The sequence below is a fragment of the Anser brachyrhynchus genome (genome assembly GCF_964034855.1).
Source record: "Anser brachyrhynchus genome assembly, chromosome: 2".
Lineage (NCBI taxonomy): Eukaryota > Metazoa > Chordata > Aves > Anseriformes > Anatidae > Anser > Anser brachyrhynchus.
Window position 1 is genome coordinate 140324430 of NC_137695.1, and position 60948 is coordinate 140385377.

Sequence of the window (60948 nt, forward strand, 5' to 3'; positions counted from 1 at the left end):
ACGCTATCATATTTTAAAGAACAGAAAAGTCTGAAGCACTACGGAACTCGCAGATAATAGCTACGGTTATTTAATAAAGAGAGTTTTAGAGCAGGGATAGAACTAACGTAACAGCATCATCAAAGTGCTCAGACTCCTCCTTCTAAAAACTAATTCTGATGTTTACTTGAACACACATTAAATTTTTCATTAAGTTTACAGCAAAGAGAGTAAGCAGTTATCCCAGAGAGACTGGAAAAACTCGGTGTCCTACTAGGAGTCTGAATATTCAATGTTATTATAAACTACTAATTGTGAGCAGCAGATGTTCTTAGAGAGCTAATTTTATATATTATATAAAATCTCTCTCTCTATCTATCTCTCTCTATATAGAGAGATATTGTTTATATGAGCTAACTAAAAATACCATTTAATTTTTGTGTTAATAGTGAGAATTGTGTTATACCCACCTTGTCCTGTTTTAGGAGTTTATATTACTTCTGATATGTCTGTTGATCTTCACACAGGATACATATTCCAGGCAGATTTTCCCATCTTGCTGGTCTTCCTGCTTGTATCAAGACACCTCTCCTTTTAGGTGGCTCTCTGTTCACTACGTATCGACACAATTATAAAAATGCTCTTAAATACCCTTCTTTTAAACTGTGGAACATTTTAAACATGCACAGGTCCTAGGGACTGATCCTAGTTTTTCTGTGTCAAACTGAATAACTGAAGTTGATTTTTGTCCATATCCAATTTTTTCCATATTTTTTGTGTTTGGTGAAGTTTAAACAAAGGACACTATTTTAATGCCACTATATTAGTGGGAAAAAAAAAGGGGGGGGGGGGGCGGAGGGGGAGATTTGGTTCAAGATCTATTCAAATTCTGAATTTAAAAATACTTAAAATGAACAATTATTTGAAGATTATCATCTGGTTTTAAACCATCAGACTTCTCCAACAGTCACCAACGTGAGTTGGTCTCTGCGGCTTGTTTCAGCTCCTGTGCTACCTTCTACGTTGTGCCAGGGCTACTGCTTGCGTCACTGGATGCTGAATGAAGCCCAGAGATTGATTTCAGTTAAAAATAACACTTTTTTTTTTTTTCCTCCAATGCTGCTGAAAGAAGTGTTTGTCAGACAACCGCCTAAAGGATTTCTATCGGGCTGGTAAGAAATACAAAAGTCAGCTTGCCCGTGCAGCTTACCCAGTAGGAAGGAAGAAGACAGTGAGCACTGCTTGGGGAGAACAAATTATGTTAAGTGCAGTTCTCCGTAAGAAGGTAGGCTTGGATTTCTGGGGCTGCTGCTTGGTGTGTGTCCTCCCTGTGGTCATCGAGGGAGAGCTCCTGTACCTTCAACAAACAGGATTATGAGCAAAGAAATGCCTGTCTCTTATCACCCATTTCTTCCCATGATGAGAACAGTCTGGCCGTCCCCAGGCACTGCCTAGCCATTCCTGAGGAGAAGGTCACCGTTACCTTGGTGGAGGTTTGATAACCACCCAGAAACCCTGATTTTGGGAATGGAGCCATAAGAATATTCTAAGCTTACCGATTTGTTTAAAAATAAAAGATATGAAGTTATCAGAGAGTTGTGATGGGATCTACCATTTTCCCTGGCCTCAGAAGGCCCACAGACTTGTGGCAGGTGTTGTCCAGGAAGGCAGGAAAGTGAGAATGAAAACAACACTGCTGAACCCATTTGTATGATTCTCTACTGAAGCTCTACAGTGAAAGTCTGTGGAGGGTATTTACCGAATCTGTGCTGTGAGGATGGTATAAATATCCAGACAGTTAGCTTGCTTTAAATGACACTGAGGCAAGACTCTTAGCATTACCAGCCTGTTAGCTTGCGAATTCCAGATTGTGCAGGAGAGGAAAGTTAGCTCTTCCATTTCTGTGTACTGTGGCAAACTCCAAATAGCAATGCAAAATAGTTGCTATTTAAAAAGCAACAATCTGTTCCTGATCTTTTCTTTAATACCATCTCTGGTTTGCAGTCAAGAGTTACTTAACTTCAGAATAGCAAACATCTTTCAGAATAAAATAATTCATGGTCTGAATTTTTGGGTAGACCCGCGTGGTGCCAGGAGCTGGACTCAATGATCCTTATGGGTTCCTTCCAACTCAGGACATTCTATGATTCTATAAAAAAAGCTTGTCACTCTGCTAGGAGCATCTATTATTGGTGATCACAAGCTCATCTGTATAACGATATAGTGGGAGTGACAGTGGAAGTCTCAGATGCTGATACCTGGTTCACTTCTGACAAGTATTGGGAAAAATGTCTCATCCCTGCAATGGACGATGCTCAGGCTGCAAGCTAACAGAAAACAAAAAAACGAACCAAATATACCAGTGATTAAGATTTTCCATCAGCCTCCAGAAAAATATTGATGTAACAAAAAATGTTCTGTGAGAGAGGAGGGATGGAACACAATCTTCTGATAAATGAACAACTGTGCTTATTAACAAAGTTACTTTTCAGCAGACAGCTGTTTCACAAGACAACTTACTTAGAGGCCATATGGCCAAAGGGACACACGGTGGAAAGTAATTTAGGAGGATGACTCCACAGAAGGAAGAACTTATAACTCATATATGCTTGAAACATCCGAGATTCAATTAATGGAATTAGTAGGGGATGCCTAGAGCATTTTGCCTGTTCAAGGCTGTGCTCTAACTTGTTCACACAGCTCCTCTGCAAGGTGAATAAGCAGCCTGTGCCATGACTACTGGCTTAGAGCTCTTACTCATACATAGAGGCCTCTGCATCTCCCTTCCTGAAAACTGGTTGTCTGTGCGGTATCAGTCTATACTATTTCGTGTTCTGCACCAAGTCACTTTTCTGCCTCTCATTGTACACTGTGGGTTGGTAGGAAGATTGGGTAGGAAGACCTAAAATACAAGTGGGTATGGACTTTCTAGAGATGTAGGAGAGGTGGTTTACTGGTGTCTTATGGGAAGTTGCCTGTAAATTTATATGTGAAAACAGCATTTGTTTTTATATCTAGCAGAAAAAGGCAGTTCCAAAGATTGAAGCATTTTTTTTTGTTTCCTAAATAGACTATAATATAATATTTTCAAGTTTCAATTCAATATTTATTTACTTTTTTAATCAAAAAATAGACAATCTAGAATTATTCTTAGTAACTACCATTACAAGTTAAACTGTCCTGGGAAAACTCTATCACCATCTTCTGACTGCTTAGGGAAGTGCAGTGACTAGTTTTTATTCAGACTTCTGAAATCTTACAATTGTAGAACCACAGAATGGTTTGGGTTGGAAGGGACCTTAAAGCCCATCCAGTCTCAACCCCCTGCCATGGGCAGGGACACCTCCCACCACACCAGGTTGCCCAAAGCCCCATCCAGCCTGGCCTTGAGCACCTCCAGGGATGGGGCATCCACAGCTTCTCTGGGCAGCCTGTGCCAGGGCCTCACCACCCTCTGAGTAAAGAATTTCTTCCTAACATCTAATCTAAATCTCCTCTCTTTTAGTTCAAAGCTTATTCCCCCTTTGTCCTAGCATTACACCCCCTATAGGAGTCCCTCCCCAGCTTTCCTGTAGCCCCCTTTAGGCACTGGAAGGCCGCTGTAAGGTCTGCCCGGGGCCTTCTCTTCTCCAGGCTGAACAACCCCAGCTCCCTCAGCCTGTCTGCATAGGAGAGGTGCTCCAGCCCCTTGATCATCCTCGTGGACCTCCTCTGGACTCACTCCAACAGGTCCATGTCTTTCTTGTGCTGGGGGCCCCAGAGCTGAACGCAGGGCTCGAAGTGGAGTCTCACAGGAGCAGAGCAGAGGGGGACAATCACCTCCCTCACCCTGCTGGCCACGCTGCTTTTGGTGCAGCCCAGGACATGGTTGGCTTCCTAGGCTGCAAGCACACATTGCTGGCTCATGTCAAGCTTTTTGTCAACCACCACCCCCAGGTCCTTCTCCTCAGGAATGCTCTCAACCCATTCTCCACCCAGCCTGTTTTTGTGCTTGTGATTGCCCTACCCAGATGCAGGACCTCGCACTCGGCCTTGTTGAACCTCACGAGGCTCACACAGGCCCACCTCTCAGGCCTGCCCAGGCCCCTCTGAATGGCAGCCCTTCCCTCCTGCGTGTTGACCGCACGACACAGCTCGGTGTCATCAGAAAACTTGCTGAGGGTGCATTCAGTCCCACTGTCCGTGTCTCTGACGAAGATGTTAAGCAGTGCTGGTCCCAGTACCGACTCCAGGGGAACACCACTTGTCACTGAGCTCCACTTAGACACTGAGGCATAGACAGCGACTCTTTGAGTGCGACCATCCAGCCAATTCCTTACCCACCGAGTGGTCCATCTGTCACATCTCTCCAACTCAGAGACAAGGATGTCATGAGGGACAGTGTCTTCCCCTATCCACCAATGCTGTCATTGCATTTGCAAACTGCTACTGTTATTTTCCATTGATAAAGCTGCTTTTCTGACAGATCTCTCAGAAGGAATTCAGAATTTCCTCTGTTTCATTTTTAATACCCATAATACTGTGCTTGGATTCCCACATGGTTCATGACAGGAGGTTTTGATGATGCAATGCACATTTCAAGTACCAACAAATTGTCATTGTTTTTCCTCATATTTATTTTTCCCCTAGAATCTGTGACTACTCATATCTTCTTCAGTTTTGATACCTTCATTGCCAGTTAGTAATTTTTTTTTCCTATTAGAACATAAAGCTCTTTATAAACAAGCTTTGCCAAAATAGAATTGAGACCTAGAGTCATGCATCCCATTTGCTCTTTGTATTTGGATTTCAGACTCAGTGTTGTAACCAGATGCATAGTGCTCTGCACTCACTGTAAATGACAACAGATTTTGTTAATGTAATAACATGAGAAAATTCTTTTAGGCTGGTCAGTATTATACTGTACAGTGCCTGCCTTGTCCACTCAGCTAGAGCAGAAAACAAATTAATAATTTATTTTATTACTGATGGTCAAAACAGTATGAAATATATTTTTTTCTGAGTTCGTTTCCTCAACAAAAATAAGTTTGAGGCCATAAATAGAGCAACACTTAAGTCTATACTGCTCTCTTCTGTCATGCTCCCTACATTTACCATAACCAAAACAGATTTAAGGGGAACTCATTTTTGTGCCTGCTTCTGGATTCTTAGTTAAATCCTTGCTCATGCAAGCAGCTCTGTGTGGGAACTCCCACAGTCCGAAGCTGATGGAGATCTGCAAATGGATGAAATGCTACCAATGTTCTGTACTCCTTAACACATCTTCCATCTTTTCTGAGTCAATGTTTCACGGTGGAATATAGAAGAAAGGGAAAAAAAAATAATAAAATAAATGTAAGGATGGTAGCTACAAACCGAGGTAGGGTGCTCTCACTGTGGTGCCATGAAGCACCATCCATGACTTGCATTGTCACAAAGAGGGGTGAAACAGGAGGAAACCACCGCCACAGTTATAACCAGCTGCTCAGTACTAATTGCACAATTTCACACATCCCCACCAGGTATTCTGGAGGATGGAAAATCAGCTCAGACGGGTGTAAGCACAACGTCAGCCACGGCAGGGATTCTGAATGCCGAGAAGAGGACCATTGGCGGTCCCCAGTGCACAAACCCCACGGTTCACCCCACTGGAGCTGTGCCACAGCGGCAGAGCGGCTTCCGAGCAGCAGAGGTGAGGGTGTAATTAATTACGTGCCCTGCACTCAGTGCTTGCCTCAGCTGGGTCAATGTGATTTTTGTGACAATCCTCCTTGTTGCAGTCAAGCTGTATTTGATGCCTTGGGATAAGATAAAATGGTTGCACCGCACCACAGCGTGATTAACCCCAGCGCCTCTGACAATGTCTCATGCCTGAATGGCCACAAAATTGATGTTTTATTTGGCAGCTGGAGCAACCCATACACTTGTTATGGAAAAAAAAAAAAGGCTTATTATTCTTCAGCTCAGTCCCACTGTGCCATGTGTTGTGCAAATTATTTAGATTAAAAATCTGAAAGGGAATATGTCTTTCCTTCATTACTGCTTTGCTGAAATTTTGTGCGCTGCATGGTTCATTCGAGGCTGGATGCAAAGCCTGAAGAAGGCAATAGGAGTCCTTTCAACAACTTCACTAGGCTTTGGATCAGATCCTACCTCCTTCTACCCCTCACCTACTGTAAGCTTTGTAGAAGGATCATCCAGTGTAAAAACCATGGATGAAAAAGCCAGTCGTTGGGGCCTGAGCAAATGGAAAAGGCAATCTGCGGTAAGCTTTAAGTTGTATTTTCTAACAAACACCGCATTGGTACTTTTCATGCTTATTTTAAACATTCACTATATTACCTGTTGCAATTCGGAATTACAGAAACATTCCCCAGTGACACAAATCCTGCTGTATCCCACAGCTCCAAAAGTATAGGTACACATCGTACATCAGCACGATATCTAGAGCCACAGGTTTGCTGTAAAGAAAAAAAAAACATAAATGCCTTTTATAAGCATTAGCCCACAGAGAAAAAAGAACTGGTCAGGCTGAATGTGGTTGAATACAACTAACATAATTATTAATCCCATTTGAAAGAGACTTGGCCACACTTCAGAATTATAGTGTATACGTGACATATTGTTGGAGATTGTTTCTCTAATTCTGCAGGCAATTGAAAAATTACTTCTGCGTTTAGGCTTACTAGTCTAAATATGCGTAATAGGGGTAATATGGGTAAATTCCCACAACATATTAATACTGTGAGTGTTGGCTTCTAGGCAAAGTGCGTGTTCCTGACCTGGGGCACTATGGCTTTGAATGTATCCTCCTACCTTTTTCTAGCTAAGATACATTCAGTAATGTATTTGTACTATTGTAACCCAGTGAGGAAAGAAAATTTCTGGTGCTTAAAGCATCAGAAAATGTTTGTAGCACTTTTATTACAGCATTTACATTATTCTCTACTTCTAAATGGAGGTATATAAGAAAGAAAGATAATTTGTCTAAATTTCTTATAGCCAAAAAGCAAACGTAGCTTCCTACAGTGGAGAAGGTGTAGTACCTGAGTTAGGCTCCAGCTCTGAGTTGCAATTCTGAATCTTTTTTTCTCAGCTATTTAGGTAACCATAAGATGAGTAGGTTTCCAATTTGGACACCTAAAATTTAGATGCCTAGAGGAGAGAATGTGACTATTTCTGTCACACGCACAAACACCCCAACTAAAAATGTGCCCATTTTATTCATCGGGACATTCACATTGACTACAGTTTATCTCTAAATGCCATAGAAAGCAATGTGATATAGCATGTGCAGCTCTCAGGAAACCTGGGCTGTGCCATTGGTTTGTGAGGTAGTAGGGGGTAAATTGCTTTACCTTTCTGCGTCTCATTTTCTTAAGCATCAAGCTCTACAGCATCCTCCTTCTTCACCCAATCCATCGGTTATATGACAGGGTTCAATTTGTGATGTTGAAAGGGAAGGGGCATGGCATGGGCTGTGTCTGAGAAAGCTTAGCACTCCCCCATGAGGGTAACGTCTGGACGTGGTGCTGGGCACCTTGCTCTGGGTGTCCCTGCTTGAGCAAGGGTGGCACTGGGTGGCCTTCAGAGGGCCCTGCCAGCCGCAGCCGCTTTGGGATTCTGGAAGTCTGCAAGATGAAAAGGACTTGGATGTAAAAGATGCTGCTGATCAAAAGAGTCCTAATATGAGTGAAGGCAATATAATGGACAATCAACCCCAAAAGCAAAGGTGAAGTAGGTTATGTCACTGATTGACAATAACCTACTTTGATTTTCCTGTTACATGTGGTCTTTGGAGAATCAGTGTGTGAATATGAGCATCGGGGGAGTAGATAGCAAAGCAGCAGGTGCATTCTGTGCAGAAATGAGAAGTAATAGGCACTGGAAGATGTGACCCCCAGTGCTGCCCACAGATAAATATGTACTTTCCATTCGTATCAGTGGAATTTTACCAGACATTATTACAGCTGGCATTATTACCAAGTAAATTACACTTAATTTACCTGGCTTTATTTACATTGGCAAATTGTCTCATGAAACACTGGAAATGCAATGATCAAAACCACCTGTCTCAGCTCTGTGTTTATATCTGCCCACTCATGAGTGTCCTTTGCTAGACCTATGCGGTTTCCTGAGCATTACAGCACGTTGTTTACGGAAACAAGCAGACAAAATAGGAGATGAAGGAGGATAAATTTAAATTAGGGATGCGTTTGCATGCTTCAGAGAGACTGACTTTTTTGAATATTTGGAAATAACCTGACAAAGATCTGGAATGTATATATTGTACGTAGGCCTTATATGCAAATAGAACTAAGTGTTATTTTGAAAATGTATTTTCTTTTAAGAAGCCTAAAAGAAACTAGAGAAAAGTCCGTCTCAGGCTAGTCACACCTGATTCCCAGTGACATCCACAGGAGCCTCTGCTTTCCACTTCTGGACTGTAACTAGATTTATCTGCCCCACTTTCCGAATACACATGTACAGAAATGCTAATAATAGTCAAGAGGGTTGATCCAAAGCCTACTGATGTCCACAGCCTATAAGCAGTTATAAAAGCTTACACCCAAGCTGAATGAGAAACTTGTTCCACATCACAGTACTGTGAAGATTGATGAGGTCGTTCTGTTTAGTAAAGAGAAGTGTTTCCATTAATTATGAGGCAGTTGCCAATGGCTCTGTCCTGTCGGTGTGGAACTCACTGTGCTGTTTAAAACTTTCACAGGGTAAACGGGACACACAGAAAATGCCCACAAAAGAAGTCACCATTAATGTTACAAAAAACATCAGACAAAGCGACAGAAGGATAACAAAGAATTGTGTCAATTAACAAAGTAAAACGAAAGTGAGAATGGACCTGATAATACTTCGCTGCACTTTAAACGTGATCAGTCACTGAAGATTTGAAGAACTCAAGATGATCTATGTCGGATGCAGTAGGCAGCTGCTGCTGAGTGCCTTCAGAAACATGTTTTGTAGAAAACATCTGCAGACACTGTAGGATGTCGTTTGTCTAAAGCAGTGGCACCACGCAGACAAACACCAAAATCTGTGCCGTTTGTTTTTTACTAAGTGCTATGTTATCTACTTGTGTATGTCTTGTTCTGCATTGCTATTGGGATGAGACTGCATGATGAGAGGCATTGTTCATCTCAATTTAAAACAGCAAATGAAGAAAATGAATCTGCATTTTTAGACATAAGGGGTTCAACGTGTGTTTATTCAAATCTACAGAGTTCATTTAAAGAGCTCACTTTCATAAAATTCAAACCCAGATATCTCGGAAAGAGACACATAGGTGGCTTCCATTAAATCTCTTTTAAACTATACATATCAGTAATATAAAGTTAAGTCATATAGCAATCTTTTTATATATTAAACTTTCAATTACTTAATTTTAATTTATTTTCTATATTGACAGAATTTAGGACTTAAAAACAATAAATTTCATATTAATCAGACTTACCTGAAGTTCCTAGTTTGAGCTAGCAAGTAGAGTTCTGGCTATTTCGGATTTTTAGACAAGCCCCTTTAATTATGTTGAGACCCAGACTGAATTCAATAGACTCTGGGCAAATAGTAAACACTAACATTACATGAAAATAACCATAACTCTTAAAAGAATATTCTGCCAATGGCAGCTCAAAAAATTAACTCCATTCAATCAGTTGTAGTTGATTTGGTGTGCAGAATGTATTTAGTTACCTTGTATGCCTCCTGTGTCATAGTAATCCATGTTTATCAGAAATATACAGCTGAAAGGAATATAAATTTTCAGTATAGTGAAGACCAGGAATTAATTCAATATATTACTTCTCAGTATAGAAATAATAATATATATTCTCTGTAAATTTGTATTTTTATGAAAATAGAACAGGTAAATTTATTTGCCTCCTCCACCAAACATATATGGATATCCTTAGAAGGTCATTTGAAACAACTACTCGAAAGTTGTTCATAACAAACAGATGGCACTGGAAAGGAAATCCATGTATGAAATGCAAGTAATCTTTTTTTTTTTTTTTTGCAATTGGGCAAATCATTATAAATAGAACTGTGGGACTGAATCCTGATTTGTTCCATATTATGATCATTTTAATGACTTGCTGCTAGGTATATGAGTACTTAACACCTTCTGTGGAGTACAACACGTCTATGCAATAGGGAATTGTTTATTAATTATTCCAACACAAAGGCAAAGTAAAATCCAGAACCAGTAAGAGATTTTTGCATACAACAAATATGTATTGAATACATATTGTAATATGAATATGTATTTATAAGAAATATTTTTTATGTCCTAAAAGGGGGCAAAAAACATGTGCTACACTTTCTGCAGTTCAACACGTTATCTGAAAACCGATCTTGTGCTGCATATTTACATAAAACAACTAAAAAATATGGAAAATAGTGTTGTACACGTAAGACAAGTACAGTCTGTATACATCCCTCCAGCTTGTGGCTCTCTGCCAACTTGCTTGCAACATTAGAGGACAGGAAGGGACTTGACTCCCTCTAACAATAAACTGGCTGTAGCAGCCCAGCAATATTCATCTGGAAATGGATAGCCATTGTTTGTGGCCATGTACTAATCTGATTGAAAGCACACGTTCAGGATTCTGCATTATTTGCGCAGAGCAGACCGTGAGCCATTGCAGGTCTGTGCCAAACTCGTAACCCACTCCTGTTCCAAAGGATTTACATGCAGAGAGAGTACAGTATAAACCCGTGTGACACAGGAAAGCTACAGAAGGGAATTGACCATGCTGGTATGTGTAAGGGTACAGTGGATTTTGAAAGAAGGCAAAAGGGAAGTTTCATTACATAAAAAGCTGTTCCACAGAGAGGTGCCTTGGACAGATATGACATTAGGGTGAGCAGACACAAAGACAAAGGGGTGCTGGCAGTGAGGTTATTTACTAGCTAAGAAATCGCTTCGTACTGATGTGCTGACCGGATGCATCTGTTGTCTTAGGTCACACAACAAAAGAAAGGTGGCAGCACATCGGTATGAGAGATAGTCCTGTCTGAATATGAGTAGTCACCGGGGAGTCTTCTGAGTCTCCTATTCAGAGTGTGAGATATGACAGGGTGGTTAGCAGGAGACGGCATTGGTACCTAATTACCTGTGCTTATGTTGCTTTTGTTGACCGCGTCCCCCGTCAGGGTGGCAGCTGTGGAGCCACAAAGGCGGAGTGCCCTGCATGACCTCTCTACCTGCTCTTGGTAACTTTCCTGAGCTACTTCAAGGTCATAACTTCAGGGCATTCGAAGACTGGATCCAGCCTTTGCAGTATGAACCATGTCTAGCTACAAGCAACCTCATACAGTCTTTTCCTGTAACACGTTACTGTTCTTATTCATTAAGTGGTTACTGAACAGAAATTACCTTATGTCCAAGATGATAGTTTATTAGCTCTTGATGTGTAAGTTCCCAAGGACCTTAATAGGACTAACAGCACGTTGTGGAGACACGAATCCTGCCTCTCTACGTAGATTGGGTTATATTTATGTTTTCTTTACTTTGCCTCTGCTAGAGACAACTACTAGCAGAGACAACCAATTTGCTTATGAAATATTATACCACTCTGTATAATTAAGGGTGGCAGAATCTAGCTCAAAACTATACTGCACAAGACAATTTAAAGTACTAAAAATAGATTCCTCTGTTTGTTTTAGTGGATGAAGTAAGCTCAAAGGGTCAACTGGACATCTTCGTTCCCAGTGGCCTTCCTTGGAGTGAGGAGGCTTACTTACAGGGTCTGTTCTTCAAGTAGTGTCTTGAAAATATAAATGGCTCAAATACAGAGGTAAAATAACCTTGTCAGAGGACACGCACTTTCAGAGAAGAGCCTGCTGACATCTCTGTCTTCCTATATGACAGGATTTTTGAAATGTAATTTTCTCACAAAAGATATTATGCCACCTAATTTGTTCCACGGTCCTTGGCTGCACAGAAGGATTTCTAAAGCTGCATTGAAACAACACACTTCCTGCTGAAATTATTTGCCAACCTTGGAAGAGTTTTTATGGTCTACGTTAGTTCAAGTTTTAAATAGAAACAAACTTATTTTGTCATGTTTCCACAATGCCAATACAACGTATGGATAGGAATTTATTCTGGTATGTATATATATGTAAAATATATTTTCTTCTAATATGTGAAAAATGTAATCACTCAAAAGAAAGTGGATGTTGGATAAACAAGAGAGAGAATTTACAGTTACCAGCAGAGACCATTAGGCAATTCCCCTTCTCCGTGACTCAGTGTAATTTTATCTTTCACTGTTACTTCATCTTGTCCCTCATGCTCACTATATTTCATAATTTCATGACATTGACTGGAAGACGTACAATTCTACTGTGCAACAGCAAAACCTGGGACCTTTTACTAAAAAGTAGGAAAGTACAAATATTGTCTAAGCAATATGTAAGTGCTAAGTTAAACATACATTCTTGATATCTAAATGAAGATCACGTACAAACCAGAAACTTTTTTTTATTCTTTCTCATATGTTGATATACATATAAATCCATTTGTGTATGTTTGTGTGTGTTTACATTGTTGTGTCTTTAACATGTACTTCTGTTCTGCAATTCATGCAAGTTTTTTGTGAGCCTTTGAGTTGTGCTTTTGATTCTGACACCCAAGTATAAAAGGTTTTAATGTTTGAATTGAAATCTGTTTTACATGCCTTCTGAAAAGAAAGAGCTATTTAATCTGAGCACAGAAACAGTGTTTGAAAAAGCAGAGTTAGTTTTCTTTGGAAATAATGAATAACCCAGTTAAATAGGGATTCAAACTAGACTAAAAGGAGCATTTTTGTACTCTCATTTTATCTGCAAATTATTGAAGATTGACCTTGAACTTGAAAACAGAAATAAAGAAAAAAATTTAAGCATCTGTTTACTACTGTATATATTTTCCATCCCTGTGTTTGCTGTTGATTTATCTTTAAGACTGAGGAGGTATAATGAATGGTTCCCACTGTCTGTCTATATGGAATCAGAGTATTTCTGTATCTGATCTTCTCAGGTTGTGGCTCATGGACTGTGGCCACATCAAAGAAACTAAACTACGTGTATTCCCCATAAGAAATTGCTATATTTGCCAAAGAGGACTTACAAGGTCACAAATCAGAGGAATTGCAATTCTGTAATTATAAATGGGAGAGCTGGTGGTTACTGTAATGGCAAAAGTGGGAGACATTGGGAATCTGAGACATCTCCCTCAGCAAGACACCATATTAGAGTTGTGAGCTGGCTCCATGAATAAGAGATGTGGTGCACACTGAGGTGATCCTTCCACACAGCCTCGGGCAGGCCTCTGCTAAAGTACTCAGCCCTATTCCAAGCACCCCACTGTAAGAAAGTTGTGAAGAGCAAGAGCAATCGCAGATCTAGAAGGCAAAGTCTACTGGGAAAGACCAAAGGAAGTGTGCTGGCTTAGCGCAGAAATGAGCGCGCTGATGGAAGCATCCTTGTCTCCTTTTTTTATGCTGACTGGGAAGAAGAAATGGATTTACAGGGAAGCTGGAAAAAATTAATGTTAGAAAATAACAAACTTTAAGGATAAATAAGTATATGACAGCACATCTAGGCAAGTTTGTTAAGAAAACAGTAGGTATTACCTGTCTTGTGGTGCAGGGACAACTGATTCTCCATTTCACATTATTGGTCTATCACAACCCATGGAAACCCCAGCTCTACTAAATATTCCAGAACCCTGAAGTTATCTTTTTTTTGTTCTCCAGGTACGTCTTCCCTGAGAAAACTTATGAATAAAAGAGGCATTTGACACGCAGCATTAATCTTGTAGTGTTCAGGGCTGATCCAATTACAATGACTGTGGGGAACAGGGATGACATGCTCATGGTGGGCATGACATGCTCATGTAATTAAAGCCCCACTTCTTCTTGGGTGGTAATGACAGCTATTTGTCCTCCTCCCTCTCTTGTCATTTTTACCAGTTATGCTCCAAAGATTCATTACTAAGATTGCTGTGTAAGAAGAAAGAATGAGAGTCCCTGTCCCACTGGACACAGTGTTTGCTGAGACAAAACATGGGAAGGGAGTATGATCAACAGTAAAAAAAAAATAATAATAAAAAATAAATGTATAAGGATTAGGATGGTTCTGTTAGTTAGCGATGTAGAAGCGTTTTACTGGTGAGGAACATTTCAAAATCTTGGAGAAAGCCTGTATGGCATGGCAACAGATAGAGAAGTTGTATATTCAAACATGCAGAAAGGGTAGCTTTTCTTGTGACTCATGGGAAACAGTTCAGTGCTCAGCTAACACCCAAAGGAATTGCAACAGGACTTGCTATATTCATCAGAAAAGCATTTTCAGAAATGCTAGTCAAAAACAAAGTGGGATAACCTATGAGTCAAGTCCCAGTTCAGGCTTCAGGATGAAGCTATGTTGCCTTCTTCCTGCAGAAGAAGCCAAGCATTTCTGATATGTTTGATATAGCTCTATCCTCTTCTTCTTGCAGAAGAGGTTAAGAATCTTTTGATGTGTTTGACCCTCCTAGGATGTGCTAAAATGAGTGTGCAATGAGCAAATCCTACAAGGTGGCCAAATGTGAGGTGAAGATTAAAAAAGTACATGAGAGATAGCAAGAATTGAATTCTGCTCAGGGACCTTGCCACTATATACAGGTACAAAATGTTATTTTTTGTTTGTACGCCAGTGGCATACCGACATATATGTGACATTACTGAGGACTGTGCATTTGGGTCCACATTAAAAGGTTTTAGAGTTTAGATGAATTCTAGAATTCTAGATGAATTCTAGGCAGCACCTGTCCAAGGATTAAAAAATCCCCAGTACTGTGGGAAGAACGGCAGCCAAGTGCAAGGCAGAAGAAAGCAGCGTAGTGCAGTTGCATGGCCCAGGCTAGCAGCACAGCCTTCAGCTGCTCATCAACAAGAGCTGTGCTCGCCAAGACTCTGCCAGCAAAGGATTAGCAGCCAGCAGGCTGGCTCGCTTCAGCAGGAACATCAGAGGGTGGGGGAGAGCAGAAGGGATGTGGTCCGCTGCTCTTGATGATTTGATGCAGGTGCTGTAAATGTATGAGGGAAATACAATACATAGGTAATAAAATACACTTGCTCCTGGCTGAGCTGGAAAACAGAGATTAGAGAAAATAGCTGCTGCATTGTTTAACCTCTGCAATAGAAATTGACTCATGCCTTTTACATGTAATACTTCTTTTCCCAAGTCTTTCCACTTACAATAAATAAAGTATTTTCCCCTAAAGTCAGAAAGGGTTACTCTTGCTGAAATATCACCCCTACCCTAATCATCTATGCCTAGGGTGTTCTTTGACAAGCAGCTTGTTCTTCCTTGATTCCTGGCCAAGATGCTGACACAGCAACTAGTTTGTTTCCTATTGAAAAGGAAGAACGGTACAAAGGAACGGCTTTCAGATGTGCCAAAAAGCAAAAGAGTTTGGGGGCAGAAGGACGCCATAGTCCAGCAGGGAGGCATGTAGGAGCCCATGGGACCCCGAGAGCAAGATGCTCCGAACTTGGGGGTCAGACTGCTCCTTTTGCTCCTTGCTGCTGCAGGGGGTGAAAAAGGGAGAGAATTCATTGCAAGCAAAGCCCCTGAAGCATCTGGGGCTTGCTGGACTTTGTTCCTCTTGTGTCTCCAGGAGTGTGTGCTGAGGTGGCTGCTCTGCCAGCCCTTCGCTGCAGCAAGCAGCGGGCACTCGTGAGCGAGACGGGCACCGCTGTCCTCGTGCTTCACGGAGCTGATCGCCCCACGGGGGTGTAAGAGAGGCTCGACACCACCTACCAAAACTGCTGAGGCCTAGCTGTAGTCTGGGCTGTCAGAGCATTTCTAAAACCAAAGCTTATGAGGTGTTATGTGATGTACGCTGCTGTGTAAACAATGTGTCCACAGCACACTTGTACTCCACAGTGATGCAAATTTACCCTCATGTTTTGAGGAACTCGATACACTGCAATGTTTCAAAATCAAACTTCCAGTGTCCTCAGGCTGAGTATCCCACATTGCTCTTGTGCCTTCTGAAGCGTCTCCTTTCCAGATTTTCTCAGGGAAGGGTGTGGTATAGGTACCAGAAATGAATGAGATTTGGTCGAAGAAGATGCGGAGACGCAAGACCCCTTGCTCTGTCCTATCATCATCCCAAGTTTTTCAAATCCTACCGTCTGGTTTTCCATATTTTTTTTCAGGCATTCTCTGAGTGTTATTAAGAGTTAAAAGCCAATCTCCTGCCCATGAATAAACAAATTCCAAAGCTGGCTCATTAATGTAGGATAAAAAAAGTAAGCTGATTCACCAGATAATACATTTGTTGACATGTATCACTTTAATAGGATAAAATTCATGTTTATTTGCAACAGCTCCTTGCACGGAAGAACTCAGCAAACACTATAAAGTAGGAAAATCCCTATCCTTAATGACAGAATTAGGATGTTTATAAGCAAGAAGGGAGAAGGGAGAACTTAATATCTTTTATTTTCTTTCTGGAGGATTGAACATCATTTAAGTCCTGAGAGAAGAAAGTGTGATGTCCCTACAAATCTCCATATCAAGCTTGCTATAATGTTTGAAAGAAGCCATTTTGGATTGCTGTGGGTGGCTGCTTAGGGAAAAATAGGGCTGAAGGAGAAAGAATGGGAGTGGTGCCACAGGTCAGGATTAAGCTGTGCTGCTAGTTGTATTAATTAGCTTTGCTTGCACACTCTTGCATTATAATCAGTATTATTTAGCTTTAATTTAATTTCCATTAAATTTTGCAAAACAACCACATACCTGGATACGGGCAAATACGTCTGGGGCATTACTGCATGGGTAGAAAGAACAATTTGCTCACAGTCAAAATCAGTTTGGGAAAAGGTCCCTCAGGTAATCAGCAGCCTGTTATTTATCCGCTGTCACAAGCTGTCACATGCAAATGTCATGAAAATATTTATAGTTGTATCTGCTCTTACTGGAAAACAAAACTTTTGGATTTGCTCATGCAAGGCAGATAGACTTTTCCAGGTCTATCTCCTTAATATTCAGTTCACTCACTCAAGGGATGAAGGGCTGATTTGATTCTAAAACAACAAGAGATGAACCTCGTCAACGGCCCCAAACCAGCCCTGCTGCAGTGCAGTGGTATCTACTTATCCTCAGATTAGTTCCCCACCAAAACAGTTTTAGTACTAATGTGACATAACTTTTGCAGCATGTGGGTCTATGCATTATTATCATACAGAGAGCATACCTGTGCACAGTTCAGATGTGGACTTGGGGAAGCAAAGCACATGATCAGTGCTGCCAAGCACGGGAGCAGAGTTACTTCTCATTGATTCACTGTCCAGCTACAAGCCTGCACAAGTAGTATCATAACCTCTGGGAACTGTTGGGATGCAGGGAGTTAACCATTAGTGGATAGATATAGTGTTCTATGCAAATGGCATTCATCATCCGTGTTTCTAATTCAAAACCACCTTTCAGGTGAAATAACATGTTTAAATTAATTGGCTGAGACAAGCATTTTACACCCACCTCTGGAATGCAGTACCTTACTGCTCTGGGATTCCACACCTAGTACATTAGGATTTTCTGCCCCTTGACTTTGGTTGATCTTGTGGCCATCTTTTGACAACGTGGAATAATAATAAATGCAGCAGATTAACTTCCAGAATATATCCTGGGCCACATTTTCCAGCAGGCATGCTGTCATTGCTGCTTATCTGTCTGGGCACTGTGTTTTCCTACCACACATTAATTGTATCCACGGTAAGAAAGCAGCCTCTTAAGCCTGTGCTAGGCAGGTATTTTTCAATTCCCTCTCATAAGCATCTCATATTACAAATCCATTTTTATCACAGGGTGAATCTACGCTGCCAAATCACTTAGCTCCAGTACTTGCTCCTCGATCCCAGTCCCAGACCATCTGCACCGCACATATGCACACACGCGTGCTGACTCCCAGTGAACACTGGAACAAAATAGCTAGCTCCCTCTGCAATAAATCGGGGCTTTGGCCTGGGAGAAGGGCTGTCCTTGGAGCTGCCCTTGCAGGTGATAGGGGTTATCCTGTGTCTGCCTCCATCTGCCCTACAAAGATCTCTTCCACCCCACAGGCCTCCCAGCCCGGCACGCCCATGGATGCCCTTGCGTTGTGCCCCAGGGCATGTGTCACGGACCATCAGCAGCGTGTTACAAACAGCTCCTGTAAGTTGCAGAGCAATCCTTTAATTACTCTGGGGAAGAGCCAGCTTGAGGAAAGGCATGCCCGATTTACTAGTGTGCGTGTTGTTCTGGTATAAGCAGAGACTTTGGCCTACTACGAAGCACTGATGTGGAAGCCCACACACGTCAGGAGGACATTCTCTGGTTGTCCCGGGCGCATGCAGAGACCGAGCAGAAGAGGGACTGACAGTCTTTGGAAGTTTGCTCAGGCCCCCTCATACTGACGACCTAGGAAAAGGCTTCAGTGTAAACTTAGGGATATCATTAATGTTTGCAAATATTCGATTGAAAATTCCAGTACAACAGTCAACCGGGTTGGTAACTTTTTATTTCTGGCTAATCTAAGGTTAACAGTTGTGGTTCCCAAGCTTTTAAAGCTAATCTGATGGTGTTAACACTAACAGCTACCGCTCAGAGGAAACAGTTTCACACACCTACCATACCCACTCCTCCAACACTGATCCTGTGCACAGCATCTCATAGCTGTTGGCTTGAGCATTATTTGTAGTTCACTCAAGGCCTTACTCATTCACCTTGGGGCGCAGCTGTTTTCACAAACTGTGAAAACCAGTTTCTATCAGCTTTGCCCTTGTAGCTTCCTTGTGAATGACATTTTGGTAGTCCAACCGCAACCCAAGCCCTTGGTTTTTAAGTCCCTAGCCTCCTTCTACAGGCAGAACAACTCCGCACACATTTCTTGATTTCTCATAGCCCAGCCCTGCTGGTATCTTGCATTTGTTTCATGCACATGTCTCATTGCAGCACACCACTCTTTCCACTTCCACACACTGCTGTCCACCTATATACACACACTCAGCCCATGGATGCTGTACACTCAGCTACTATGTGCTCATTGCCAAGTTACAAGTGCTATCTTTCTGCATCTCTAGGTAAAATCAACTGTTATTCTTTAAGCAAGACTGCCACGACCATGGGACCATGATGAATGCACCGTGGTCCTGTGTGATTACTGCAGGCTTGTGCCTTCAAAGCACTGTTTGCAAAAATGTCACACGACTCTCAGAAGGACTCTCTGTGTTCTCCACCGGCATCTGTACTGAATTTTAACTGCCAGTCCTCAAGGACAGGGTACCAGACTAAGCAGTCAATACAATTTATAGGGGCTAAAGAAACACATTTCATATATGCAGAGACAAGAATTTATTGCTAGGCTCATAAAAATGTTAACTGTCCAATAAAAGAATTACTATCAGTCTGGTTATAAAACGATATACTAATAAAGATAGTCCAAATTGTTCAGTTGCTGCAGCTCATTCCCAGTGGGGATTCAGCTACACCTGCTACACGCTGCTCAGCACCCACCCGGCTGTCTGGTGCTGTGCTCATCCTGCCCTGCCCCTCTGCGTCAGGGCACCAGCCTGCTCCAGGATGGAAGCAGGGAGTTACAGCCTCCGAGGAATATGAGGCTCATGTCCATAGTTTTTCACCTCACCTCCTCCAGGAATATGACGTCAATGCTGAGGGGCTTCTTCATCACTCTGGGGCTGTTTGGAGTCATTTTTATGTGGTTTCTAATGCAGTCTGCTTACTTGTTCTTTCCCCGTTGGTTTGCAATTCCACGCTATATCTGAATTTGCTATATATAGTATCATTTACTTATGCTGGAGGCTCCTTTTTTGCTCTCTTTGTTATCCCTAAAACAGGTTTAACCTAATTCACAGGCTCGTTTTCCTTTAGTGAGTAATAGCTGACCACGCAAATGTGTGATTTGTGCTTACAGTCATGGCGCCTCTACCATCATTCTGCACTTGCACTTGGAAGGCCTCTACTGTCATCCTGTGCTGGTACTTTCAGGGGCTCCTGTTACAACCCCCTGTTTTCCTTCAATCACCATAGAGCTGTAGCTTCCTGATAACCTAATGAATGTTTTATTAGCACACCCTAGTCACATGTACATCCTTGTTTTAGAGTCAATTCTGTCACTTTACAAATATAATAACCCTAGAAAGCACACGTTCAAACACACACACAGACACAATATTCTGTTTCTAGTTAATATTTATGGCAATGTCACCGGTAAGTTGTCAATTTATAAACAAACCCAGTGCACTTAAGGGCAAACAATCTGGACTATGGCTTCAGAAACTTCCACCATGATCATACTTACGTAGACATAAATTGGTGGTCTTACAGGTGATGAGGTTTCAGAGCATATCCCTCTGCCATGGGCTTCTGCCAGCTGCCCCCATCAGCTGTTGGATATGGCCCCCATATATAAGAATTTGGTATCCAGTCCTGGTCATCCTGGTCCCAACAGGGACACTGCTATCCTGGTCACATTTTTTTTCTGAACTACAGAGAAACTGGCAAGGATACAGTCCTGGTGAGTCCCCAGTGAAAGTTATCATAGAAACATAAAATAGTTTGGGATGGGAGGGACCTTAAGGATCATCAGATTCCTGAATCTAATCATCTAAAGTTCCTGAACCTGAACCGATGGTTCACGTTTTTGGCAACAGCCTGCCCACATGCTGACCCCTCTAGGATGGATGGCTGTTCTACCTGCCAAATGTCTACTTACTCTCATGTTTGCAGGTTTTCAGGAGAGACTTCATTCAAGTGTAGGAGTCAGATGTGGCAGTGGTAGAGTCAATAAAAAGCAGTCACAATGGCACAACAGCAGCAATGGTGGGCAGCATGTTCTTGCAGTAAGTGGTTATCAGCATGGGGAGCATGTAGACACCTTTTGCAGAATCTGCTGGAGCAGTCGTGTGCCTTACACGAGACAGGAAAGTGTCATACTTCCAGAAAAGGCCAAGGGATGAGATGGTGGAAAGCCTGCTGAATGTGGACCAAACCAAGCTCCACGGCTGTGCAGTATGGATGCAGTGACCCTGCTCTAGAAGAGACCAACCTTGACATTTTGAAGATAAGCTACAACAGGGCTAATGCCTTCACAAACAGTTGTCAGCTGTCCAAAGCTGAATTTGGAACTGGATGGATTAGGGACTAATGCAGGTTCATATGATATTCCTCACATGAAAGGCAATTTTTTTCGTTTATCTCTGGTCTTAAAAAATTGTAAAGTCTGGGTTACTTTTAATTATATATCTGGAAAGGGCCAGGTTGGGTGGGGCTTTGAGTAATCTGGTCTAGTGGAAGGTATCCCTGCCCAAGTGTTTGAATTAGATGAGTTTTAAGGTCCCTTCCAACCCAAACCATTCTGTGATTCTATGAAAAATCAACAAATTAATCCTTCCAGAAATGACCATGTGTTACACCTTTTTGATCAAAGTGACTAGCATAGTTCATGTCATTTGATTTAGAAGGAGAACTTGATCACAGAGCCAGATATCTCTGATGTGGCTCTGTTTATTTACAGAGATGACACAAGGTCCTGTTGCCCTGGCCACAGCAGGATGCAAGCAAAGAGAGTTAATTCCTGTAACATCTCCAGGCTCTTCTGTGACCAACATTTGCTGAAAAGTTTTCTCTCAGTTCTTTCTCCCAGTCATGTCAGCGCTGCCTCTCTAAGTCAACATCCTTCAAGTTAAGCATGACTCATGGCAGAAGCATCATCCAGGCTCACACTAAAGTCTCTACATCCTCCTTAGAAGGTCCTGCAGTGATTTGAAATCCTCCTTTTTCATACAGTAGACAACCCTCCACTGATGGTTTAAGCAATGAGAAATTACCACGGGAATGGTCAGTTACCCTGTCTGAGATGAGAAGTTGCTCATTCGGAGCTGAAGTGCAGTAACTTCTCAGACCTTCTCAGAGCCACTTGTGGTTACCACTTGTTAGACTAACTGAGACGTCTTCCCCACCGTCTCTAGCACATTGTGTCCTGGAAGTTCGCTGTCACCTGGATGAATAACTGAGGGCTTTTATTTTGGATGCTTCTGAAGCAGGTGGAAAGCAGCTCTCTAAGAGGAGATACTGCTGGCTCCTAAGCACTTCATTTACCATCACCTTTTGGGACTCTCCAGTGTTAAATTAATGATCTTTTCTTATTAGCCCAGGATATCCTGACCTGGCTGCTCAGTTCTTTGAACTGTTTCTCTTTGAATTCAAATGGCATTTACTCCACATACTTTAACAGTCAGCGCTGAATTCTTAAATAAATTTCTGTTCTCTCAAAAACTTGTTGGAGATATGCTTGAGCAAGCCCAAGTGACCAGCCTTTTGGCAATAAATACATGTATCTTGACACTGCTCTTGGGCTGCCTGTCAGGCTCCCAGAAAAGTAATCGCATTTGCTACTCCAGCTGGGTATTTGGAATGTCTCTGAGGCTGAGATAACGATTTCCTTCTTCATATGGCAGACAGGTTCAAGCTTTGCTTAGCCATACCAGTGCAATTTAGCATAAATCGTTTCTACTTTATGATTTTCTCCCATATATCTAAAAAATCAGTTGAAAACTCAGTGGGGATAGGCCTACATGGCATCTTTCTCCCTGCACTGACTGACTACTTTGGTTTGCACCTATCAGAGGTAAGTTTTTATTCAAGTGACACTAGTTTTCACTTACACTAAGACCGTTGCATACCACCCTGCTTACTTTTTTACCACAAAGGCTTTAAAATGAGTATATACTACACTCTCATGAATCCTTTTATATAGCCAATGTTGTAAAAGGTGACTTACCTGTGGGTGAAAATCAGTGGTTTTTTATATATTTCATAGTTTTTGTTTATATAATTTTATATAATATAAAAATAAATTACTTCTGTGCTTGTTTACAAGTGAAAACTGTCTCTTTCTTTATCCATTCAACATGTATTTTGCTGCTGCTGTTCTCCCATGGTAGCCTATAATCCTGATGAAACCATGCTGTTTTACTGTGAATTAGTATGAAGGCAGAAAGCTCCAGATTTCCCTTCCCTTCCCTTCCCTTCCCTTCCCTTCCCTTCCCTTCCCTTCCCTTCCCTTCCCTTCCCTTCCCTTCCCTTCCCTTCCCTTCCCTTCCCTTCCCTTCCCTTCCCTTCCCTTCCCTTCCCTTCCCTTCCCTTCCCTTCCCTTCCCTTCCCTTCCCTTCCCTTCCCTTCCCTTCCCTTCCCTTCCCTTCCCTTCCCTTCCCTTCCCTTCCCTTCCCTTCCCTTCCCTTCCCTTCCCTTCCCTTCCCTTCCCTTCCCTTCCCTTCCCTTCCCTTCCCTCCCCTTCCCTTCCCCTCCCCAGTTCCTGAACACACAGTAGCTTTAGGTTCTTCCAGATCAGTAGAAATCTGAGAATTCTTTCCTGGCTTTTGACAATTTCACTCACACAATTCCCGTAGAGCTAGAACAAAAGCTTAGCTGAATTATTTTCTTTACTCCCAGGAATGTAGAAACCTTGGATTTGCTAGTGGTTAAAGGCATAACGCAATGGAACTGGCAGAGATGCAGAAACATGTATCTTGCCAAAACACGTACAAAGAGGAAAATAGAAAGAGGAAAACATATGAATTATGGAATTATGGAAATGTCAGCCCATTGGATTAAATCCTAATGCTGGTTATATCAGTGTAAATCAATGAATACATTATAACTTTTGATATGATAACAGAAATTGTTCTTTGTCCTCTATTGAAAACATTAGTAACTATTTTTAATATAAATTACTCCATGGCGCTTGTTTATGTGAGTTTTTTATATGACAGTTGCTTCACCTGAGTTTTGCAAAAGAAGTTGAATTACTTTGGTGCATAGTATAATGAGGCACATGTTAGGATAATGCAAGTGCAAATTGGAGAATAGAAACAAAACATTATCTTCTTCTGTTATTAATGATATGAATTTATTTTCTGTCCCTTTGTTCAGGAGCAAATTACTGCTCTTGAGCGGTGAAGAATTAAGCTCCTAGATACTTCTTTTCAGTTCTTAATCCATGCTGGCTGTTACGACATTTGAAGAGACAGCAAAGCTGGACTTATGCATCGAGGGACCAGACCGAAAAATCATAGATACATTACTCCAATTGCACTTCCAGCAGAAACTGGGTTGGGTGAGTTAAACTGAATGTGGTCTTGTCTATCCATTTTGTTTTATAGGCATTTTGAAAAGGACCTAGGAGCTGCCTTACGGCACTTTTGGTATGGAATTTCCATTATTTTTCTAACCTCTATAAACAGTGCTACACCCCCTGGATATCCCTTGCTCCCCTTCTTAGAGAATTGGACTGCTACGTTGGCCTAATCACTTGAGTGCTGTCAGCATTTTTAGGCCTGTATCAGCTACCAGCCATGATTGGCCTCTCCATCTAGGTTGTTTAGCTTACTTCCACTTTTCACTCTGAAAGTCATCAGTCCTACAGCATGGTTCCACTGAGGAGTTGGGCCAGACACAGAACCTCACCACAGACTTAGCCCTAATGTAATCACAAAAAAAATGTTCTGGGAGAATCTGCACTTCTAGCATATCACGATACCAGTTGAACCCCTCAGATGGTCCTTAAACTGCTTGGAAGTTTGAGTAAAGGATCATAGCATGGGGTGACCACCAGTGGCACTTGGTGACTCACCATGTCATTTGTGCTCAGATGGCCCACCATGGGTATAACGGGAACTTAGAGCAGTAGAAGACTTAAATAAAGGCAGACTTGCAAGACAGTTAACACCAATAATGAACACTTAGCTATTGCTAAGGCATTGTCTTCTGCTATTGTGAGGATCTGAGCTATATGTTCTGTTGTCAGACAGGGACATCACACCGATGTCCATGAGTGCCTTCACAGAAGGAAACATGGGCATCCCTATCATACAAGGGCAGTTTGGGTCCTCTGAGGACAAAGACAACCACGACGATAAGGCTGCTGCTGACAAGGAAGGCAAGAGAAGCCTCCTGTGATTCCTAAGTTTCTCTTTGTTTCTTCTTTTTTTCTATGCTTCTTCTTTCAGAGAAGCTATTTAGGATCCCAGAGATGATGGTATGAGTGACCTCCATTTTTCCCTTGTAAGAGGGAAAGCTTTATGGATACTTCTGAGCCATTTTTCCACTTTTTTCCAAGACCACAGGCCTTCATGAACTAGTGCTCTGAGAAGAGGAGATTAGGATACCTGTGTCATGGGCATGCATAAATCCTACTTTGCATCTCAGGATTTTTTTTTTCTTTTTTTTTTTTTTTCTGATGGTCTATATGCTACATTTTCGCTTTGTTTTGCCATTCTGGATGCATCACAAGATCCTTCGCTTAGCCCAGAGCTGAGCTTTGTATGTTCCATCCCTGTCCAGCAAGCAAACTCTTGCCCAGACTCCTGTGCCTGCCCTGCTCAGAGAAGAAAAGAGCCTTCTGGCCTTTCTCCTCCGCATCTGATCCTTCTGCCTCAGAGAAGCCTGACCTCTGTTCCTTCAACCTTTCCTTCTGGTCTTCCCTCTTTATTTGACGCTTTACTTTTTGGCCTTCTCCTACCTCTTGAAGTTGAGCATATCCAGGTATGTAGCAGAAAAGTCCCAGAAAGAAAATGAAGGCACAAACATGGAACCAAGTACACTTTGTTACAAAAATAATGTAAAAATACATAACTAAGTAGTGGTTAGCCCCTTCTGAGACTCACCTTTTCTCAAATCATCTGTCAGTCATAGCTGACTATATCAGAGAACTGCTGAATTACCTTCTATGCCAGGTGGGAAGACAAATTTGAATGTTAACTAAGTATATTTGAGCAACTGTACTTTTGTGCTTAGAATCAACTAATGAATCAGTTTGTTTTTTTTTTTCCTGTTCAAGATTTACTAAGGTTATTACAGTCACATCCTAGCGCCTTTATTTTCTCATTCATTATTGGCTTTGTATATATATATTTTTAAATTTGTTTCAGGATATTTCACATTTCCTTTTTCTGTCATAATTTGCATTTGAAATGATTTCACACTCACAGAGTTGGCTCTATAACCTTTTTGACTGCAAACTGTTGGATGGAAAGGCTTCATTTCTAGACATTGACTAATGATATAGTGGTTGATCCCAAACAGCAAGGATGAAAAGATGCAGAAGGAGACTGAGAAAATGAGGTTTATATAATTTGTAAGTGTTAACAGTGGCCAACACTATCTCCCACAACACGGTATAACTGGTTCCATAAGCATATTTTGCAAATCCTAGTTTAGAACAGTAATGCTGACACAAGTCCTGGAGTGCACCAGATTTTATTAACCCAACGAATTAGTTGTTATGTGGTTACAGTTTCCCTAAGATCTAAAGTGTGACTCATTTTTGTGTTCTGCATTGATCTCAGGCAGAACTGTATGTCTCAGCTGAAAATATACTTAGTATTCCGCATGTTGTTTCAATTTGGTAATAGCTCAGGAGCACCTGTGGAAAAGCACATCCATTTGTTATTTCTGAGTATTAAAGATTCAAATATAAGATTCAAATAATTTATTTGTTATAAATAGATCTGAACAGTGACAGAAAACAACAGATTTTGACTGAAAACAACTTGCTGTTCTATACATAAAGATGATGGCTACAGTGACCGCCATACTTTCTACCTAATTTTTATACATTAATAAAAGCTTTATCCCACAGAATTTCAAAGGAATGCTATTAAAAATAAGTATTAGATTGTGAACCAATGAAAACAAAAACATTGTATTTCCTATCTTTACTTCTTCCTTCACAGTTAACCAGATAGTCAATCCACCGCTCCAGAAATCTAACTGGGAGATGTCAGAAGGGTATATTTACAGACAGGTTTTTATTATTATTATTTTTATAGGTTATTCTGCTATGTAGTTCCCCAGAACTTAGGAAGTCACCGTAGAACTGTGTTGTTATGATGGGAAGACAATATGCATCAGCTGCGTATGGGGTAGGTTTAATTACCAATACCCTTGCATGATGCTGTGGATGCTCCTTAGTTTGCTTTTAACATGCTGATTGCCTTCAGAATCACCTTATAGCAGTTAGTGCCTGAACTCCAAAAACTCATTTTGTTGTATATCTGGCATTTTCATGTTTCAATAAATATCTTAAACTACCAACCTAAAAAGCCGTGTTTGAAATCTGTGTGAAGTCAATTCTGCTTTGATATTTGATATTCAGCCTTGAGAAGAGAAGACTGAGAGGGGATCCTATCAGTGTTTACAAATATCTTAAGTGTGGGAGACAGAGGGATTTGGCCAACCTCTTTTCAGTGGTTTGTGGGGACAGGACAAGGGGCAATGGCCACAAAATGGATCACAGGAAGTTCCGCACCAACATGTGAAATAACTTCTTCGCGGTGAGGGTGAGGGAGCACTGGTACAGGCTGCCCAGGGAGGTTGTGGGGTCTCCTTCTCTGGAGATATTCAAGGCCCGTCTGGACGCCTACCTGGGCAGCCTGCTCTAGGGAACCTGCTTTGGCAGGGGGTTGGACCCGATGATCTCTGGAGGTCCCTTCCAACCCCTACAATTCTGTGATTCTGTGATATGCACATCATATAAATAGGAACAGTTCAACTAAAGTTAATCACAGAATCACAGAATGGTTTGGGTTGGAAGGGACCTTAAAGCCCACCCAGTTCCAGCCCCCTGCCATGGGCAGGGACACCTCCCACCACACCAGGTTGCCCAAAGCCCCATCCAGCCTGGCCTTGAGCACCTCCAGGGATGGGGCATCCACAGCTTCTCTGGGCAGCCTGTGCCAGGGCCTCACCGCCCTCTGAGTGAAGAATTTCTTCCAAATACCTAATCTAAATTTACCCTCTTTAGTTTAAAGCTCATTCCCCCTTGTCCTGTTATCACTATACTCCCTGACAGAATCCCTCTCCTTAATGCATCATTTTTTTTTTGAGGAAACAAAGAACAACACTACAGCATATCCTAAGTCAGTATTTGCTGTTTTGCAGTCAGCATCATTGCTGCCTTGCCCGTCCACTCTGAGTGCTTGGTTCCTATCAGCCCTTTCCACTGGAAATGACTCATGCCCTGTAACACAGATTTCCTTTCCCTCAGCCTTTGTGACATTGTCCAAAGTAAGTACAGAGCCACAGAAAGAACGAGATAAGAGGAGCCCCAATGGGAAAACACCCACTGTCGCTGCTCTTTGTTATTGTCACCCAAGAAGATCGGTTGCAGATTTATCAGGAGTGAAGTCTGCTAAAAGTCCACAAGGAATGAAATTTCCTTGATCATTCTTAGAAAAAATTACCCTTTATAGACATATTTCCTGTTAACTTTACATGGTGCTCAGTACCCGAGCCTAGGCGAGGTAACCTGATGGGAAAGGAATAACGTTAGCATAATCACTGTTTTATTAAAGCAACCCTGTGAAGGCACAGTGTTGTCATTTACAGACAAATGAAAGACGAGATCCTTCTATCGTAAAGGAAATCAACATCTTATGTGCGGCCTGTGTGGGTGCCACAAACCACACAGCCATAATGTTTTCAAGGACTAAAGTCTAAATAGGTCATACTTTGTTTAGGGAAGAAGATGACATGGGCTGCAAGAACCCACTAGAGCGATTAGCACATGGCAGTGCAAAACCTTCTGGCTTTCTAAATATACTTCCTTTTCCAGTTTTCACTGCTGTTGCAGGGTGTTACAGTTTAAAGGCTTTATGGAAAAAATGTACTACAACGGTTTAAGCTGACACAGCTGCTTGAGATTGGAGAAGTGCTCAGAAGGCATTACCTGATCAAAGACCAGATTTACTGAAGAACTGCAAAATTGCTGCAAAACACCTATGTGCTCTTTCTAAGCCCTTCTCATGAGTTGAATTAAAAGGTAAAATTTTAACTTAAAAACACATTGTTTATAAACTGAAACATTTTACCTATTACTGTAAATTAATTAGAATAAATTGTCTTAATAAAATATTATTATTTGTGCAATTGTTTTTCATTTCCAAGCACATTTGAGAAAAAGATTTTAATTTTAAGTCTCATAACAGGATTTATTGGTGCCATCTACTGGCTATTTACTCCTTCTAAATTTCACCAAATTATGAATAATGTGTTTTAAATACAGAATAATAAGAACATCGTGAACCTTATAACTGAACCAGCCAACATCAAACTGTGTAACTGGCAAATCTGTAATATTTAAATTATATTAAGTCAAACTTTGGTATAATGTTCCAACAATATAATTCAGTTATGAAGCTCTTAGATGTGCCAACAGGAGAAAGCTCAAGCCAGTGTACATCTTGGAGCCTTCCTCCCTAGTGCATGAGCACAGGGTGCACTAACATGTTCACACAGCAAGCAAATGTGGTCACGTTGTTTTTCACCTTTCTGGGAGGGACGTCCACACAAACAGTTGAAGGAGAAAAGGGTTCTGCAGTTCATAGCCCAGGCAGGTTGTTAACATTTCTGATGAGGATGGGTTCCAGCCAGATGGATGGAGCGTGGGCACTGAGGTGATGGTACGTGACCTGTTCCATCGCATCCGTGCGGGTGGTGGCAGTCAGCAGAGCTTCGAGGGGAGCTGCCGGCCACCGCTGCTGAACACCCTGTGCTGAATGTGTTGAAAGGCATCTGAAGATGACCTGAGATTTGAACAAGGCTCTAAATCATTTAGACTCTTTGTAGTGAAAATTGCTATACTATAATTGTTTGAAGTGGTGCCAGACAAAGGTCAGAAAATTAATATTACATTAACTGAAATGTTAACAATATCTCCAGTGCCAGGTGAGCGAAGTACTTACACATCTGAGTAGTTGCATCCCTAATCAGCAATACATTTGAGTACATGCTTAAAACACTTATTCATACTTAAAAGTGCCTTGCTGGATACCAGCGAGAGTGCTCACATTCCTCACTCTGGTTAGTCGAGACCTTTATATAGCCAGAAACAAATATATTTAGATCATGGCTCTGAGAACCAGCCTCAGGAATAACTTGCTTAGCAACTAGGTTGAGAGGAAGCAAAATATATTAATAGTGTGACTGAAGACAGGGCTCATCCTTCCTTTTCTCTGCCTTTTCCAGTCATCTAACAAAAACAGGAGAGTCTTTAAGGAAGGAGAACAATGTTATTTAGACATACGTGTGTTTTAGAGATTTAATTTATGTATGCAAATGCATTCTGATAGAAGGAACTAAGGCATCACTTCATATAATGCTATATTTACACAGTGTGACACCAGCAGAGCTAAGGCTGCTGAGCTCTTCACAATACTTTATTTTCAGATGCTTGTTACTTTCATAAACTTCCATGTTTGACTGAAATTCCCAAACCTTAGATTTTTTCTGTTTCAGCAAAATTTCTTTTTAAGCTTTCATGAAAATCATGTAAGATATGCTGTTTTTCCTGTATTAAAATTGCAACAGAAGCTTCTCTGAGAATTTGTCAACCCTACATACGAGGAAGCAAAGAGCGTTCACTCAGTACAGATTGTCCAGGGTAATTCTGTTCCTGTTTCTGTGAAAATGCCTCCAGGTTTAGCCAATGAAACTAGAAAGGAAAGTCAGTAGAAAGCTGCTGGAGTTTGAATCTGCACCGAACACAACCAGTCTCTGCAAAGTTTGGGTACATTTGAGGAACTGATGGTGTTCCCAGAGCAGAGAGCAGCTCAGCAATTTCATCGAGAGCTGAGCAAGAACTGTCCTGGGATGTCAGCAGAAGCTGACTGGGGAGACACCTGCCTGCTCCTGGTGCTCTCACTGCCAGACCCACAGCGTGTGCAGCCTCTCAGCACTCATGAAAAGAAAAATGTGGTATTTCTAGAACAGGAAGGAGCTTCTGAGAGAGACCTGAAGCCAGCTGGAGGATGAGAACTGGAATGACGACAGAGGATAACACAGGTCTTTGTACGCTGTAGCACATTAACTTCCACAACCTGCACATAACAAGGTTTCATTAATACCATCTGTGAAACCTGCTGGGAAAATGTTAGTCACCTTGCCATTTGGCTGCTTGTTTGTATAGCAAATTGAATTCCATTACTGCTATCAAGTTACTCCATTTGCTCAAATGGCTGAGCTATTTGGATCTGCGGCAGGTAGGTACAACCCTTCTCGTGATTCATACAGGTGCTAAGATAGTTTCACGTAAAAGACTCAGGAGGGGTTTTGTGGTCATGTATATTTCTATAGGAGCTTACACACAAAAGATCTGCACGGAGAGCTTTTGCGGTCCTCTGAATAGGCAACGTGCAGCTTGACGCTCGCCGCCATCCCCGGACGGACTACCTGGATTCTGGGTAAGGAGGCCTGACTGCACAGACTCCCTTGGGGCAGACGAGCAGAGGTGCAGGGCTGCCTGAACACCCTCAGACCGTTCCTAGAGCTGGTTTGCATGTCTCGGCATCTGGCGCTTCCCGTTCCTCAGGTGGCTCTGCGCAGAGCCGAGGGGCGCGCAGCACTCCTACACCTGGGCCAAGCCTGGCTGCTTCCCAACGGGGTTTCGTTGTTGGATGGGGTCTCAGCGTGGCAGAGGACATGGTGGTGCCTGAGCTTGGGTTCCAGGAGACATGAGGGGCATGGGGCCATGAAGGGCATGAAGGCAGCGAGGACATGAGGGCATGATCGCCCCCAGCCAGCTGCTCCGCCTCTATCTGCACGCTACCCCCTTGCTCTCATCGCCGCGTCCCAAACGCCCCACACCACCTCCCCTTTCTGTCACCCCACTCAGGCTCCCCGTGCCCCCTCTCCCCCGCGCCTCCTCAGGGGAAGGCAGCCCCGCTGCGGCGCCGCCATGCCGAGTACGACGGGAGCGGCCCCGCCGCCGCGTCCTGCCCGTGCCGCCCGCGGCCATGGCGGCGGGGAGGGGGCGAGGTGGTGGTGGGGGTAGCGGGGGTGGTGGGGCTGTACTGGTGCGGCCGCCATGGCCAGGCGGAGCCCGGTGGAGGAAGAGGAGGAGGCGGAGGAGGAAGGAGGGGGCGCCGGGGGCTTGGCCCGGGCGTGTCGGGGCTCCGGCGCCGAAGCTGCGCCCGGCGAGCCCCGGCTCCTGGGCCGCCCTCCCGGCCCCGCTCCCCGCCCGCCCCTGCGGGCGCCGCTTCCTAGGGCGGGGCTGGGAACCAAGCGCCGAGCCGGGGCGCTGGGAGCAGCGGGGAGCGGCCCGGCGGGGTAGGTGCGGGCCGGGACGGCCTCGTCTCCCCTCCTCTCCCCTTCCCGTCCCTCCTCGCCCCGCTCCCGTCCCCTCCCGGCAGCCCCGCACCGGCCGCGGGGCTGCGCGGAGGCCGAGCGCGGCGGCCTCGGCGCGGCGGCCGCTGAGCGCCCTGCCTCGGCTCTTCCTGTGCCCGCAGGTCCGAGGAAGGAGGGGTTTGGGGAAAGACGCTGGAGAACGGGGAAGTAGCGAAAGCGGGGCGTCTGATGGTCGACCTGCCCGCCTCTGCAACCCGCGTCCCCGTGGAAGGAGAAGAGGAGGATGCGTGTTCGGGGGAGAGGCCGGCCCGCGTGACGCCGGGCGAAGCTATGCGCCGCTAGCGGGGAGCTCGGCAACATGGGAGCGCTCGTGGCCGCCGTGACCTGCGCCTCGCTCCTGGCCCTGGTGCGAGGGCACAGCCTGTTCACGTGCGAGCCGATCACCATCTCCAGGTGCTCGAGAATGCCTTACAATATGACTTTTTTCCCAAATATCATGGGGCACTACGATCAGGACACCGCTGCTCTCCAAATGGAGGTGAGTTATCCCAGCCCTGAGGTGGCGCGGAAATGTAAACAGTGCGAAATACATCCTTTTTGTCCTCTGAGCAGTGATATCTGTTGCGCTGAATGACAAGGGAGATAAGCTGACTAGATAACGCTTCTTTGAAGCTTTCTGGACTGCACTATTGCTCTGTGGCTGTGTAAGCAGTGCGTAAGGGAGCTACAGACACATGCCCCTTGGATTCTGTATCAGACTGGAAGAGGAACTGGTGTAGCACACCAATGTGGCTGTTAGAGCTCTTCAACAGATCGCACATAAGCCCACGCACCTTACTAATACATAAAGCAGTTCTTGAGATTCTCTAGGGACATAGCCTATGATACTCGGGTGATAATCCTGGCCCACCTGAACTCAGGCGGTGCAAAAACAATGTTTAGAAGTCACTGTTATTTTTTTTTTCTTCCATCTATTAAGGACAGGTACCTAAACTTATTCATAGCCTTGCTCTCCACTGTGGTTTTTGCGTTGTGCTGTCACTTGACTGAACGCTGAAACTCCCGACTGAGAGAAACTTTCCTCTGTTTTGTTTTTTTTTCCAACTAAAAACAAATGCTTTGCTACCTGAACTGCCTGCAACATGGCTCCCTTGAGAGCATGCCACCTTGTGGAAGAGCTTGGCCGGTTACAGTAGCTACAGAGGGCGACAGCCTCTCTGGGTGAGAGGCTTGTAAAACAAGTTTTAAACCTGTTTTAATAATGGCTTTTCAGTAGTAAGAGGAGGGGGAACACCTTAACACAGGTCTTGAAAAGCTCAAAGTCTTGTGCTGTGCAGAGAGTGAAACAGAAGTGAGATTAAAATTCAGAAGCTTCTGGTTTAAAAAAAAATTGAAGGTAGTATTGGGGAAGGCCGCTGCTAGTACTACTACTAAAATCTTATTTGCATATGCATTACTGAGCTTGGAGAAGGAGCTTGGTTCAATTGCCAAAGCATTTGTTTAGTGCTGTTTGGGATACTTAGGATTACCATTTTGGCCTCTAGCTGCCAGTCTGGAAGGGCAGAGGCTTGCGTTGTATTTGCCAGCCCCACGTAGATACATGGAAAAATCTGGTATCAAATGTTAAGAGCTCTACATGTGAGCAATTCAGTTCAGCCACAGGTCTCAGATAAGTTGTGCGCTTTTAAATTGGAAAGTGCTCTCTCTCTCCAGTCATGCTTTGTCTGGAGTGCTCTCTTTCTACAGCGCCTGCCATTTTATCTTGTCAGGCATGCAGGTGGTTCCTACTTGGCAGGTAGCTTCTGTCAGTGCTCGTGCCTTCCAGGAACGCTGCTGTTACAGCAGAGACCACCGTCACTTTTGCTTGCTGTGACTTTCCTGTATCGTCAGTAAGTTACGCCTAGTTCCTCCTGGAGAGGGTTCATGACTTACCTGTTTTTATTTAGCACTCTCTATAAAAATGGCATGGTAGCAAGAAATGTTGTTGTTCCCTTTTCTCCATCCTGTCTTTTTATAATCATTTCTGGCTCCTGTGGTGGCTGATCGCTACTCAGCCAGCTGACGGGGGGCTGTTTGGAACAGCACTAGGGTTTGACCTAGCGTCCTAGTACTTCTTAGTGTCCTGTCACTGCTATGGTCTGGCCTCTAATTTGGTACTTCACTAACCTCACTACTCCCGTGCTGTATGGATGTTTCTGAGCTACCTGATCTGCCTTCCTCTGATTGCATTTGGACAGTACTGGTTGGCCAAACCAACTTTTTCAGACTGCCTCACTGATGAAACCATAAGGAAGTTTCCCCCCCTTGTGTAACCTGTGTTGTATCTGGCGCTAGCAGTTTAGCTGGAGTTGTACAGTAAGCTTAGCACAGTTCTTTGGTGGGCCTCTCCCCTGAGACCAATTTATACCAGTAGCTTATGCCCTCTGAAGTGATTCTACGTGGTAGTCAGTAACAGCACCAGTGTGGTTTGTCATGGTTGATTGCAGCAGTGAGACTTCCCAGGAGTGTCAAAGGTTCTGCTTTTCAGGGGACTTGCAGCAGAGGAGGAGCTGTTGGACTTTGGGACTGTTGCTTAACTTCATTTCACCGCCACAAAGAAGCAGCAGGTTGGGAGATGAAGGAGACTTGTGTTTTAAGAGCTTGAATTTTTCTGTAATTGGTAGTCCAAACTCCGTTTGTACCAAAGAAAGAATTTTAATGGTATGTTGGTTAAAACTTTTTTTCTTTTGATCCTCAGTAGGAATGCTCAAAGGCTTTGTTTTTTAATTCCATCTCTCTTTCCCCTCCCCACAACTTGTTCTCAAGGCTGGGCATGGTCTTAAAATGTAAACACTGGGTTATAAGACCGACGCTTGTAATATTTTCCTTACTTTATCTTAACTGACTTTGAGCAAGCTGCTTAATTGTGCAATCCAAGAGCATATGGTGGAGACTTCTTCAAGAAATCTCAAGTATTTTGTGCAGGAAGTGGCTTGATATTAATCCTGTTTTCTGCTCCTATGCCCTCTGGAAACTTATTTTCATTATTTATTCGTCATGCTTACTCCCAGAAAGAGCAAAGAATAGTCAGTCAAGGGGATGAGCCTCATCTGAGTGTGAAGTTACCTCTCCAAAACCTTGTGAAGTCTGCTCTAGCCCACTGTTGAGGCTCAACGGGTGTGTTCCCCAGTGGGGAGTCTTGTATGGCCAGAAGAGCTGTGATTTCCATCTGGTGGAGTATGATGGCTTCTGTAGAGTTTTCTCTCCTGTCTGGAAAGGTGTTAAATTGGCATTTCGATGTCTTCATAGTGATCCTCCAGGTGAGAATGACGGGGAGCCACAGTCTCACGTGGTGGTTTTCCTCCTGGAAGTCAATTGGATCACCAAGCTGATTCGTGGTATTATTTCTGCCTCATGTATCAGCTCTTCATGGTGATATGCAATAAACCAGAACATTGAACTGATTAGAGCAGGAAGAAGGGCTTATTCAATCTTATGGCCTCTGTTATAGGGGTTCTGCTAATGGTGGTAGTCCTCCTTGGCTCTTATTCTTTGCAACAGAAAGTTTGTAATTTGCTCCCTCCCCACCCGCCATATTTTTTAATTGAATTTTTGACTCTACAGACTGAATTCAAACTATTCAAGTTTTGTTTGTTTGGATTAGCTTTGTTTATGCAACAAATGGAGGTTTTTGGAAAGTACAACCACATGACTTAATGGTGTGAAGCTTTTCTGTGTATGTTATTTGAACACCTGCATGACAGTGGAAGCTAATTATTTGCAGCTACTTGCAGTATCTGTCTCAAAGCAATTGAACAGTACCACTGCTCGTGTTTTTACTCTGACTGAAGACGTAGAGTATGTCTAGTGAGGAAGATGGATGGATGTAGCTGTGATGAAGCCACCCTTCAACCATACTTCCAGAGGTGTAACTCCCTCTCGTGGCAATCCTCAAAAACAAGTCCCTTCTAACTCGAGTGCAATTACTTCAACTATCTGGAGTGGGTTGTCAACGTAAAGCATTATTCAAGCAAAGCAGAGAAAATTACTCTGTAATAACTTCCTTTGTTCATATTTCTAAATCTGTTGTGTCAGAATACATGTTTGTGGCGAGTTCAGTGAACTGAACTAGTCAAGTTTCAAGTTTTTTCAAGAGCTAGTCAGTTTCATCCACCAAAACCAATTTGAAGTGGATTAAGAAGTACCTTCAGAAGCTCGATACCAAAGTTCTGTGGTTTTCTACCTCTGTAAATTCAATGAATTTTTTTAATATGATCACTTAATTTGCCTCTAAGTATAAATTAGCAACTGATTCAATGTGAAGATACTTGCAAAAACTGGAAACCAGTTAACTGGCAAACTTAAATCAGTATGTATATTGATATTAAATATATTACACACACAGGAGGAGGAATAGGATGAAGTTTTCCACCTTCTGTAGGTTGGGAGTGTTGAGGAATTTAAGTGCTATTTAGTGCAGAATGCTGCTAGTGGGATGTTCTGCAAAATGGCACAGGTGTGAATTTTCTGAAACCTGTACAGACAGGCATCCTGCCTCTCTCCCTTACCTCAAAGGAGCAGTGCTTGCTACAGTACACGAGCCACTAGTACTTTGAAACTGGAAGCCGAAATCTCTTAGAGTAGCTCAGCTGCAATTAGGAAAGCAGTTATCAGCGGTATCTGCTTGGAATTGCTTTTTCTCCATGATGCTGCCTCAGAGCCTCAGCTGGAGAAAGGGTGCAGAGGTATGAACAAGCACGAGGGGCTTTGCAATTCATATTTTGCTGGAAACATTTGTGCTGTTTCCTTACCATTATCACTGGTGGTAACTGACATGGAAGTCGTTTAAAAAAAAAAAGGTATTAAGTATAGCGTGCTGTGCGTCATTATTTAGTACAGGCTAAGGTAACTTTTCTAGCTCAGTGGAACAAGGTGGTTGTAAAAGATTTGTGTTAAAATAACTAGATCCGTACGTGTTAGATCAAAGTTTGCAAATGCTGAACTATTTTCTTATAGCTGCTTCGCATGGATCAAAGGAAACACAAAGCACTGTGACTTCTGTGCTGGTAAGTCTCCAGAAATACAGAATAGTTGGATGTGAATAATTCTGTTTTGAGCATCACTGTTGCTTGTGGAAAAGCTTTTGCTGAAAAGTCAGGAGTGTGCATCAGACAAATCTGTATCACCGTACAACATGCAAATTCAGGGCTCTTTGGTTTTGCACTCTTCTGCACTTGCTCTCAGATGTTTCAAAGTAACTCAAGTCGTCATTAGCTCTCACAGTAGTAGCAGCTTGAGCAACACATTCATAAACCCCATGTGCTGATTTCGTGGGTAAAATAAATTATTTTGTTGGTCTCCTGAAGGCTTCTGTCCTTTCCGCAGTGCCCTGTGTGGTGGTCAGGAGTTGGTGCCAGCCCTGGAGGTCTCTGGGTCTCGTTGTGCTTCTCCAACTCCTTTTCCGTGCTCTCCTGCTAAGCGTGGTCACTGGCTACACCAAGCACTGTACGTGGAGACTGGTGGGCTTAGTCCTGGGGCTGCAGCCTGCTTACTCCAGGAGGACACCTATGAAAGAACAGATCCATGCCAGCCTCCCTAATCTGGATTCCCTTCTTCTGAAGGGGCCACAGTGGGTTTTAGGCACCTTCTTGCAGCTGAGAGATGCTCTTTGTCCACTGTCCGTGGGTTGTGAGGCTGTGCAGCGCCTGTGCCCGTACTGTGTGTGGGTGGAAGTGGAAGGTGGGTTTGGTGTTCCTGTTACAAGGTGGGTGTGATGTTGAGGGTGACACGTGGATGCAGGATGTTGTCGGTGCCTTCCCCGATAAAGACCACAAGAAATGAATGTCCAGGAAAGAAGCGCGTGGGACAGGGGATGTGGTCAGATGTCACTGCTTTTACTTCCAGTGTGGCAGTGCGATGATTATCTGTGATTTCTCAAACAACTCTTGGGTCATTTCTTGCCTTCTCTACTCCATCCCGAAGGAGGGGGTAGGAGTGTCTGCACCACAAGGCTTCCTGTATTTTCCTCTCGCTGTGTGCTGGCTGTTGATTCACCAAGCCTTTGGGGCGAGCACGGTAACTTCGTCACCCCTTGCTGTTTGCTTTCGTGGACCTTTTTTGTGTGTTGTGTGCAGCTGTGATTGCTGGACCCACGGTGCAGTTCACTTGCTGGAGGAGAAGACGCAGACAGATGTCTGCCCTTTTCTCCTGAACTACCTAGTGGAGATGAATGGAGATCTGCTCCCTTTCTGCTTTACTGTTAGAAGAAGGGGAGGTATTCAGGGGAGCATAAGGGCTGTGTAAGCAGCCCATAACTGGGGGGTGAAAACTTGCTGAGGTGCAGGGGGCAGGCCTGGGTAATCAGCCTCTGCAGGGCAGAAGAGATGTCCTGTTTCCAAATATATCTGTTCCATTGCATCCCTTTAAGTGACGAAAGAGCTTCCTGGGGAAAAAAAAAAAAAAATCCCTCTTTCTTGTGCTTAGACTTCTGGCAGATCAAATTCTTTCAGAGAATGACCACATCCGTCCCACGCTGTTCCCCAGCGGGCCTACACAGCCCCGTTTCTTCAGTGCCAGAAGTGGTCGCCCCTTTCCTGTTCACAAAGCACTCGGTGACCAAACTCTCCACATGCTTACCCCGCGTGCCAAAATTAAAAGCAGCTGCTCCAAGAGGGCCTGAACCCATTTCGCCCTAGGAAGGTGCACCATTTTAGGGAAAGCTTGAAAATCCAGCTGGGGGGATCCGTGGGGAGGATGCCTGGAGCTACAAGCCCAGCTCCGTGCTCTGAAGGCGAACGTGGCCCACAGATCCTGAGATGAATGGGTAGAAGAAAAGGTGGCCTCGAGGATTTTAAGCACCTCCTGGTGCTGAGGAGGAGCTGCCTAACGTGGGCATTTAGAGCCGGGGAGAGCAGGAGGGATCTGCACATCTGACCCAGTGCTGCCACCAGCGACAAGTCTGGCAGTTCTGGAGGGCGAGGGAAGGCCTCCCGCTGGGGTTGCCACCCGTGCCTTGTGTCTAGCGCCTCCTGCTCCTTTACCAGTTTGGCAAGAGCAGTTCTGGTCCGTCCACGTGCCCTCGATGAGTTTGTCAGCGTCCGTTTGCACAGCCTGGTTCCTTCCCCAGCGCCACCTCAGCCGCAGGGAGACCGCCCAGGGCACTGCCTGCAGCAGTCTGGGAGCGAGGCGCCAGGACAGAGGGACAAAAGGAAGACGTGCCTGCTTATCAGGAGCATCTGTGAAGGAGGGAGAGAGCAAATGGGAGTCCCTGACTGCCTGCGAGGTTACAGAACAGTAACGGTGCTTGTGGCAGCCCCCGGCTTCACCCAGCTGGGGGAAGGTTTCTGCGGTGCAGTGGGTGCCGGGGTACAGCGGTGTCTGTTCTGAGTGACTCCGGTGAGGGAAGGGCACAAGCTCTCAACAGGTTGCCCATAAGCAGCGGTAAGTTGCTTCTGCGCTGTAGCAGGTGATGATCTTCTTGTCAGAGAGGTCAGCGTTTTAAGGTGTCAGGGATTTGGGTGGAGATTTTGGGGGAATGGAGGAGAGACTTTGTGTGAGGCTGCAGGTGCAGAAAGAGGCTCCCGTAGAAACATCAGATCCTTAGTTTTGTTGACAGCCCTTTCGTATTTTTGGCTATCTTGCATTTGAAGGAAGGAGGAAGTTTTCATAAAGTAATTGCTGTTGTGGGTAAAGCTTCCTTCCTTACCAGCTGCTTCATCCATCCTTTAGAATTCAGATTGTTTTGCTTTTTTATATTATTTAGAAGCAAGTTTTTCTTGCTTTCTTGCCTCTAAGGTTGGCATGTATCCCAAAGTAAATAAAAATCAACAAATTGAGGAATTAAGATGCATATACATATATATATATATATATATCTCATATATATATATCTGCAGAGCAAAAATCTATAACTGGTCAAGTTATCACTGTTTTAGACATTTAGACATTATCTTAGAAATAACAACAAAAATATCACAAAGTAGATGTCTGTGAAAGATGGGAGCTGTTTCCCACAAGTCCTTAGGAATGAAGTATCACTTTTTTTTCCATGAAGGTCTTACATATCTCTTTAGAAATCTTCCACACTGCTTTTTCTATGCAACAATGATCTACTTTCTGCATTAATTGCTGCATGTGTTATGTTTTCAAAATACAGCGGAGATTACGGCCGTACAAGTGGATTAAAGTGGCAGGCCTGTTTTTATGTTCTGCACCCACAACGACCTTCCCAGAAGCAGTGTTTTCACAGAAAATAGCTGCGGATCAGAATTTACAGCAGGCGGTGGATGCTGAGCACATGAAAAGCTCGCCGCGTGGTCAGGGCTTCCCAAACAGAAACAAAGCGAGGCTGCCACCTGCTTTTCCATTGTTCTTTTCAGCTGTCTCTGTCTGTGGCTCAGACTCCTGGATCGTTTGTTTCCAGCGTTGTGTCTGACTTGTTGGCCTGTGCTCTGGTGCTGCTGAGATTTCATTCGAAGGATCCTCTCCTGCTGGCTGACCTGCGTGCGTGGCAGCAGCGACCTGTGCAGATTTTCTAGGTGCTAACTAAGCCAGTCCGTTTGAAGTTCAGTAAAGCATTTGATTCAGTACCACGTGAAAATCATTACAGTCGCTAATCCCTGCAAACTTTCACTAATCCCTTCGCTTTGCTGTGATGTAACAGATGACCTCAGTCTGGGCTGCACGAGTCAGATGGCGGAGTTATTACATTTAAAGCCCATCAGGCTGCATGTAGGTACCTCGCCACCAGCAGTGCTTCCTCTGGCTTCTGCTTCTCGTGTTTCCAGTAGGTCGTACGTCGAGGCACTGACACTGGCCATGGGACAAGCTGTGTCTCATTCCTGTGACACACGGGAAAGAAATCAACTCGTGGTTACTTCCCATTGTGTGGGATCTGTGAGGCCGAGGTCATTCCCCGTTAGCATGGGAACTATCTTCGTAATCCAGATTTTCCTTTTCATATACAGTGTCAGTGCCATGCTATTGTACTGGTTAGGTGGGACGAGCCCAGATTTACAAAGAGGGAAATACTCGATGCAAGCAGCAGCGTGGCTCCACGCAGAGCTCTCATAGGGTCAGCTTTGAGCCCTGCAAAACTCCTCGCAAAATTAGTTTGTGCCTCTGCCATACTTCCCACTTCTTCCAGCTCCAGCAGGGCTGTGCAGAGACAACCAGTTCCTGCTGGGTGTAAGAACAGCTTAGGTCTGGTAGGGTTTATTAGCTGAGGCTCGGTGTCTGTGCTGTTACGCCATATAACTGTGTTCCTGGGCGGACTCAGCAGGCGTGGGGAAGTGGTAGGTGGCTGGGCCTCTGCAGAGCCGGTGTACGGGGTCTGGCTGGGATGTTAACTTTCCCTGCAGCAGCCCATGCAGTGCTGTGCTCTGCACTTGTAGCTAGAACAGCAGGGGTATCACACCAGGGTTGTGTCTGCTGCTGAGCAGTGCTGGCACAGCATCAGGACTCTCTCAAACCCTCCAAGGGGGTGGGCAAAAAAGTGAGAGAAGAAACATCACCAGGGCAGCTGACCTAAGCCAACCGGAGGGATATTCCATACCATATGACATCACACTCAGCAATAAAAGGTGGAAAAAGGAGGAAGAGGGGAGGGGTGGGCTCTCGTTGTGAAAACGTCTGTCCTCCCGAACACCGGCTACGTGCATTGAGGCCCTGCTCCAAGGACGTGGTCAAGCATCGCTCATTTGTGGGAAGTAGAGAGAGAGTTCTTTCCTCTGCACTTCCACATAGCCTTTACTTGTTTTGTTTTTCCCTTTCCCCTCCCTTTTCCCCTCCCCCTTTTTTTTCCCTTTAGTTAAATTGTTTAATTAATAATAATCTTTCCTTAATAATTTCTTTTCCCTTTAATTAAATTATCCTTATCTCAACCCGTGAGTTGTTCTTTCCTTTACTTCTTCCCCTCCTCATCTAAGGAGGGGGAGTGAGAGAGCGGTTGTGGTGTTCAGCTGCCTAGCACGGTAAAAGCACCACGGCTGGGTACGTTGCCTTTACACCCACAGAAGTGGCTTCCTTGCCATCCTGATGATTCTGTGATAAGGGGCATCGAGTGTGTTAGCGTGGCTTGGGGTCAGAGAAGGGGAGGTGAATGTCTTGCAGGAGGAGAGGTCTGGTGGCTCTGAGTCAGCATCGCAGGTCACTGTGGTACTCGTCCCACTTGTGAATCTCTCTCTTCGTTTCTTTACTTGGTGTCCCAAAGACTGCAAGAAGAGTGCTTGACTATCAGAGCTGTCATAACTGAGAGTCTCCTGCTGTAGTTTGTGTCAAGTAAGCAGGGAAGAAAGTGTGCTGCAGGGTTACTGCTCGTCTGCGTTTGGGTGGTGCTGTTCTGCTGAGGTTCATCGCTTTCCTCAGAGGGGAAAACGTGAATCTGGTCTGACTGTTTTGGAACCAGAGCAATTGGTACTTCTGCTGGAATTCCCTCTGAATGAGGAGCCACCTTCTGGATAACACGCAGTCCATCAACTTTTTTACTGGTAATCTTCTAAGCTGTGTCCTGTATTTAAAAAGTTCAGTACTAAATCCATTTGCTCCTCTAACGCGTGGCAAATGCGTGAAGGATTTCAGATTCTTTTGAGATGTTTCTGCTACCGCAGTCCAGATGCAGTGGAGGTCTCCTTTGCTGTAGTCTAGACTTGAGACGTTTGAGGGCTGCGGTATACTTTCCACCAGTTAACTTGTTTTCATCTTCTATGCTATGTATAGTATAGACGGAGATAAAACCATATATAATTGAAAGCTGTGCATAAATAGTTGAGCTGTGCTCAGGAAAACTCTCTAATATTTATTTTGTATTGTAAATAGCAGAGGCTGTAATGCCTATAATTCAGGTCAAGCTATAATTTAGGTTAGAACCACAAAATGCAGTGACTTTTGCTAATAAGCCATTTCGGAAAGCACCGGAACTTTGTTTCGTAGTAACTTCTAGCGAGATGTAATATTTCCATTCGTATCGTTTCTAGGCTTTGTTACCGCTAATATGTATAGGGATGTATGTATTTTTATATTAAATACTTAAAGGGAAGACATGGAAATAAGTTGTCTTGCTGCATAAAGAGATTCTGTAGTTGCTAGTTAATGAAAAACTAGCAACTTAGCAACCCAGAACTAGCAACCCATAGAGGTAAAAGCAGAACAGCCTGCTTGATCTTCTGGTGTCCACGTACACCCTCAGTGTCAGTGGTAAGCTTAGCGCCCGGTGGGGTGGGTTTTTAAGTGGGCGTTGTGCTGCCGTACTGACCTTTGAAAGCCTTCCCCCCTTGTGCTTTGTACTTACACCGCTTGTGTTTCTGGTTAATGATCCCATCCACTGTGAACGGCTAGGAAGCTCACGACCAAGTTATATATTAAGTATATTTCATACGGAGGGACGGTGGTGACAAAGGGTTAGCAAGTACGCTCGTGCTTTCAGTGGAGCCACACTGAACGCCCAGGTGAGCGATCTGGCTCACTGAGCAGCTGCACCGCATAGGGTCTGCCCTGCACGGGCTTCTCAGCTGCGTGCCCGTCAGTTCCTGAGCCATTGTTATATTTTTCCTTTGTTTTTTTTCTTAGCTTCTTGAACCAGATTGTCCTCGGGTAGGAAATTGAAATGATTTGTCTCTTGTAAACAACTAGAGTAACCTGCTTTCAATTCTGACAAAAGCTTTCGTTCTTATATTTGTAACCTCTGAACCAATTTAGTTTAGAAAAGGTTTTACAAGCTTTTCAATTAAACCTGACTTGTATTTGCCTTAATTCTATTTCGCAAGCTGCAGAGAGCAATGCTTTAAAGGCAGCTTATTGAAAGCACACAGATTTGACTTTTATTTTAATGTTTATTACCTCCATCAAATCGGCACAATTTAATGATGCATATTAAATGTATTTATGTTAATATCTAAAATACTGTATTCCTATCAGTGAATTTTAGGTCCAAAAAACGTTTGTCGTAGAAGAGTTACTTGTATCGCTTTGGACATGAGCTTAGTCTCTTCTCAGCTCTGCTTTGAATCTAATCTAGCTTGCAAATTTCACCCTTAATTTAGTTTCATGTGTTGGTACGTTTATTTGTCGTGACTTAATTGTGCACAAACAAGGAATCAGATTCTTGGCAGCCGGTTCACATTGCAGCCGTGAGCAATTGTATAAACACAATGAATTGTGTGATGCCATTAGTTTCCCTGGGCACAATGCTGGTCTTGTTTGCATCCAGCCCAGAATAACTCTACTGAAACAACAGTGTAGGATTAAATCGACCATGCCATATATGTTTCACTCTTCTTAACTGAAAGAGCTCATTATAAAAGTAGCTGGGGGTATTGCGGATTAATTGGTAGTATAGCTCTGAGTATGAAGAGTGATCACTGCCTACTTTTTCGAGACTGGTGCATTTATAATTGCAGTGGTTGATGGTGGCCGTATTTCCGACACTTCATATTAAGGTGTATAGCTAAAATCTATTGTGTTTAGATTTTGAGGTTGTACTTTTAAGTCTGTAATGGCACTTACTGGAGTAGTTATTTGAATCTGATACTGTAAATTGTTACCCATAACAAACTTCTGCAGATTTTCTGAAAAGCAGGTGAATGGTTTTATGAATAGCAAAGTACACCCTTAATACAGGTAGACATACGGGTCACCCAGAGTGCTAAGATTACAGAAATTCAGATTTAAGCCCATGTTTGCTTCCACAATTGACATATGCAGTGCTGTGAGGAGTAAGGTTACAATGCTGGTGCTTTGGGGTGCAGGATTCACATCAAACCACGAAACAGGTGCCTTTGCTTAATGCTGAGACAGTGTCTCATTGTTTTAACTTCATTAACCTCAGTGTTAATACATTTAGCTCAGTTAACTTACTTAACTTGGTAGCTAAACCTCAGCGATGAGGAGAGTGGGCTGTTAGTTTTACATAACTGGCTCCAAATAGCTGAGCAAAGGCTCTCACCTCTGCTTATCGGCAACTCAAAAATACTTGTTCTTGCCAGTTAAGATTTACAAGAGCTGATTTTAACAAGGTCTTTGGTATTTTCATCTACCATTTTTTTGTATTAAATATTTCTTTGACATTGATTGAAGTACAGGAGAACATTTTCACTCATTTTGACATACATTACCAGAGGTGATGTAGTAGTTGCTGCTAATCCTTTTCTCTAGGGAAAAACTGAGATGAGATGGAACGAAGTCGTCTTCACCTGCAGCATCTTCCTGGAGTACTGAGCTTTGTTTCTGTTACATCTTGGTTTTCTAAGCCTGCCAAGCACAAAACAGGAAAGCTTCATGGTCTTGAGATTAACGTGGAGTTGAAAGCTGCAATTTATTTACTGGCAAAAGATGTTTAAGAGCCTGTTTGCACCTGGGCACTTATTCTCCACGCCGTACCATTTGTTTTCATGCATCTCACTTGTGTTCCTGTCTGCAGGGCCACACCATAGCTGGAGTACTGAGATAGGCTGGCTTTCCCTCTGGAGAAAATGGGATACAGACATGCTTCCTTAAAGAGCCCAGTGCTAGGCTAGGTGGTGTTTTGCTCAGTGCTGAGGATATTCCCCTTGTCAGTAGTGATGTTCTGGTCTTTGATTGCTTGACCTTACTCGTTTTCCACAGTGAATACACATGAGCTTCACAGCAGTTCTGCGCTTAGATTCTTGCACTGACGATGCAGTGGAAAAGTTTGCATTTCAGTCCTTAGTTTTCCCATACTCTTACTTGGGGACATTACAGACTACACCATCTTTGGCTTTACAGTCGCTTTCTGCTAGTTATTAGGTGGTTTGGTGGTTTGGTTTTTTTTTTGTTTTGGTATACTGTTAGCGTATTTTATTTTGCCTCGTATTTACTGGGTTTTGTTTCCCATAGGCAGGAAGATGACAATTTCTATTTTAGGACTTACATTGGCCTTGCGAGGCTCTGTTCTTGGTTTGCATACAGCTTTGTTTCACTCTGCTGTCACCAAATCTGCAGGTTTTCATCTCTGTCCTCCATGTGACAGGACAACGGTGGCTATTGCTAGGTATGGTAACACAGCCCTGAGGCAACCAGGTCTTATTTTGGGGGAGCTTCTGGTCTTGGTTTCAACCTTTTTGCTTACATGCTATCCAGCAGAAGGAGCGAATACTTCTCCTCCTGGTTTTGGTGAGATTCTGCTTTCGTGGTCCGTCAGGAAATGCAGACCTATTATTTTCTATAACGCAGCATTTCCAAAACGACTGGCTGGACACGAAGCCCACATGTAAAGATACCTAATTGAAAACAGAGTTCCAAGTGCAGTTTGCCACCTCTTCTGTTGCTCTCAAATGGTAGAAGTAGGCAATTTCTAAAAATAAATCTGTACTTTACAAATCCTGTTTGTTTGTGCGTGGGGCAAAGGGCTTTATTTTACATTTTTTAGAGGTTTTTTGGTTGGGGGAACTTATGGCCAACAAAATCCGTTGGAGTTCTTTGTAATCCACAGATTCGTTGGAAAAGGTGGCTCAGCCAGTATATTATACTTTGATTTTCAATAAGGCTTCGACGTGGTCATATGCTACAGGTTTTTAAATAAACCACACTGGTAACCCAGAGGGGACTTTCTTTTTTAATGCCTGTATAAAGAACAGGAAGAAAAGTAGGAATAAATAAATGTGTGGTTATTTTTTTTTTTGTAGTTTTTTCCCCCACAATGTAGGGTGTGAAATCATTAGATGATAGTTCGGTCCCATAGCAAAGAAATGGCTAGTGTGGTCGCCCAGCCACCTGTACGGAAACCTCTGATACACAGCTCATTCATGCGTGGCCAGAGAAAGGGGTGGGCAGGGTATGAAGACAACACAACTTACTGGAGGGTTGTAGAAAGGTCTTGTGATATGGCTGGGCAAGGAGGTGGTAGGTGACTCTTTATGTGAGTGGCCACGATCTTGTATCAGTCGCTCAGCACAGAGCCTTTGTGGTCACTGTGGCTTGTTCTGGGGAAATGCGAGGTCAGTGTTCAGACGTGACCAGGGCGATGCGTATTATGAAAGGGACAGAAATCGAGATTTAAAAGGGCGTTATGCTAATGTAGCATAAATACATCAGGAGCGCCGAGGGATGTCGGCTCGTCCCGCGATGCCCGCCGTGCTGCCAGATCGGGGAACCCAGCTAAATACGCGTTTGTCTGACTCGGTGTCTGCCGAGTGGTGAGAACACCACGCTTCCTGCTCTCTACTTGTGTTCGCACTTCCAGGTGTCAAAATGTAAATATTTTAAACAAGCTGAAAGATATTATAGGAACAATTACTCTCATCAGCCAAGCCCTTGGATTTCGGCTCCAATTACCTTGCAGGCTGAGCATAGCTTTCTTCTTCCTCTAATCTGGCGTTTCTGTATTTATCTGTTGGGACAGTTTTGCTTTGGAACAAAACCTGTTCCTTAAACCGCAGTAGCCAAAGACAACATGCTGTAGTAAAACTCCAGCAATCAAGTTTTCACTTGCCATTATCTGTCTGTAATACGCAGCTTTATTAATTGCGCAGTGATTGCCGTGCTGTTCTAGCTTTGGAATCGTTCCGTATCACAGAAGTTGTTAGCATGGCTGAGGTTGGTTGCAAATCCTGACTTTTTAACCAGACACAGCTTCTTTATGCACACTTTCTGTATCGTGAGCTTACTTAGACTGTCACCTTATTTATTATGTTGAAAAATATCTAAAATAATTGCTAATTAAAATAGAGGGTAAAATATTTCTTTAGACAACATTGATTTTATAAATATGAATACCATTTTTTAAATTTCCTACCTCTAGAGAAAATATTGCTGTTTTACCTAAGTCTGCAAAAGCTCTTGACTGACACCCTAAAACTTGCTCTGCAAAATTAATTTTGTTTTATATCAACTGAGATGAACTGTGAGGGGATAAAAAGGAAGAATTAATAACAAGACGATTTCCCCAGGAGTTGACATCAAACGTAAACTCAATTTCTGTACGATCACTCAAACTATTATCTTTATTTTATCCTAAGTGCAAGGAAGAACAGAGCTAATGTAAATTAGATATTTGAACAAAAAAAAAGTAACTGAAAAGTATGAACACCACGACAGTGCAAAGGAAATGTAATTCATTTAGGGCTAATGGCTGACTACTTTTTTCATCTGAGGCAGTGTAGCATTTTAGGAAGCACCTTTCCTTGTCCTGAAATCCTCAAGTCGCCTTCCTGGGAAGGCAGCTGCAGAGCAGTCATGCAGCTGGGGAATCAGGTGCCCGTACTGTAAGGACAGCTGCACGTGCAGCTTGCAGTCAGTCCTCTAAGCGTAGTGCCAACATTTTTATTTTTTTTTCCATAAAATGTTTTTCTGTCACTCTTACCCTGCCTTATCTTACCCCCACCTCCCCATTCCTGTGTTCCTTACCGAGGTATCCCACCTGAAGGGGAAGTTACTTATCGATGTCTTTCCTTTTCAACTGCATGCCCAGCGGTAAGACTTGGTCTTGGTACGTGGGTGTGGATATATTTGGGATACTTAAAAGCTGACAAAATTAAGGATGCTGTTCCAGACTCAGAGGTTAATCCTTCCTTTACCGGTCGCTGCTTGAAGAATTCAGACTAATTGAGATACGGAGCTGTTAATGGCAAAGCATTAAATAAAATTCTTAGTGGTCACTTCATTTTTACTGAAAGTTCTTCATACTTTGAAAATTTTGTGCAGTGTCCCTATTTACCAGCACGTGTCAAAGTGTGTTCAATACTGTTTCAGCTTTCCTGAAACGCATGAATTTGACTATTTACACGTGATACAGGGATTCCTTTTTCCTGAAATAGGCAGTGTCTCATCAAAAAGCCTACCTGCAAAGCGCTTAGGCTGACGGGATCCTGCAGATCGTTTCGCCCGCAGCCCTCGGTTAATCCCTGCTGCCCCAGAGGGTTGTTTAAACGACCTGGCTTTACCTAATGAGCAGGATCAGGAGCTTTGCCTGTTGTTGCAGGGAAGGCAGAGCAAACAGCAGACCGGGATACTGGGATTTATTAAAGAATGAAGAGATCGGAGCCTTTGAACATGCACGTGCCCAGCCAGCTGCTCTCGACCTGCCTTGTTGCTGCTGGTTCCAAGTACCAGAGTCCAAAATCCCTTACAAGCACCAGAGCCCATCTGAGGGTGCTGCTGGTGTATTCTTGCTTGCTTCCTTGACCGTGCTGGCCTTACAGCACCACAGCAGGTGGAAAAATGACTGACAGCTATTGGTTTGGCTGAAGTTTATACCCATGGTATGGTTTGGCTAAAGTCATTTACCCTAGCAATAAAGTTAGTAAAATGCAGAGAAAGATTTCTTTTTTTTTTCTCTAAAGGCCTCTCTGACTGTGAGTAATGGACTGAATGAACAAGGGACAGGAAAATTGCATTACATTTCATTCTGCGAACTCTCCACTAGGAATACTCATCAGTAGTTCGTTGTCTAGCATCCAGTAATACAGGTAGAAAAGTTCTCAGTTGTGGAGATCTTGAAATATCATTATTGCTCGCTTCTAAACGTATTTGGACTGCATTAATAATATATATTTATATATAAAAGAAGAAAAACACAGCAAATTCTGTAGCCTGAGGGAAGATGATGAATACAACACAATGGACTGAAAATGTAATTTCAACAGAAAGTACAAGGATATCTTTAAAAATCTCAGCCTGCCTATTTAGAAGCCGAATAGCCAAAATAGAAACTTAGTATTTTACATCCCCCCCCATTTTAAAAAGTAAAATCTTGGACTTTAATGATTGCTTTCAGATTTCTAACACTAATAAGAAAAATCAAATTTAAATAGTTACAGATGGACTAAGATCTCAGAGTAGGGACTGTTCTAGAAGAGCCAGTGCAGCCCAGGAGTGCTTCCTCAACACCCAAACCACCAGGTTTTGCTCTTTCACAACTGCTGGACAGTGTTCTCTATCTTTTCAAACCTCCAGGAGAAGAAATATGAGCCATAGTGATAAAAATTAATTTTACTGTCTTGAACTACATTTTAAAAAATACTAATCAAAGCTTTTTTCTTTCCCAAAGCCTTTTCTCACTCTTATGAATCTCCACTGTTCACCAGACGTCCACACATTTCTGTGCAAAGCATTTGTTCCTGCCTGCCTGGAGCAAGTTCATGTGATTCATCCTTGCCGAAACCTCTGTGAGAAAGTGTATTCTGACTGCAAGCCGTTGATTGACACTTTTGGAATCGCGTGGCCTGAAGAGCTGGAATGTAACAGGTGGGGTATTTTTCATGTGATAAGTGGCAGAGGTGGTATTTTTCAAATGTACCGTAATTAACCCAGACAGAGTTGAAAATTGGAGACAGGATGTTAAAAATCAGCTTGCTGTACCTTCCGTGTTGTTGGTGACCCTGCAGTGCTTATGCATAGGACTATTCTTATATGTTACTTTTTTCATTATTAAAATGGTCACATATATTAAAATTAGTAAATTATTTTAAAATTATTAAAATTATTACATTTAAAATAATAAGTGTTACAGCACAGATGTCACTCTTTCTGATCTCTGTACTAGGGATAATAACAGTACTTTACAGGGTCTTTATAAATAATTGTTCATAAAATAACGGTATCTAAAATATTCTGTATTTGAGTGCACACACAGCAGTAAATAGTAGAAGCCTTACCTTGTTCCTAATGACTTACATGTGCAAATTCAGTCTTGTATTACTTTTCCTGTACTGCATGGCAGAAGTCACATTTCCAGTGATTGCACCTTTTTCTCACAGTTGTTCAGGTCTTTGTTCCAGAGAAAGGACAGTTTATATTACATTTGGGAAAAAGACAGTCATTATATATAAAACGGGAATGGCTTAAACAACTCTGGTTTAATCATTTTGAGATTCTGACCTTCAACTGGAGATACTTATAAATGTTATATGCCAAGTGTTCTTAACCGCATCAGGGCAAAAAGTATGAGAAAGGAGCAAGGAGTGGAAACTTAACAGGTCATGTTTCTAGCCCCCATGTAGTTGTTGATCCATGACAGGGCTGAGGCAGAGCTGGGACAGTAGCCCTGTGCCATGATTCTTGGTAGAAATCCGTATTGGAACGCATATGACAGATATATGGCATTAATTCTATTTCCCTTTTTCTCTGCACAAAAATTGAGACTTGTGCACAAAAGTCTTCCAGAATTGGTTTGAAAATTTGGGAAAATTACAAGCTAATCCAATGATTCAATATATATTCCAAATGACATTTCAAATCAAATTCCACTTCTTGCAGGAGTCATTGCAGCTTTAAAATATTGTATTACTGCTAGCATTTACTGAAAATGGCCCTACATTGTTCATGTGGGAAATGATGTCTGCCCAATTGATGACACAGGGAAGGGCAAGTAACACAGGATATTCTGAAAACAGCAGAAGAGGAGTTGGCATGAGGATGGGCTTCAAATTCAGTTGCAATTCTGAGATTCATACTCATATTCTTACAAACATGCATAATGACTGTTAAGATATGGGTGAATAAAGTTTGCGCTGTTCTGATGTTCATACTGGTCTGGCCCACAGTTAATGAAAGAATCTGCTTCGGAATCAGTTTTCTTAATTAGTAGTCTGGCTTTATTTGGCCAACATAGTAATGCAGAGAAACAAGGAACTTAAGGCTTTTTAGCTCAAGCTGAGCTTCCAAATCGACATGGAGAGGAAAAAGTGTGCTGACGTGTAAGGTCAGTGCATTCCTTGCAGACATGCCCCTACAGTAGCGTTTGACAAAGAATGTTTGGGGATAACAGAATCTCGCTTTAAAAGCTAGAATGCAAAACTTGTTATTTTTAAATACATGCCTAAACTCAGAATGCATCTTAACATAAATCCCATTTTCGATAAATGCTTACTGGAGTTATACTCAAATAATCAAAGACCTGTCCAACATTGCTACTCCTATATTAATCATAAAAAAACCCCTCACATTTTGTCCACTTAAATCTTTGAACAATTGAGTCTTAAGCAATTTCTAAATGAACTTTTAAAACACTGATTTTTTTGCAATGCTTATGTTTTTAGCTTTGTCTTTTTATTGCTGTTGACAATGAAATATCATTATAACACAAACTCATAATCGTCACCATCACACACTAGTCATCAGTTAATTCTAGATACTGTGAGCAGTCTTTGTTCTTTGATTGAAGCTTGCATTTTGACAAGATCGTTTGCTGTCCCTCCACCAGTCTATCCAGATAAAATCTACTATAAATATTATATATTAATATTAAAGAAATAGTGTGGATTAAGACTATAAAAGAACAATTGCAGTTTGAGTAAAGCGTTTCATAAGCAACAAAACAACAGACAACAACAGTTAAATAGCTGTGTTTGATTAGCCTTCTAAACTGAAAATACATTGCTCTGTTTGGATGTATTAGAACAAGTCCAGAGGAGGGCCACGAGGATGCTCAGAGGGCTGGAGCACCTCTCCTGTGAAGACAGGCTGAGGGAGCTGGGGTTGTTCAGCCTGGAGAAGAGAAGGCCCCGGGCAGACCTTACAGCGGCCTTCCAGTGCCTAAAGGGGGCTACAGGAAAGGTGGGGAGGGACTCTTTATAGAGGGTGTAATGCTAGGACAAAGGGGGAATAAGCTTTAAACTAAAAGAGGGGAGATTTAGATTAGATGTTAGAAGGTCTTCACTCAGAGGGTGAGGCACTGGCACAGGCTGCCCAGAGAAGCTGTGGATGCCCCATCCCTGGAGGTGCTCAAGGCCAGGCTGGATGGGGCTTTGGGCAACCTGGTGTGGTGGGAGGTGTCCCTGCCCATGGCAGGGGGCTGGAACTGGGTGGGCTTTAAGGTCCCTTCCAACCCAAACCATTCTGTGATTCTATGTTTTTTAAAAATACCACTGAGGTTTTTCATATAATGCACATTTTGCATTATCTATAAAATTTCATAGTGCTTAGAATCAGATTTTTCACTTCATTTTTTTCAGTAAGAAATAACGTTAGTTGATAATGAGGGGTATTAAGATATTTCCTCTTCTGTTAATTTATCTAGACTAGTCAATTGTGACGAGACTGCTCCTGCCACTGCTCCTGTAACCACAAACGCACACGGAACTCAGAAGACCCCAGGACAGACGCGAAGGGATTATGGATTCTGGTGTCCCCGGCACCTGCACACTTCCAATGGACAAGGCTACAAGTTTCTAGGCATCGATCAGTGTGCACCCCCATGTCCCAATATGTACTTCAAAAATTACGAATTGGATGTTGCGAAAAGCTTCATTGGAATAGTTTCAATCTTTTGTCTTTGTGCTACGCTTTTCACATTCCTGACTTTCCTGATTGATGTTAAAAGGTTTAGGTACCCAGAGAGGCCAATCATTTATTACTCAGTCTGTTACAGCATAGTGTCTCTAATGTACTTCATTGGATTTCTGCTTGGGAATAGAACTGCCTGTAACAAGGCAGACGATAAGCTAGAAATTGGGGAAACGGTTGTTCTTGGCTCCCAAAACAAAGCCTGTACTGTCCTTTTCATGGTTTTGTACTTTTTCACTATGGCAGGAACCATTTGGTGGGTGATTCTTACCATCACCTGGTTCCTCGCAGCAGGAAGGAAATGGAGCTGTGAAGCTATCGCACAGAAGGCTATGTGGTTCCATGCCGTTGCGTGGGGAATACCCGGCTTTCTAACCATTATGCTTCTTGCCATGAACAAAGTCGAAGGGGACAATATCAGTGGAGTTTGCTTTGTGGGTCTCTACGATGTGGATGCCTCTCTGTACTTTGTGCTTCTGCCGTTATGCCTTTGTGTTTTTTTCGGTCTCTCTCTCCTTTTAGCTGGTATTATCTCTTTAAATCATGTGCGGCAAGTCATCCAGCATGATGGCAGAAACCAAGAGAAGCTAAAGAAATTCATGATTCGAATTGGAGTTTTCAGTGGCTTGTACTTGGTGCCACTTGTGGCACTTCTCGGGTGCTATGTCTATGAGCTGGTGAACCGGAAGACCTGGGAAACGACTTGGGTGTTCGACCACTGTGACCAGTACCATATCCCTTGTCCTTATCAGGCAAGTAGCAGTTTCCTTTGGACATAATACTGATAAGTTAATTAGCAAAAACCCCTCACACGTTGCTATATCTTGTAGTGTCGTTTAATAAATTATTTTCATGTTCAGTAAACAGTTCAAGAACATGCAATGATTAGTTGCTTTTTAAGTTAAAATTGGTGGTATCATATTTTCCTCTGAAATTTTCTTCTAAACAAATTGATTTCACTCAGCAATTCCAACTCACAGCTGTAATGGGATTATTCAATCTTCATGCCATGAGTAATGCTGGGGACAGGGATTGTTTTTCACAATGTCTTTTCCTAAAAGCAGTCATTCTGTATTTGGATGCCTAGTTCTGTATTTCAGTACCTAAGGTGAATTCACATCAATTTCAATTGAAGTTGAAAAAAAATGGATCTTGAAAATTGGATTTAAATTGTTGTTTATAACCATAGATTTTCATTTTCGTCTTTTTTTTTGTTGAAGTATAGAACTGTAAAGCACTTGAAACTACAAAACAAATTTCCAGTATATTTTTTCCATGGTAGCTGTCACTTCCAGGCTAATTTTCAATAATGTGAAGAAATCTTTTAAAAAATAAAAACGCTTTAAATTGCAGAGATGTTCACATAAGACTTTTTCTTTCCTAAACAAAACTTCCTTCAAAAGGCTTTTAAAGTAAGTAAAGCTGCCCCAGAGCCAGTACTCTGAACCTTATGTAAATCTCTTAAATCTTTTTAAATACATAAAATTCTCTGCAATTTTAAGTAATTTGTGGTTTGTGACATTCCATTTAAGAACAAATATAAAAGGAGAAACCATCACTAAGGCAACTGCAAGTTTCTCATGTTATCTTTCATTGTTTTGTACATACCATCTGTGTTTTTACTGCAATAACTTGTCATCGAAAAGACGAATATAAACACAAGCATTATGGGGGGGGAAAAAAGGCTTGATCCTTCCACGTTCTTAAGCATCCTCTATATCCTTTGTATTGAACTTGGTGTAAACTGAACATCAGAGCTCACAGGCTACTTGGCTATTTTTTGCTTCCATTAACGTTTCATTAACAAGTGCACTTCAGGAAGTTTCACATTGAGCTCCGTTTCAACTTAGATGGCTCGAATTAAACAAGGTTGAAAATAAGGCTTTTATTCACTTTATCAACAAACAAACAAAACCATCTTGTTCTGTAGTTCTTAGGTATACAATCTTAGCATAATAAGGCGCACAGAGCCTGTATCCTCAGTCTTTAACCTATTGGAAAGAGTAAATAGCAACAGCAAGTTTACACAAAGCTGTACTTACTGGGCTCTGTCCGTATGACAAACAGCGTGTGCTGTTAGAGCTGTACGGTAGCTTAAAGTGGCGTGCTTGGCCGTGGCTTCCCTGAGCCATGATACGTCGATCAGAACAGAACCAAATAGAAACAAACTTCAGCCTAAGTAGCTATGTGGCTAACAGAAATGCTGATTTTTGTAGATAGGATTGGCAGGTAAGCCAGGTAACATAAATTAAATTTGCAGCCTAGGAGGAGGAGATGGTCTGTTACAGAGTTAAATGGCTCGGCTCTTATGATCCTGTTCTGCAAATAGGTGGATTAATTTTGCAATAAACAGAAAACAGCTATGTTGTTCCCTGCAGCTCCCTGTCTAACCTGATTAACTCCCAGCTCATCCACCCGCTGTTTCTTTTAAGCTGAAGGGATGAATCTCATCCATACAAACCATCTCTGAAGAACACGGTTACAAAAACTATTACCCCTAAAATTACCTTTCCTGTCAATTTAAAAGAAAAATATTTCTTTCTAACTAATCTCTCTGTGTATCCAGCTGTAGCCTGCAAGCAGACATTAACCAGATCCGACTTGACTGTACATGTCTTGCATTTGTCCACAGTACAAGCCTCAGCAAAGATTAGCAGCCATGAGGAGAAAGTCTCTCTTTTACATAATTTGTTTGGTTTTCTGCATTCAAAAAATAAGAAGTATGTCTTCTCTGTATTTATTAAACTTTGTTATCTTCTAGGCAAAGGCACTAGCAAGACCAGAAATATTTTTGTTTCTGATGAAATATTTGCTGACACTAATTGTTGGCATATCTCCAGTCTTCTGGGTGGGAAGTAAAAAGACCTGTTCGGAATGGGCCAATTTCTTCAACAGAAACCGCAAAAGAGAGTAAGAGCAATTTTTATTCTTGTTTTTTGAAGTGTATACTTAAATATATTGGATTTCAGGCATTTCTTAAATGTGTCTCAGGTAATCAAAACGTTGTCCTTGGGCCCTTTATCTCTTGAAGTTTGCTGCATATGGGCACCAGCAAAAAGTTCCACTGAAGACTGTGGAAGTTTTGCATACACAATGACTTGACTATGTTCTCAGAAGACAAAAATGTTCTCCTCTGCTGATTTGCTCTGTTCATAGAGCTGTAGACATACTGTTGTATTTAGCGTTGGATAATATCTGGTTTCCAGTCAAATCAGGAAAGATAACTTTAGCCATCAACTTGGATCTTTTCATGTATTCAGACTTTTCAGCACTGAGCTATGTTTACTATCATGGAATAACAACATCCTCTGTTTTTCTCATCTTGTCAAGCTTATCTTATTTGAAACTTAATTTTCATTGTCCCATCCTTAGCTAGGCTTTATTGTATTAAATTACTGTCCCTTATTTTTATTCTGAGACAGAGTAATACAGTTTAATTACTTAATTTTAGTAAATGTATATCTATGGTTTTAAACGGGTTACAGATCATCTCCATTTCTCATAACTGTCATTTTTTTCCCTTTTATTCCTTCATTGGATAAGATTGGATCCTTCAGAAGGATATTAATCATTCTTAGATTATCTGTGTTACTCACATATTATAATGTATTTTAAGATCTTTTTATTTCTCTGAATTTCCCTTTATGCAGTCCTTAAGCTCCTTTTATTTTACATCTACATTCCATGATGGTGAGCTTATAGCTTCCTTTCCCTCTCCTCTCTTTTTCCATTTCCTGTAGGATTTTTCTTGCATTTCAGATGTTAACTGCTTTCAGCTATAAGAATTTTAAAATAATGAAGTCATTTTTATAATGCTTGCCGTTTTTTTCACATGAACAAGGTTTACATTACATAAAGTTAATTTGGTAATACAGCTGTTTATGAGCTAATCCTGCTTTCCTCTCTTAGATGATTAAACTACTGAAGTCATTGGACCTACTTGCAGAAGTAAGAAATGTAGAAATCGGCTTTATTTAATTGTTCCACGGGCATAATTGTTTTGAAGCCATTACAATAAGATTTTTTTCTCTCTTTTTATATATAATTGTTTTCTTTATGTTCATTAACATCCAGCTCAGATCACATCATTGTTTGCTCTTCTTTTTATGTTTTTGTGTACCAAGCTATAATGCATTGTACCTGAGGTTATCCTCATCATTCAGTTATATGCTTGTATTTTCTTTCAGTCCAATCAGGGAGAGTCGAAGAGTACTGCAAGAATCGTGCGAATTTTTCTTGAGGCACAACTCCAAAGTTAAACATAAAAAGAAGCACTACAAATCGAGTTCACACAGATTGAAAGTAATTTCAAAGTCAATGGGGACTAGCACGAGTGGCACAACAAATCATGGAACTTCTGCAGTAGCGATCACTAATCATGATTACTTAAGCCAAGAAACTGTTGCAGAAATTAAAACGTCTCCGGAGACATCTGAGAAGGAGGCAGATGGAACATCAGCCCAAAAAGTCGAGGAAGGCGAAAACAGTGGAAATCAAATGTTATGTGGTTCTAAACTGACCGTGGATCAGGTGGAAAAAAGAAACAAAGCAGATAGCACATGTGATATGAGTAGCTTGTCTGGGAGTGTGAAGAGAATAGGTGAAGGAAGGTAAGATTCCGTAACTCATTTTTTTACTTGTTTTACATATATTGTTACTATTTCTGTTTTTTCTCCTTGACAAATCAGTGTACAATTAACTGTCAGTAGCTGTCGAGAGTACTGTAATTCTTGCAGACTTAGGGCCATGTATCTTTACAATATGATATGGGCTATTTTATTGTTATTTAGGATTCTTTTTCCTTTTAAGTGTTGAGTGCTGGAGCTTCAGTTTGAAGGATATTTTTGTGTTGTTGAGCTGTGACCCTGAATAAATCTGTGGCTGCAATACAATCCTTTTGAAAGGTGACAAGTCAGAAAAAAAGAAAAGCTTGAAGTATACAAAGTTGTACTGTTTTCTCTTGAACGGAAAATAGCTAAGATACATTATCAGTTTGTTGCTAAAAATAAAAAAAAAATTAAAAAATGTTTTTTCCAGTCTAGTGAATTGTGCTTAAAATTGACTCGCTGTGTTTTATTTCTCATTACTTACAGAGTAACTCCTAAGAATGATTTTATTGAATCTCCTGCATTACAAAGGAGCAGTTCACAAATACCTGATGTCTCACAGTCAGGCTCCATATCACTACTTGTCTACTCGGCTTCAGACACCAGAAAAGAGTTGGATTCAGGAAACAGTTCAAACCCTTGAAAGACTGATTTTTATTTGAACACTTTCAACGAATAAAACTGATGTGGATTCTGTTACACTGGAAATAACGGATATTCTGTGCCTTATTAAAAATCAGACACACATTGTTTTGCACTTATAAAAATGTAAGTTTTGTAGTGGGGACAACTGGCAATAATGTACTATATTCGTACCCATCCAGGAATAATGGAAATGGAAGTTCTATAGGATATAGCTGGATCAACTAGCAATAATTTAAGAAAGATGAAAAATATTATTCCCAATATAAAGAACACATTTTAATAAACTGTATTGAAATAATCCATAGAAAGCACTGTTACTTTTCAAGGCATACTAGTTCCATCTGCATATTTGATATTTTTCAGCTTTTTACTTGTTTTGGATTTTTTTCTTTTTTACTATCTATTAAAAAGCATTATCACTTAAAAATAAGAGACGCATAAACTTTATAAATTGTCATGATGTGTCAATTATAGCACTGTTTTATGGTAGTTTCTACACTGAATATGAAAGGGAATCTGGAGTCATAGTGATTTATTTTGTACATAAAAATGAATTATGTAAATAACTGCATAAGGTCAATATTTAGAACTACTGTTTTGTATTAATTGTATAAACTTGGTAAAGTTAATAATGCTTCCGTTAGATACTACTGAGGTCAACAGTTTTATGATGATCAGGCAATTTTATGTAGTTCACAGTAAAGCAGATTGTATCTTTATATAAAACATACACCATACACTACACATTTGGGGCAAGACTGGTCAGACGTGGGCATCCTGTATAGGAATAGTACATGAATACAGCTGTACTTCAGAAAAGTGCTTCTTTGAGCCCCTCCTGGTATGGTGTTCCAGTGCGTAGTGCCAAGCAGGGAAATGCTTCAGATCCTCTGTCAAGGAAGACAGAATCTGAAGTATGTGTTTGTTGTGTGGTTTTTTGTTGTTTTTTTTACTGAACTGCAGTGAAAGCGTATGCTTCCTTTTGTTTCTATGCAAGTAACTTGAACTCTTTTTTTAAATCTGTAGAGAAACCTTGCAGAAAATAAACTGTGGTGCATATAAACTAAGATGCAAGCTTGTTTAACAGTACATTTTACATAAGACCTTAATAACTTTTCTACAAAGTTTAATTTTCTATATGCTACAGCAGTATATTTTCTTTAACTCAAGAAGGCCTTAATACAGGTAGCCTTTCTTATACTTTCTTATGATAGAATGGTGCTCCAGAGCAAGTAATACTGATGTGCGTAAGCGTTTCATCATTCATCTCTAAAGAAGTCCTGGCTCCAGTGAAGTCAATGTCATTTATTACTTGAGGTGATTTGGAGCCAGGATTTCTAAACTGAAACTTCACTGCAATTTGTAAGACTGTTCAGCATCGTGTGTTCGATTACTAAGAGGAACATTGCTCTTAAATTGTTACCTTTATTTTGTTATTGTGTGGAGGAACTGTGTTCCAGTTTGTGCAGCACTCATGCTGATGCTTTGAACAATCGAGCAAAATTGCATGGCACAAAGGTCATAAAAGTACTGAGTCAATGGCAAATACTGTTCTGATAAACCAGAGTTACTTGTTTTATTGATCATGCATTGAAAATTGAATGTATTTACCTTTATATTGTCATGTGCATTTTCATATTTGTAATTTATTGCCTTAAATAGGATGTGCTATTTCTTTCATCATTTTCCCCATTGAAAATATCTGATATTCTTGCTGCTGAGAAGGACAGTGAGAAAACCCTGTGAAAATGCACACTAAGTACCCTTCGTTCTTTTAGTTATGTTTGTAAACGGGTAACTTTATACATGTTCAGTAGTTTTGTTATTACTGTCTTTGTTAGTAATAAAAATACCGTTGTATAGTAAAAGTTTGCGTTGGTATTTCTTTTTAACTGGATTCAGCATGTTTATTCCTCTATTACTGTGGCATTTCTGCACCTAAGACACTTTAATGTATTTTTACTTAGAGCTCTATGAGGTAATGATTATTGCAATGCTTTTATCCCTCCTGTATGAGAACCAAGACACAGAACAATGGTGGGAATTGTTCAGATGAACGTGGAAGGTTATGAAAGAGTGAGAAACTGAATTAGCTCTTTCATCTTAGCATTTACAGCATTCTTTCTTTCATGACCTCTAGCTAAAGACCTCCTTTAGACTATATAGAATGTGTATTTCCACAATATGCTCTTGCTATGACCTTCTTAAAATAAATATTTTACTTCCTTTTTTAGGCAGTTTGGGAAAAAGTTGGCTTCTGGAAACTGTTCTGAAAAGATGAGTACAAAGTAATCTTGAAGTAACAGCAATACTTTTTGGGTCTTAAAACTACATGAACTTTCAAAGAACT

General features: G+C 42.1%; 2 protein-coding genes across 3 annotated transcripts in view; both read left to right on the forward strand.

The window, feature by feature from the left end:
- BAALC (BAALC binder of MAP3K1 and KLF4) overlaps nucleotides 1-12860 on the forward strand; it is a 26152-nt gene extending 13292 nt beyond the window's left edge. Inside the window, exons 2-3 of the mRNA XM_080579938.1 lie at nucleotides 5481-5650; nucleotides 8687-12860. Coding sequence (XP_080436064.1) covers nucleotides 5481-5650; nucleotides 8687-8791 — 275 coding nt within the window. The 3' untranslated portion in view covers nucleotides 8792-12860. The remainder of the gene's footprint in view (nucleotides 1-5480; nucleotides 5651-8686) is intronic.
- Nucleotides 12861-30745: 17885 nt separating this feature from the next.
- Nucleotides 30746-60466, forward strand: FZD6 (frizzled class receptor 6). 2 transcript variants are annotated; one of them, XM_080579937.1, is made up of 7 exons: nucleotides 30746-31247; nucleotides 32292-32668; nucleotides 50111-50307; nucleotides 53081-54098; nucleotides 56108-56256; nucleotides 57534-57956; nucleotides 58440-60466. In XM_080579937.1, the coding sequence occupies exons 2-7, from the start codon at nucleotides 32489-32491 to the stop codon at nucleotides 58594-58596; spliced, it is 2124 nt and encodes a 707-aa protein (XP_080436063.1). In that variant the 5' UTR covers nucleotides 30746-31247; nucleotides 32292-32488; the 3' UTR covers nucleotides 58597-60466. The 2 variants fall into 2 exon arrangements, with proteins under 2 accessions (XP_080436063.1, XP_080436062.1); XM_080579936.1 differs by lacking the exon at nucleotides 30746-31247 and adding an exon at nucleotides 31901-32112.
- The last annotated feature ends 482 nt before the right edge of the window (nucleotides 60467-60948 follow it).

Coding starts and splice junctions, on each gene's coding strand:
- FZD6 (XM_080579937.1), top strand. CDS start 32,489: ATGGGAGCGCTCGTGGCCGCCGTGACCTGCGCCTCGCTCCTGGCCCTG. Junction 50,308..53,080: donor GAAGAGCTGGAATGTAACAG/GTGGGGTATTTT, acceptor TAATTTATCTAG/ACTAGTCAATTGTGACGAGA. Junction 54,099..56,107: donor ATATCCCTTGTCCTTATCAG/GCAAGTAGCAGT, acceptor GTTATCTTCTAG/GCAAAGGCACTAGCAAGACC.